The following is a 72,089-nucleotide window of genomic DNA, read 5'->3' on the forward strand; positions in this document are numbered from 1 at the left end:
TAGAAAGGTATCAGGCTATAAAATCAATGTACAAAAATCAGTGGCATTTCTTTATGCAAACACTAAATCTGAAGAAGAAGACATCCAGAAATCACTCTCGTTCACTGTTGCAGCAAAATCAATCAAACACCTAGGAATAAAGTTGACCAAAGAAGTGAAAGACTTGTATACTGAAAACTATGAGTCGCTACTCAAGGAAATAGAAACTGATACCAAGAAATGGAAAGATATCCCATGCTCATGGATTGGAAGAATAAATATCATCAAAATGAATATTCTCCCCAGAGCCATATACAAATTGAATGCAATACCCATCAAAGTTCCACCAAGCTTCTTTAAGAGAATAGAACAAACACTACAATCATTTATCTGGAACCTGAAAACACCTAGAATTGCCAAAACCATCTTGAGGAAAAGAAACAGAAATGGAGGCATCACACTCCCAGACCTTAAACTATATTATAAAGCCATCATCGTCAAAACAGCATGGTCCTAGAACAAAAATAGGCACACAGACCAGAATTGAAAGCCCAGAAATAAATACCCACACCTATGGACACCTAATCTTTGATAAGGGGGCCCAAAGGATTAAATGGAAGAAGGAGGCTCTCTTCAATAAATGGTTCTGGGAAAACTGGGTTGAAACATGCAGAAGAATGAAATTGAACCACTTTATCTCACCAGAAACAAAAATAAACTCCAAATGGATCAAAGACCTGGATGTCAGACCAGAAACAATCAAATACTTAGAGGAAAACATTGGTAAAACACTTTCCCACATACACCTCAAGGACATCTTTGGTGAATCAAACCCAATTGCAAGGAAGACTAAAGCAGAAACAAACCAATGGGACTACATCAAATTGAGAAGCTTCTGCACATCCAAAGAAACTATTAAACAAACAAAGAGACCCCTCACAGAATGGGAGAAGATCTTCACATGCCAGACATCAGACAAGAAACTAATCACCAAAATATACAAAGAGCTCAGCAAACTTAGCAACAGAAAAGCAAATGACCCCATCCAAAAATGGGCAGAGGATATGAACAAAACATTCACTACAGAGGAGATCCAAAAGGCTAACAAACATATGAAAAACTGCTCTAGGTCACTGATTGTCAGAGAAATGCAAATTAAGACAACACTAAGATACAACCTCACTTCTGTAAGAATGGCATACATCAAAAAGGACAGCAGCAACAAATGCCGGAGAGGTTGTGGGGACAGAGGAACCCTTTTACACTGCTGGTGGGAATGTAAATTGGTCCAGCCTCTGTGGAGAGCAGTTTGGAAAACTCTCAGAAGGCTAGACATGGACCTTCCATATGACCCAGTAATTCCTCTCCTGGGGTTATACCCCAAGGACTCCATAACACCCAACCAAAAAGAGGTGTGTACTCCTATGTTCATAGCAGCACAATTCATAATAGCTAAAACCTGAAGCAACCCAGGTGCCCAACAACAGATGAGTGGCTGAGAAAGCTGTGGTATATATACACAATGGAATACTATGCAGCTATCAAGAACAATGAACCCACCTTCTCTGACCCATCTTGGACAGAGCTAGAAGGAATTATGTTAAGTGAGCTAAGTCAGAAAGATCAAGATGAGTATGGGATGATTCCACTCATCAACAGAACTTGAGGAAGAAGATCTGAAAGGGAAACTAAAAGCAGGATCTGACCAAATTGTAAGTAGGGCACCAAAGTAAAAGCCCTGTGGTGAGGGGTAGACATGCAGCCTCCTGGGCCAGTGGGGGGTGGGAGTGGGTGGGAGGGATGGGTCACAGTCTTTTGGTGGTGGGAATGGTATTTATGTACACTCCTAGTAAAATGTAGTCATATAAATCACTAGTTAATTAATATGAGAGGGGGAAAATTAATTGTATGTCTCTAAGTTTTTTAAAACACAATCTGAATCTTTTTAATAGCTGTGTATTTGATAGGCGGACTCTCTCAAAAGCCTAGAACAAGTAGATCAGAAGCAACCAATAGCACAGCTATATACAAGATACTGGGTACTATACAGCAAACCCTAACAAAAGGACTTTTCAAAGTTAACCCAATTACCAAATAATGTGATGATAACATTAACTATCCATTGTCTTTTGGAACCCTAAGACAGCAGGAACCTCACATCTCCACTATAGAGCCTCTACTTTCCCCAGTCCTGGAACCCTTGGATAGGGCCCACTTTCCCATATGCCTCTCCCAATCCATATAAAATAATATTGCATCTGCCGATCACAACCTAATCAATGCAACGATTGCCACCTCAACATGCTTCATTTCAGACTGTGTCCAGAGACTTCATGTGTGGAATGACAACCCTTCAGCTTCATTACTCGTGTGAGACCTTTCCTTTCATAGTATACTCTAATTCTATCTCAGGTGGTTCACTTTCTAACAAAGTCCCAAAACGTAGATATACACCAGTTTCTGTGAGAGAGAGCATATGTTCACACGTATCCGTAAACTACTGCAAAATATATACCTGAAAGCAGACGTATACTAGAGTTGGCAGTGAGTATCCTCCTAACACTTCCTCTCCACTATTCCAAGCTTTGGGTCCATGATTGCTCAACAATTTGTTTGGCTTTGTATGTTAACTCTCTTTTCAGTCACCAGGTTCCAGATGTCATCAGGATGCCAGCCAGGCTTCCCTGGACTGAAGACCCCACCAATGTGTCCTGGAGCTCCACGTCCCCAGAGACCCATGCTACTAGGGAAAGAGAGAGGCAGACTGGGAGTATGGACCGACCAGTCAGTGCCCATGTTCAGCGGGGAAGCAATTACAGAAGCCAGACCTTCCACCTTCTACAACCCACAATGACCCTGGGTCCATGCTCCCAGAGGGATAGAGAGTGGGAAAGCTATCAGGGGAGGGGGTGGGATATGGAGATTGGGTGGTGGGAATTGTGTGGAGTTGTACCCCTCCTACCCTATGGTTTTGTTAATTTATCCTTCTTAAATAAAAAAAAAAAAGAAATTAGTGGTCTCTGTGTGGGAAGAAGATAGGAAGTTTATTTTAGATATATTTGAAGGGTCCCATGACAAGTAATTTTGGCTGAGCCTGATAGCTAACATGCTAAAAATGTTGTTTGGGAAGAAAGTGTTAGAGTTGAAAATTGAACTAGAAAGCTGAATTAGGGCAGAGAAAAGCTACCTCAAAATGAGGAGAGTATATGAATACCATTAACTGTAAACTCCTTTTGGACTTCATTTTAACGATATCCTCTATCAACCTTTTATGACCAAACTTTTCTTTGGAAAAAAATGTTCTATTTCTCAAAAGATCTAAATGAAAACCACAGATCAGGTATGAATTCAAGAGAAGACATGGGAGACTAATCATATTATGCTTATGTGAAGATAGCACACAGTTTAGTTCACATTAGTCATATAGTTAGTGATTCCATGCCCTTTACCTACTCTGAGCCAAGTGCCTTTCATATAACTTACTGTAATTTGTTGGAAGATATCAGCTTCTAAAGTTTCTTTACCCTTGTTCTCTGAATTTTCTAAGTAAATATGTATGATGCCTTTTGAACAACTGGTATATTTTTGTTTGTGAAGTAACACACTTACCAAATGTGACTTTGAATTAACACCCCCCCAACCTCAGCCAGATGGATTGTTAACATATTCAATGTCATCACTAACACCAGATGCTAAACAAACTATGAGATGAAACAAGAAATCAGAACAACAAAAGCAAGAACAATCACAAGCCATTTATAAACATCAGCGTGGCAAAAATTAAAATGCCAGATAAGATGATGTGTTGGTGAAGTTGTAGAGAAACAACTTGAATACCCATTAGTTCAAAAAAGGTTAGGGATTTATTGGGAAGGTAACCTGCCCAGGGAAGTCCGATTAGCATCACGGTAGCATCTGCAACTTGGTGGCTGAAAAACATTAAGATAAAAGCAGAACAAATTATTTAATAGTCAGGAACCTAAAGGTAAGAATTTAGCAGGCAAGATTTGGGGTCTTCTTGTTGGAAGAACGTAGGAAGTCTATTTTAGGTATATTCCAGGGGAGCCATGGTTTCAGCAACTTTTGCCTGAGCCTGACAGCTAGCATGCAGATGAGCTAAAAGTATTGCCTGGGAATATGGTGTCAGAGTTTGGAATAGGCTGGTCCACCATGTTCTAATGTCATGTCCAAGACTATCGAATTTTGGTTTCTGACTTCCAAGACTGCTCAGTAGAACCTTACTTCTTGGTTTCCGGTCTTTCAAAAATACCCAGGGCTGTCTAACTAGCCTGGATCCCCTTCCTTCTATTTTAGATTCTGTTATATTTATTCTCCTCCATTGTACATATTCTTAGGAAGGTTTTCAGTCTACCTGATGTTATCTTCTTTTCTGTATGCTATGCTGCTGGGGCCACTTCTGTAATTTCTGAACTAACCATGATTATTCTTGGTTTCCTACCTAATGAAACCTTCTTCTGACTCTTCATTCTCCATAGATTTTCCTAGTGCGTTTTGCCCTTCTGACCACTATATCCTTGATGTTCTTCTTTGGTTGCTAGGCTGGACACATTTTTCATTCTCTTACACCTCTCTGCACACATTCCTCTGTCTTTCCAAGGCCAGATGGAGTGCATCATGTGAAGATTCCATCTGGGGAACTTGGAAGCAGAGTCTGCACAGAAGGTCAGGGTTGGGGCAGAGGTCGGACTGGTACCCACACTGACAGAAACTGAGAAGACAAAGAGGGTGGAGGGCTTCTGTTCCTCGCACCAACTATTAGATGAGGTAGTTGCAGATATGGGTGTAACATTCTGAGTGTCTATGCACAGTTGGACATGGGGTGGTCTGCAAATACTGGAGAATCTGCAGTAAGGAGGATCAGCATGCATGTAGGTGGTAGCTAGGAAACAGGTAGGTCAGTGGGCATAAGAACAGATGAACAGCAGAACAAATATGGGGAAGAGAAGTAACATTAGCTCCATTGATAAATATCTTCCTGGTGGCTGTTAATCCGGGTAGATTTTCCTCAGAAGTCTGGGATGAGTAGAATTTAGTAGCAACACAGATCTGATAGGCATGGCTTTGGGGTCAACATCATCCTTCTTTAATAGACATCAGTCATTCATATATTTTTATTTTTTGTTTGTTTTTAAATATCTAATGTAAATGATTCATTTGATAGAGACTTAAACAAATCGAGGGGGGATGAGAAATAAACAGAGAGAGACCTGCACACTGGTATTTTTCTCTCTCTCTACACCTCTCTGCTTTCTTTCTCTATTTCTGTTACTGTCAAAAAAAGAAAAGGAAACGAAAGAAGAGAAAGGAGAGAAAAATGACTGTTGGGGGGGGGGGTGATGGTGGATTCTTTCTGTAAGCATTGAACCTTACCATAATAATTCCTGACATTAACATAAAATTATTTTGTGGCTGGGTGGTGGTGCACCTGGTTGAGCTCACGTATTACAATGCACAAGGACCTGTGTTGGAGCTCCCAGTCCCCACCTGCAGGGGGAAAGCTTTGCCAGTGGTGAAGCAGTGCTGCAGGTGTCTGTCTGTATCTCTCCCTCTCTATCTCCCCCTTCCCTCTTGATTTCTGGCTGTCTCTATTCAATAAATAAAGATTATAAAAAGTTAAAAAGATAAAACCATTTTTATTAAGAAGAATCAGTGATTTTAAAGAAGAACCATGTGGAAATTCTGGGTCATGTGGTTCTCCAGGCAGTGAGCTGAATCTAGGGCTCATGACAGACTTCAAGTGGCCAGAGACTGATAGTGTTCAGGCCAAAAGTAGGACTTGATTTGACTTGGTGATCTATCAGTCTAAAAGCCCAAAATTTTCTTTTTTTTTTTTTTTTACAAGTTGGATGTGGAGGGAGTCAGGTGGTAGTGCAGCGGGTTAAGTACACATGGCACAAAGCACAAGCACCGGCATGAAGATCCTGGTTCGAGCCCCTGGCTCCCCACCTGCAGGGGAGTCGCTTCACAGGCGGTGAAGCAGGTCTGCAGGTGTCTATCTTTCTCTCCCTCTCTCTGTGTTCCCCTCCTCTCTCCATTTCTCTCTGTCCTATCCAACAACAAGGACATCAATAACAATAATAATAGTAAGTACAACAATAAAACAACAGCAACAAAGGCAACAAAAAGGAATAAATAAATATTTTAAAAAATTAAAATGTAACAAGTTGGCTGTGGAAGCTAAACTTTGAAAGGAATATGGCAAAAAGGAAAACTTTATAGAGTTGAAGTGGTAAATACACTGAACTGTGTTTTGTAGAACTTTATTGCCTATGGGCCAATGGATTTTGAAAACAATGATTTAAAAAATTTTAGGGGGCAGGGTGGCAGTGCACCTGGTTAAGCGCACATAGTACAAAGCTCAAGGACCTGTGCAAGGATCTCAGTTCGAGTCCTCATTTCCCCACCTGCAGGCGGTCTCTTCACAAGTGGTGAAGCAACTGCAGGTATCTATCTTTCTCTCTCTCTCTCTATTTCCCATGCTCCTCTCAATTTCTCTGTCCTAAAAGAAAAAAATGTAAAAAATAGATCTCTTGATCACACAGTCAGGTTCTTAGCTCATGTGTATATAAGAGTTTTTATTCTTTTTTTTTGGATAATGGATCAAACCTAAGGTCTCATACATGCAAAGCATGTGCATTACCACTGAGCTAAATCTCCAGTTCCTAATGTTCATGTAAATGGACAAAAGGTAATAAGACACTTCCCCTCTCTCTCTCTCTCTCTCTCTCTCTCTCTTTCTCTCTCTATTTCTCCTTTCCTTCTTTCTGTATGGTAAGTGCAAATGAAATCAGAGCCTCTCCCATGCATATTACACAATGAGTTGCTTCCCTGACCAAATTTCATTCTACATTTTTTGGGAGGAAGATCAGGGAAGAAGAAATAAAAAGGGAGAAAGGAGGGTGAGAGGGAGGGAGAGAGAGAAAGACTGAGAGAGAAAGAGAGAGATGACAAGGTCTTGGTCAACCATCCACAGAACTATCTTGATGCTATTCATGGGGCACACGTAGTGCTGCTGGGAATTGAACCAAGGCTTCACACATCTGAAAGCTGTTTGCTTTACCTGATGAACCTCCCCCCCTTCTCAATGCTGTTTTTTGTTTTTGTTTTTTTTAAATGCAGCATCTATTCAGAGAGCATGGTGTTTCTCAGCATGTGATTTTGGGATCACATGTTTTTTTTAAATTTTTTTAATTTATTTATTTTTATTTAAGATTGGGATCACATGTTAAAGAACTGATATTATGATAAAAATATGGAGAGTCAGGGAAAACTTTTCTGTGGGAAACCAATGGATGCGATTAAGACTAATGAGTGGTTTCAAGATGGACTACGAATGGGGACTGGGGTGGTGTAGGGTCAGGTGGTTCAGTGGTAGAGCACATATACCTACCTACCTTGTGATCAAGAGGCCCTGGGTTTCACCTCTGCATTGATTGCACAAAATGATGGAGTGCTATTCTAGTCTCTTGTTCTCTCTCTCTCTCTCTCTCTCTCTCTCTCTCTCTCTCTGTCAAAAGGAGAGGATGGAAACAAGGGAACCTGTAGCAGTTGAAGGATGACATGATGACATAACGAAGGTCTGATTTCAGGCAGTGGGTGCGGGAACGGAAAGTGCAAAGGCAAGATTCTTCTATTTCAATAGATAAACACATGGAGCAGGTGAGGGTGAGGGGCAAGTCAAATGCAATTCTGAGGTTTGGAGTGCAGGGACGTTTTGAGATCTTTGACAGAGTCAGAACCACACCCAGAGAAAATGAGTCGGCAAGGACACTAAGGTCTTATTAGAGTGACTCAAGTGAGTAGGCACAGATGCTGATGCTGGTGGGAAGTTGATCAGAGAGGGCATCCAGACACTGAGTCTTGGGAGCTCTTTTAGGGGAGGTAGGGACTATCCTCCTTTAAATTGTCAGCAGCTTCTAACTTCATTGTAGTAATTGCTGAGACTCTGATACAGAAGCAGAACAATATGCCCCTGGATGAGGCTTGGGGGTTTTTATAACTGGGGTTTGACTGGTGGGAGGCTGGGACTGAATCTTTGTATGATTTAAAGAAATAATGGAAAGAATAAAGTCTGGAGTTAGGAAAATTGATTTCTCTGTCATTTATTCTTTAAATGCTGAAAAAATGTCTTTATAATGTCTATGTGTGTGTGTGTGTGTGTGAGAGAGAGAGAGGGAGAGAGACAGAGACAGAGAGAGAGACAGAGAGCAGAGCACAGCTAAATTGACTTTCAAGTTCTGTGCCTGTTATTTACCTGGAAACTTCAAATAAATTATTATCTTTCCTGAATCTCTCCCTCATTTTATGCTCTTGAAGCTTATATATATGGCCTTCAGGGTTATTACTGGGGCTAGGTGCTAGTACTATGAATCTATGCTCCTGGCAGCCATATTTTTTCCCATTCTATTGGATAGGACAGAGGGAAATTGAGAGAGAAGGGAGAGAGGGAGAGAGAAAGATAGACACCTGCAGACCTGCTTCTCTGCTTGTGAGGTGTTCCCCATACAGGTGGGAAGCGGAGGCTTGAAACCAAATCCTTACATGGGTCCTTGCACTTAGTACTATGTACACATGACCTGGGGCGCCACCGCCCAGCAGCCCCTGATATATATTCTATATGCTAAGCATGTGTACGTATACACACCCATCAAAGGATTGTGGTGAAGTTTGTTCTATGTCAGCTATAAAGGCCTGTATGCTTTTTAGTTGCTACTATGAGTGATGAGCCTATGGAAGAGGGACCTAAGATGTAACCCTGAGATCCAGAGATGAATTACAGAGCAAACAGGAAAATTGTGAATCACTACAACTCATAACCACATGAAGCCCAGTGTGCTTGTATGGGTATGGGAAGGTAAGCTGTGGTGAAACTGACTGCACCAAGAAGTTTTGGAAGCAGTTATAGAGACCTCACTGGGGCACTTGCATGCCACAGGCTACCCTATAAGAGATAAGAAATCCACATCAGTTGCCTTGATGTTGGGTATTAGGATCCCAGGGTCCTTGGATCTGTAAAAGCAAGGTAGAAATAAAGCCATATGACAAAGTCTCCAAGCTCACTTCAGGAGGTCCTTAATTGCAGTTAGTTCCATAAACAGCACTGCAGCAACCATATCCCCACTCGATAGCTGTTGTGTGGATTTAATGGCAGATTGTCATGGCAACTGTGCCATAGTGAGTGTCCAGCCAATGTTCTCTGTGTGCCAACTCCTATACAGCTCTCTGGACCTGGCTGTGTACCTGGCACTGTGATAAATTCTGCACTTATACTTACAAATTCACCCTATCTCTAAGAATGCCATTAGCAGTGTGTGAATGAGGAGGAGAAGTGAATTTCCCAAGTCCACACAGCTAGGAAATAGCCCAACTGGGACTTATGAACAGTGCAACTGATACAAGAATCTCTGCCTCTATCTCTAAATAAACAAAGTTTATTTTCCCTAACAATGTATCTGAGGCAACAAGATAAGTGATTTGAGAGTTGACGTGAAGTCTAGAGACCTAGATACTACTAATTTACCATCTATATGTAATGTAGTATCAATACATTCTTCTAAAAAGGAAGACGAAAATTTCCAATTTTATTAAAAATTATTTTTTAAGTTTATTTTTATTGCCACCAGAATTATCACTGGTGCTCAGTGCCAGTACTATGAATCCATCATTCTTGGAGGCCATTTTTTTCCTTTTTTTTTTTTTCAATTTGATAGGACAGAAAGAAATTGATAAATGTGGAGACAGAGGGAGAGGAAGAGAGACACTTGCAGACATGCCTTACTGCTAGTGTGGCTTCCTCCCTGTAGATGGGGAGAGAGGACTTGAATCTGGGTCCTTGAGCATGATAGCATGTGTATGCTCAACCAGGTCACCACCACCTGGCCACCAGAAAACCCACTTTCAAATACTGTCAAATAGGAAAGAGGGTTTCCTTAAGAGGATTATCCTGTGGTTTTGTTAATGTCTCCTTTTTTAAAATACATTTTAAAAAATTTAAAAAGAGGATTAGTAGTAACCCATCATTCACATTTCCAGGCTTGACTTTCTGTACTGTTCATCTTTATTCTTTGCATTACTCCTTTATGCCACTGACCAGTGGGTTCTAGATTACTGTGTCAATCCTCCAAACGGGGCTGACTCTTCTTAGTCTATTGGGTTCTCCTTAGAAAGACAGCAGATCTTGGCAATGTCAAGTGGTCTTGGGGCCCACAGAAGACTGTTATTTGAGACTGACCTGACTCCTAGGTCACTGTGTTGCCTTGGCTTGCTATATAAATTCCCTGAGTCCCAGTTTTGGCATCTATCACTATCAAGCTGGTATTTTGACTGCATGTCTTTGGGATCAGAAGGTTTGATTCCTCTGAGGCTTGATTGATTGATGTAACTTTATAAATTAAAGTACCAGGGAGTTGGGCAATAGCACAGCGGGTTAAGCGCACGTGGTGCCAAGCAAAAGGACCTGTGTAAAGAAGCCGGTTTGAGCCCCCGGCTCCCCACCTGCAGGGGAGTCGCTTCACAGGTGGTAAAGCAGGTCTGCAGGTGCCTGTCTTTCTCTCCCCCTCTCTGTCTTCCCCTCCTCTCTCCATTTCTCTCTGTCCTATCCAACAATGACGACATCAATAATAACTACAACAATAAAACAAGGACAACAAAAGGTAATAAATAAATATAAAAAATTTCAAAAAAAATAAATTAATTAAAGTACCACTGCATGGTCATATCACATAAGTTTCAGGTATGCACTATTGAAAATCATCTTGTGAAACATCAAGTTTCACACTAAAAGTTCCATTTCATCTTTCACTTTGCATTTGTCCCCATGTCCTGATCTTCCTATGCCAAGAACCCACAAGTTCATTTTTGTGTCATTTAATTCATCCATTTTCTCTATATCATGTATGAGTGAAATCATATGATGTCAGTGTTTGTTTTCCCTATCTGATTTATTTCACTAAGCATAAATAAATACCCTCTAGGCCCATCTATACTTTTGCAAATGGCAAGAGTCTCTCTCTCTCTCTCTCTCTCTCTCTCTCTCTATATATATATATATATATATATATATATAATCTGAATACTAATTGTGTTTTATGTATAGACCACAGCTTTTTAATTCCTCTTTCTCTCTCTCTCTCTCTCTCTCTCTCTCTATATATATATATATATATATATATATATATATATATTCTGAATAGTAATTGTGTAGACCACATCTTTTTAATTCCTCTATAAGGTGACCTGGCCTTTTGTAACATGTGCCATGGGGACTATGATAAATTTCCTAGTTTTTGGTTTTCCTGTCTATAAAACATGATTGACAGCAATCATATCCCTACCAGATAGCTGTTGTGAAGATATAATGGAATATTATCTTGGCAAGTAAGGCAGGATGAGTGACCAGTCAGTACTCTCTGTGCCACCTGGCAGGGTAATAGTGGGGATACGATGTGAGAGTTCTGTGCAATGAGAAGATAAATGGCACAGAATGAGTCCTCACTATATATTGTGTGGCTGCTATCTGATTGGTTCTAATACACTGACTTCAGAGCAACAGCAGTGAACAGCCTACATTTTCTTTTTCTGACCTGAACATCACGCAGCCATGACTGTTGGTGATGCGGGGCATTACACCTGGGACCTCTATCATGCACGCCATGTGAGAGTTCACATTCTTTCTCTCGGATATTGAATCTATATAGTAGTCTTTTCCCAGGAATCCATCTCTTGGATGTAAAAGACCTTCAGGTTAACCTGAATCTAAAACAGAATCTTTTCGGGGTAGAAGATCTTCAGGTTAACTTGAATTTAAAATAGAATCTTGTTGGGGCCTAGGTGATGGCCTAGTTAGATGCACATTGTACTAAGTGCAAGGATTTGGGTCTGAGTCCCCTGCTCCCCAACTGCTGGGGGGACGCTTCACAAGCTGTGAAGCAGGACTACAGGTATCTTCTCCTGTCCCTCTCTATTCCCCCCTCCTCTCTCAATTGCTCTTTATCCTATCCAATAAAAGGGAAGAAATGGCCACCAGAAGTAGTGGATTCTTAATGCTGGAAGTGAGCCCCAGGGATAATTCTGGAGAAAAATAAATAAATAAATATAGAATCTTGTTCCAGACTTTAAGACACTGAGAAACTGTTGCCTTTGAGAGACTGGCTGCAGGACATTGCCTTCTGGTTATGCTCTACAATCTGTTCAGGAGCATTACTCTGCCCTTTGTTGCTGCAAGAACTATTCTCAGCAGATGCCACACTTCTCAGAAAAGCTAAACAAGGCTTGTCTCTGGTGATTTTCCCAGGGCTGACTAGAAGTTACCTCTCCTTTCTTTCATCCCTATGATTCCTTATAAACCTGCTTTATGACTTTTTTTCATATTCCACTCTACTCACAAGCTCTAGACAAAAATATTTAGTGTTCTCTTAAATTTTTGTTTCTATAAAATTATAAAGTAAATGATCATGTAAGACAGGAAAAGGTATAAGTCTTCTACCCTATTCTGCCTCTAACCTCTCTGTGTCAACTCTTGATTATTTGTCTAGATAGTACACAGACATAGTTAACTCTGGTCTGTTATTGGTTTATTTTAAAATTTTCACATATTTCTCTATATTCTAGTTTGGAAGATGGGTGTTTGACATTCATATACTCCTTCCTAGGACTACAAATGCATACAAGACCAACACACATTTATTTTCCCTGATGTAAAAACTATATCCTTTGGTATAGAATGATGTTTTAACTCTGTACATTATTATAATTATGTTAACCATTACCGAGCATGAGGCAGACATTGTCCTATAATCCAAAATTATTTTCTTTTCTTGTACAACTTTATTTTCCCTCTGAATTAATAATTAATTGCTTGTTGTTTCATTTGTTTAGTGTCCTGTGGTGTTATCGCTGCTTCATTCTGTGGTCCTGAGCCAACTGGATAATGTAACATATCAGTAGTGTGTTGTTTTGTCATTGTCACCAAGTGGTGCCTCCATTACTTAATGGAAGAACCGCTAAATGCCAGGATCTGAACCTCTTCCAAACGATCAGTATAGATAGGAAGAAATCCACTCACCCAGAACAGCCAGTAACTGCAGGTATCTCTCTGCTGTGCACATTTTGAAACCAATTCTAGAATCTTCCTAGTAAAGTGAAGCCTAAATTTGGGTTTCCAGGCTATTGTATATTTTAACTTGTTTCCATTTTTTTCTGCATACTAAAATTGATACTTACCCATCTGTTTCAGGAAGTCTAATTATTTGTTACTGTTACTTCTACTTACATTAGTTTTAATCCTTGAAGACTGATGCCATTTTTGATCCTTTAGTTATCATTTTAGTGAAGTCTGAGCAGGGGCAGAGGCAAATTTGTGCAGTAAGTCTCACAAGTAAATGGAAGACCCTTGACAGAGATGCCACCACCATCCCCTGCAGGGCACATGCTTTCACATCATACATAAAGACTTCCAACTGTTTTCTCTTCATATATTTTCCTTCTTGATGTCATCCAGGCCTGATTTGGGGGATAATCTCTTTGTTTCACTTTATATGTTAACTCTCTTTTTAGCCAAAAAGTTCCAGATGCTACCATGATGCCAACCAGACTTCCCTGGACAGACAACCCCACCAAATGTGTCCTGGAGCCCCATTTCCCCAGAACTCTGCCCCACTAAGGAAAGAGAGAGAGAGGCTGGGAGTATGAACCAACCTGTCAATGTCCATGTTCAGTGGGGAAGCAATTACAGAAGCCAGACCTTCCACCTTCTGCATCCCACAATGATCTGGGTATTCCCAGAGGGTTAGAGAATAGGAAAGCTATCAGGGGAGGGGATGGGATACAAAGTTCTGGTAGTAGGAATTGTGTGGAGTTTTACCCCTCTTATCTTATGGTTTTGTCAGTGTTTCTTTTTATAAATAAAAATAAAAAATAATTATAGTCACTAATCTTGTTCTCTTTGACTCAGTGCCTGGGCATGATCTGTGTGGAAGCAATTTGTTTCTTCCTCTCTTGCATTTAACTCTTCAGAAAGTGTGAAACAAGTATGAAGACATCTGAAATTCATCCACTCCAATCATGGAATCCTAACTACATTAATTATCCTGCTAGATAATGCTTGGGTTTCATGTCTTCCGGACTCCAGAAACCACCTCTATTTCTGTTGATTTCCAATCTGATCCTATTGGCTCCCAGTCAGTTCTCATAGCTTCTCATTGTGTTTCAGTAATGTCCCCCTTGATCTGATCTTTACACTAAGATTTTAGAAATAGCTGCTATACCTCTGACTTGATGAGAAACTCATTCATGATCTAGCCCTGCAAATTCTCAACTCATTATATTCCTTCTAAATTCTTCAACCTGGTCTTACTCTCTGCAGCTCTTTCCATTGGTATCTTAATAATGTAGATAGGAGCTTCTCATCCATCTATATCCTGCAGGCAGGGGATCCGGGTCTTGAACCTGGGTCCTTGCGCACAGTAATGTGTGCACTTAACCAGGTGCACCACCACCTGGTCCCTCCATATCCTTCTTTACATCTCTTTTTCTAATGCTATAATTTTGTTAGCTCTAGTTTGTTTTACAATTATTGAAGGTAACATTTACTAAAAATGAAATTCCATATAATCTAGCAATAACACCCTTAGGTACTTATCCAAAGAACACTCAGACACTAATTCGAAGGGGCAGATGGTTGACGATTTCATAGTTGTATTATTCACAATAGCCAAAATGTGTATGCAGCCTAAATGCCCATTGTTCCAATTTTAGTATATGTGCTGCCGAAGCGAGCACCTAAATGCCCATCAACAGATGACTGACTAAAGACGTTATGGGCTATATATTTCATGGAATACTACTCTGTAATACAAAATGATATTGTGTCATTTAGGATAAATTGCATGGAACTGGAGGTAATTATGCTTAGTAGAGATGAAAGACATGTACTGGATATTTTCAGTAATATGCAGAATCTAGAGAACTGATATATATGAACTAGTAAAAACACATTAACACACACACATGCAAGCAATCTGTTTCTAAAGCTTGTAGGAACTATGGTGATGATCTTTGGGAAATGGAGGATGAGGCCTTTGGTGGTGTGTATCATGTGAATCTATCTATTGACATTGCAATCTTAAAATGAAAATGCAAAAAAAAATTGAAAAAGAGCATTTATACCAAATGTTTTGTCTTGCTATTGTCAATGTCAGCTTTTTCTCTGCTTCCTCTATGACTTTCGTTAATTATCATTTTAGTGAAGTTTGAGCAGGAGCAGAGGCAAATCTATGAGGCAAGTCTCACAAATGTTAGAACCCTGACAGAGATGTCAACACCATTTCTGAAGGGTACACGCTTTCATACCACACAGAGAGTTCTGATGATCCGAGTGGCATTTCTTGAGTTTTTGTTATGGCAGTGGTTCCCACTTGTCCACTTCCTATTCTACTGAGCTATGATGGTATAAAATCTATAGGATGAATTTCTCCTGCTTTATAAACTCTACAGCTGATACTAACATATGTGTTTCTCTTCTCACTAATGCTAGTTGTCTAGGAAGAAAGGAAGAAAGAAAGAAAGAAAGAAAGGAAGAAAGAAAAAGGAAAAGTGATAAATTGGTACTACTTTAATGAAAAGCCTGCAAAAAACTTGCTAGAACCATTTGGAAATATTATATATTTTTTCTTGGAATATTTTTAAATCACAAATTGAATGTTAAAAAAATGAATAGAACTAAAATATGCCTACTAGCTATCTACAAAACAGAGACACCCCCCCAACACTTCATCTGCACTATTATAGCCTTTAGGTTATGATTAGTCAACAACTTGCTTGACTTTATATGTTAACTCTCTTTTCAGCCACCAGGTTCCAGATGCCAGCATGATGTCAACCAGACTTCCCTTGACAGACAACCCCACCAATGTGTCCTGGAGCCTTGCTTCCCCAGAGCTCTGCTCCACTAGGGAAAGAGAGACAGGCTGGGAGTATGGATCCACCTGCCAACACCCATGTTCAGTGGGGAAGCAATTACAGAAGCCAGACCTTCCACCTTCTGCATCCCATAATGACCTTGGGTCCATACTCCCAGAGGGTTAAAGAATAGGAAAGCTATCAGGGGAGGGGATGGGATACAGAGTTCTGGTGGTGGGAATTGTGTGGAGCTATACCCCTCTTATCCTGTTTTTGTCAATGTTTCCTTTTTATAAATAAATTTTAAAAAGACACGCATGAGATGATCATCATACCTATGCCTTCAGTGAGTTTTGGTGTGTGTCTTTCAGAGAACACACCTGTTATGTCTATATGATTGTAAATATCCATGGAACTGATTTCTAAGAATCAACACCCTACAATAGTGTTTTTGTATCGCTTGAACATTTTGTCACCTATAAAAATAATTTTTTAAAAAATTTTATCTTTACTTATTGGATAGAGACAGTCAGAAATCAAAAGGAAGGGGGATATGGGGGGAGAGAAACAGAGACATCTGAAACACTGCTTCACTACTTGTAAAACTTTCCTTCTGCAGCTAGGGATTGGGGGCTTGAACCCAGGTCCTTGCACATTGTCATGCGTACACTCAGCCAGGTGTGCCACCACCTGGTCTTAAAATCCTGTTTACATCATATTTTGATATGTGCACAATATATATATATATATCCAAAGCAAAACTTCATAAATTTATCACATGTTACTGGTTATATAAAAAGATGTTTGTGCCTGAGGCACCTAAGGCCACAATTTCAATCTCCAGTACCACTGTCGTCCAGTAAAGCAGAGCTGAGCTGTGCTCTGGTAAAAGAAAAGAGATTGAAGTGAGAAATCTGTGGTCCAGTAGGTGGTACAGTGGAGAAAGCACTGGACTACCAAGCATGAGGCTCTATGTTAAGTCCCTGATAAAACAAGTGACAGAGTGATGCTGATTCTCCCTCTCCCCCAGTCTCTCTCTTTACCTCTCTCTCTTCTTTTCTCTTTCACAAACAAAAAGGTAAATAAGTAAAATCTTTTAAAAATTCTAAGCATGAGAAAGACTTGTATTTGAAAGATAGAAACTAATGGTGTCAAGAGTTATAGGATTATATATAACTTGAGCATAAAGATGTCCAAATTTGTTGGCAAGTTGTATGGGGATATGAAAGAAGAAAAGAAGCTAACTCCCACTTTATTTCTTTTTCTTTTCTTTTTTTTTAAAATAATTTTTATTTATGAAAAGGAAACATTAACAAGACCATAGAATAGAAGGGGTACAATTCCACACAATTCACACCTCTAGAACTCCGTATCCAATCCCTCCCCCTGATACCTTTCCTATTCTTTAACCCTCTGGGAGTATGGACACAAGTCATTGTGGGATGCAGAATGTGGAAAGTCTGGCTTCTGTAATTGCTTCCCCATTGAACAGGTCCACCCATACTCCCAGCCTGCCTCTCTCTAATGTAAGATTTTTTCAATTTGATAAGATAGAGAAAAAATGAAAGGGAAAGGAGGGAAATAAAAAGAAACAGAGAAAGGCAGCTGCAGCATTGCTTCACTGCTCTGGAAGCTTCCACCCCTTTAAGGAGGGCTGGGGATTTGAGGCTTGAAACCAGGCTGTTGTGTGTAATAACACATGCTTTCAGCTGACTGCACCACCACTTTGCACCCCCCAATTCCCATTTTCTATTTTCTATTATTCTATTATTTTTGAATATCAAAATACATATGTAATTTGTGGAGTTTGGCCTTCAAATATGCTTGATTTCACTGCTCCCAGGCAGTTTGTTTTTTTTTCATTCAGAAAGAGAGAGAATGAAACAGAGACACAGGCACACAGAGAGGGTGAGCCACTACCTGGCTCTAGAGCTTCCTGTGCCCCATGGAACTGATATGTGAGGCTGGGACTCAAACTTGGGCTGTTGGCATGACAAGGCAAGTGTCCTACCCAGTGAGCTATCATTCCATCCCAATTCTGTATAGTTTTCTGCTTGTTTATTGCATTTATTGACTATTGGAATTGGCACTATGGCATCAAGTCAGGTGGTAACATACCTGGTAGACTGCCCATGTTACAATGCACAAGGACCCAAGTTCAAACCCCTGCACTCACCTGCAACGGAAAAGCTTCATGATTTGTGAAGCAGCTCTCTCTCTCTCTCTCTCTCTCTCTCCCTCTCTCTCTCTTTCTCAATATATATCTTCCTCCCCTCTTCTTTCTCTCTTTGTCTCCATACAAAATGAATAAGTATATAGAAATATTTTTTAATTTATAAAAAGGAAACATTGGCAAAACCATAGGATAAGAGGGGTACAACTCCACACAATTCCCACCACCAGATCTCCATATACCAACTCCTCCCCTGATAGCTTTCCTATTCTTTATCTCTCTGGGAGTATGGACCCAAGATCATTGTGGGATGCAGAAGGTTGAAGGTCTGGCTTCTGTAATTGCTTCCCCACTGAAATGGGCATTGACAGGTCGATCCATACTTTCATCCTGACTCTCTTTCTTTCCCTAGTAGGGAAGGGCTCTGGGGAAGCGGAGCTCCAAGGCACATTGGTGGGGTTGTCTGTCCAGGGAAGTCTGGTTGCAAACTACTAGCATCTGGAACCTGGTGGCTGAAAAGAGAGTTAACATACAAAGCCAAACAAATTGTTGGACAATTATGGACCTAAAGGCTGGAATAGTGAAGGTGAAGCTTTGCGGGGGGGGGGGGTCCTCCATTCTGTAGAGAAATAATTTTTTTATAGAATTAGAAATATTTTTTATAGAACTAGAATTCCATGAGAGGAGAAACCTTATCCTTTTAATAGCTAGGTTCAAGCCATTTCGACTATTCTGACACAGACAGATGCTTATACATATTTCCAGTGTGAATAAGTGGAAGGGAAATAATCTGACATCTACTGAGTCATTAATATATTCCTGCCCTTCACTCTTGGTTGATTCCCACTCCTTGGAATCTGTTTTGAGAGACTGCTTGCAAACAGAAAGACTTAGCTTCACAGATACTCCACCAAACAGCTGATTCTCACACTGGAATATCAAACATATCCTGTTTAACAGGAAGACAATTTTGGTCATTTCCCCAAAAGGCTTCAGGAAGATTTTCCCAACTTGGGAGCTGGATGGTACACAATGGTAAGTGCTCTCTCTGACAGAACTTCAGCACCAAGAAACCCACAGACCTGTGGGCACAAGGTTATGGCAGCTATGTGGAAGGGTTATGAGAGTTCACTTCAAATCAGGCATTCTAATTGCAACTCTTCAAATCTCCAGGGCTCAATTAAAAAAATTTCCCAGCAAGCTTGGAATCAGTTCCTGGGGCCTCATTATTGTCAGCTCTCCTCACTCTAGGCCCGTGTGGAGGAAGTTAAAGAAAAGAAGTGACTAAGGGAGGTAGTGGTAGCATGGCGGGGGAGGGGGTTGTATAGGATGGAAGAATCCTTTGGGAAAGTGGGAACAGAATTATAATTAAAACCTAGCTGGGCAATTTGCACATAAAAGAATTTAGCTCCTGAGTAGGAGAGGGTAGCTCAAGAAAATGCTTTGGGAATATGGCTTTGTTCTGTTCCTCAGAGGCTCCAATTGCAGCTGCCAATGAAGTGGAGCTCATGAAAGATACTCTGCTTCCTGTGGGAGCCCATGCTGTGTGCACAAATATATATATATATATATATATATATATATATATATATATATATATATATATATATTCTCTCCTTTACAACTTTACCAATTAGTGAAACTTACATTTATTCTTCTGACTGCTGGAAAAAGTACATATAACATAGCCTTGCCTTTTCTCATTTAACCAAAAAAGAATTCTTTCCCCCTTTCAGATTTGTACAATGGAATTCTGAGTCCTAGTTGGACAATGCAATTCTTAGTTCTACTATCAAGCTCAAGTACGTTTATTCCCAAGACAGATACTTTCTAAACTCAAATGTACTCAGAGTTCTTGCTTCCTTGTTGTGCAAACACAGAAAATGATGACCAGAGAAAAACACAAGGTAGTGGAAAAAGAAGAGAATGAGTTATTCTATGATTCCCATTTCTGTTTGGTCTGTCCTGTTCTGTAATGTGGGCGCTCAACCAGGTGCGCCACCGCCTGGCCCCAGGTTTGTCCTATTCTGTGGTGTTTACTATTCTTTTTTTGTCCTGGATTAAATTTTGACTCACACTTAAAACTATGTGCAATGTAGTGGTTATGCACTGGGGAAAATGACACAATAAGGTAAAATGATTATGAATTTCAGTTTTAGACATGCATACACAGCACGTAGGTACTATCATTCTTTCCCCACTTCTTGACTTTAAAACTATATTAGGTGGGATGCAAAGATGTAGGTCACTCCAAGCCAAATAAAAACTAAAGCAAGGGAGATAATGCTGCTATTTTTTGGGGGGGGGTTCCTAGAAATTTGAAGATCAGGTTTGCCTGAGGTTGATGTCTATTATAACATGTCTAGTCGGCATTCAAGCAACAGAAAAGGAAATTTAGGCTAATTTCTACAGGAGAGAATTTTACTGGGAAATTATTTGATAACTCTCATAAACATTATGAATATGTCACATCTCAAATACTTCTTCTCCCATTCCTCTAAATCTATCTTATTTGGAATTTTAAAAAAATAATGTATTTTATTTCATCTCATTTCATTTTACTTTGCTATAACCAAGACTTCACTGCTACAGGATGACTTTCATAGATAGATAGATAGATAGATAGATAGACAGATAGATAGATAGGGAGACAGAGACAGAAAGGGAGAAAGGAAAGTCAAAGAGACCACAGCACTAAATATTCCTCCATCATGGTAGAGGCTGGACATGATGCTGGGTTGCACACATGACAATTCAAGTGACTGATTTTGCCAGCAAGACCCCCACACTGCTAAGTTGGGATTTGATTCATCTATGTCACCAGCACCAAATATACAAGCTCAGTATCATTTCCCGTGAAAACTAACACCATTTTTTTTCTCCCCCTTCTCATTTTACTTGACTTTTTCATAAGCATTCAATAACTTAGGACTGACATTTTTTTCTTTCACACAGTTTCATGATAATATAGGGTTTTCTCTTAAAGGATTTGTTCTTTAGATCTTTTTCACTTACTTCAAAATATTGGCTTGAAACTTTCTACATGTTCTTCTTAGGTAAATTCATTTTGGCCTAAAGTTTTAAAATATAAACTCTGGTGAGGTCTGCTTTTATATTCTCAAGCTTACCTCTACTCTGAAATCTAGACTCTTTTATCAACCTTCCTGTCTCATATCTCCTCTGAATTCTATAGTTTATGCCTATAAAGTCTAGACCCATACATCAAACTGTCTCTCTGATGTCTTTTCTTAATTTCACGCTCTTATTTCCCACTCTCTCAGTTCAAGGTATGAGAAACACTTGGGGATCCATCCTGGAGCCAAGGTGTCATTGTTCGCTCATTATCTATCTCCATCATATCCAAGTCACTCATGAAGGCTGCTGGGTTTACCCCTGCACCATTATTTCAGATCAGAGTATCTGAAAATGATGACCATTTTGTCTCTGGCTTTCCAGTGTGTCATTTTCCTACCCTTTTGTCTTAATGGATTCAGAAGTAGTCTTTCTCCTACAAAAGTTATGCTGAATTCAGCACTAAGACTGAACACTTGAATTTAATGTGAGTTTTTTCCAATTGTCTACTAATTAGTTAAATATATATATATTTATTTATTTTGCTAAAGATTTCAGGTAGAGATATAATTTATTATGGGAAGTTCCTTTCTGCCTTTCTGTGTTGCAAACAATTAAATATGATTGGGTCTGGAATTTTTTCAGATACTCTCTTGGCATGATCCTGAAGTTTTATAATCAACAAATTCAGTGAACTTATTAGGCATGCTATAATTACATCATCCTTGCAATTTATCTATTCCCCCAATCTCCTAGTACTTCCACTGAACTCAAAGAACTCCTCTGGGCCCTTTTGTTCTGAAAAGTATGTTGCATTAGGCATATTTTGGCTTTCTTTTACTGCATGATATCATATCCCTGGATCTTTTCAAAGAAGCCTGCCTCTGGTTTTCCAAGGCTGTGTTAAGAGGTTTAGCTAGAAGTTGTAGTGGTTTACATTCAATATGTATATGTATGAAATTATCTCCTTAAAATCTTCCTTTTTAATTTTTTAAAAATTATCTTTATTTTCTTATTGGATAGAGATAGCCAAAAATAAAGAGAGAAGAGGGCAATGACAGGGAAAGAGACAGAAAGAGAACCGCAGCCCTGCTTCACCACTCTCAAAGATTTCCCCCTGCAGGTGAGGACTGGGGGCTCGAACACAGGTCCTTGCACATTGTAATGTGTGCACTCAACCAAGTGCACCACCACCTGGCCCCAAGTGCTTTCAATTTTGTAAAACCCTGTTAAATTACTACTGAAAAGGGTAAGAAAAGAAGTAGGTGGGATATGGAACTCTGGTGGTGGTAATTGTACAGAATCATACCCTTCTTATAGTCTCCTTTAAATCAATAAAAAATAAAATCAATTTTAAAAAGAAGAAGTAGGGAAGATCTTGTGCTTTTAGATGTTTAGGGCTGATGAGGAAGAAGTTGAACCTTTGCTTAGTGTGCCATCTTGAGGCCAGTCAGGAAAGAACTCAGGCTGCTTGGAAGGTATGGTATGGAGAGAAATATTATTTTAACTTAGGGGTATGGCCTTGACCCAGAATTTAACAGCATAGGTTAGAACTGTGCAGAACAGGAGAGGAGAGGGGGAAATTCAGATTAAATAAGAATCTCTTCAAAATAAATGTTGGCTGAAGCTCAAGAGAGGAGAGAGAAGTAGGTATGGCAAGAAGTGAAGACAGGGGGACCTAGAGGGTCATTGAATTGCTATATGGAAAACTGAGAAATGTGAACAGGGGTAGATGGCATAATGATTAATGCAAAGAGACTCTTACTCCTGAGGCTCCAAAGTCTCAAGCTCATGGTGAATTCACCTTCTTTACCCCATCTTGGATGGAGCTAGAAGATATCATGTTAAGTGAGATAAGTCAGAAACAGAAGAATGGGAGTTCCAGGAAGATGGCGGACTGAGAAGCTGCTAGCCGCTGAGCTCCGAACACATCTCCTGGAACAGTAGGATTTTCTGCCTTTAGCAGGCCAGCCAATAAGGGGTCATAGCGGTGACAAGGAGATAACTATAACTTAATTTGGGTTAAGAATTAGAGTAGGGGAAAAAATTCTTTTTTCTTCCTTTTAATTTTCAAGCATACCTCCTTCCCCCCCCCCATAAGCAGTCTCTGGGGACCAGCTCATAGCAGGATACCCCACACCACCAAACAGGGTGCTTTTTTGAATTCACTGATACACATTTGGGAAGTTCCTTGCACTGCTCTTTAGTTACAACTCTTTTTCTTATCTTCTCCCTCTTCTCTCTCTTGTCTCTCTCTCTCTCTCTCTCTCTCTCTCTCTCTTTTTTAATCTTGTCATACACTTCTTCCTTCTTCTTTGCCTTTCTGAATTTGTGAATTACTTTGGGGAAGAAATCTGACTCAGAGTGGACTCTCTATGTGTGTATCTCTGCTCTAGTTCCCTTTCCCCTCTTGTTACCCCTAGAATATACAGTGGATAGTAGATTTGCATAACTGTCTATTCTTGCTATCCTCTCTTTCTTTTCTCTTTCTTCACTGGGATTTGGTTACTATTTTTTCACAGACTGGAGAAATTGTTTGGCTAACTGGTAACGATTAAACTACTTCAATACTTATTTCAGTTGCTACTGTAATTCCGGAGGTTGTTGAGTGCAATTGTCATAAAGGTATTTAGTACAGTGTTACTTGTACTCAAGACACAACAACTGAGGAACAACAGAGCATAAAAAAAGAGAGAAACACATAAATAAAAAAATGGGTAGATCAAAAACAAATAAAACTGCTACTCCAATGAATGAAGACAAGAGCCCAGAAGAAACTACAAATCAACCAGAAGTAACCATAGATAAGAAAAGTATGCAAGCAATAATAAACTTATTAATCACAGAAATGAAAACAACATTGGAGGAAAGGAATGACAGTATTAAGGAAACAACAGTTGAGACCCCCAAGGAAAATACTGATTATCTTGAGGCAATTAGAGAACTGAAAGCTGAAAGAGCTGTAATGAAGAAAGAAGCTGAGGCAAGGGAAAGCAGACTAACAGAAGCAGAAAACAGAATTAGTCAGACAGAGGATGAGTTAGAGAAAACAAAGAAAGAGGTGAAAGAGCTTAAAAACAGATTGAGAGACACTGAAAACAACAACAGAGACATATGGGATGATCTCAAAAGAAGTAACATTTGTATAATTGGCCTGCCAGAGGAAGAAAGAGAGGAAGGGGAAGCAAACATTCTAAAGGAAATAATACAAGAAAACTTCCCAGACCTGAATAACAGAAAGGATAGAACAGGGTGGGGGGATGGATCAGAAAACATAACCCAACCATATGCTGCTTGCAAGAATCCCATCTGTCACAAGATAAACACAGACTTAAAGTGAAAGGATGGAAAACTATCATACAGGCTAACGGTCCACAAAAAAGGGCAGGAACAGCCATTCTCATCTCAGACACGATAGATTTTAAATTAAATAAAGTAATAAAAGATAGGCAAGGACATTACATAATGATTAGAGGATCAATCAGCCAAGAAGACTTAACAATTATTAACATCTATGCACCCAACGAGGGACCATCTAAATACATTAAGCATCTACTGAAAGAATTTCAAAAATACATCAATAGTAATACAATAATAGTGGGAGACTTCAATACCCCACTCTCACACTTAGACAGATCAACAAAGCAGAGAACCAATAAAGATACAAGAGAATTGAATGAAGAGATCAACAGACTAGACCTCTTGGACATTTTCAGACTCCTCCACCCCAAAAAACTGGAATACACCTTCTTTTCAAATCCACATAACACATACTCAAGGATAGACCACATGTTAGGCCACAAAGACAGCATCAATAAATTCAAGAGCATTGAAATCATCCCAAGTATCTTCTCAGACCACAGTGGAGTAAAACTAACATTTAACAACAAATGGAAAATTATTAAAAGACACAGAATTTGGAAACTAAACAACATGCTCCTTAAGAACCACTGGGTCAGAGATTCACTCAAGCAGGAAATTCAAATGTTCCTGGAAACAAATGAAAATGAAGACACAACCTATCAAAATATTTGGGACACAGCTAAAGCAGTACTGAGAGGGAAACTTATAGCCATAGAATCACATATTAAACACCAAGAAGAAGCTCAAATGAACGACCTTACTGCACACCTAAAGGACTTAGAGGAAGAGGAACAAAGGAACCCTAAAGCAACCAGAAGGACAGAAATCACTAAAGTTAGAGCAGAAATAAACAACATCGAAAATAAAAGAACCATACAAAAGATCAATGAAGCCAAATGTTGGTTCTTTGAAAAATTAAACAAAATTGACAAACCCCTAGCCAGACTCATCAAACAAAAAAGAGAGAAGACTCAAATTAATAAAATTGTAAACAATGCAGGAGATATCACAACTGACACCACAGAAATCCAGAGAATCCTGCGAAACTTCTATAAAGAACTATATGTAACCAAGCTAGAGAATCTGGAAGAAATGGAACAATTCCTAGAAACCTATGCACTTCCAAAACTGAAGCAAGAAGAACTACAAAATCTAAATGCACCAATCACAGACAAAGAAATTGAAACCGTTATTAAGAATCTCCCCAACAACAAAAGTCCTGGACCAGATGACTTCACAAACGAATTCTACAAAAGTTTCAGGAAACAGTTAATACCCATACTTCTTAAGCTATTCCATAAGATTGAAGAAACAGGAATACTCCCTTCCACCTTTTATGAAGCCAACATCACCCTGATACCAAAAGCTGATAGGGACAGAACAAAAAAGGAAAACTATAGACCAATATCTCTGATGAACATAGATGCCAAAATATTAAACAAGATCTTGGCCAACCGGATACAGCAACACATCAAAAAGATTGTTCATCACGACCAAGTGGGATTCATCCCAGGAATGCAAGGCTGGTTCAACATCCATAAGTCAATCAATGTCATTCACCACATCAATAAAAGCAAAGCCAAAAACCACATGATTATCTCAATAGATGCAGAGAAAGCCTTTGACAAAATCCAACACCCGTTCATGCTCAAAACTCTACAAAAAATGGGAATAGATGGGAAATTCCTCAAGATAGTGGAGTCTATATATAGCAAACCTACAGCCAACATCATACTCAATGGACAGAAGCTGAAAGCATTCCCCCTCAGATCGGACACTAGACAGGGATGTCTACTGTCACCGTTACTCTTCAACATAGTATTGGAAGTTCTTGCCATAGCAATCAGGCAAGAGAAAGAAATCAAAGGAATACAGATTGGAAAGGAAGAAGTCAAGCTCTCACTATTTGCAGATGATATGATAGTATACATAGAAAGACCTAAAGAATCCAGTAGAAAATTACTGGAAGTTATTAGGCAATATAGAAAGGTATCAGGCTACAAAATCAATGTACAAAAATCAGTGGCATTTCTTTATGCAAACACAAAATCTGAAGAAGAAGACATCCAGAAATCACTCCCATTTACTGTTTTAGCAAAATCAATCAAATACCTAGGAATAAAGTTAACCAAAGAAGTGAAAGACTTGTATGCTGAAAACTATGAGTCGCTACTCAAGGAAATAGAAACTGATACCAAGAAATGGAAATATATCCCATGCTCATGGATTAGAAGAATAAATATCATCAAAATGAATATTCTCCCCAGAGCCATATACAAATTTAATGCAATACCCATCAAAGTTCCACCAAGCTTCTTTAAGAGAATAGAACAAACACTACAATCATTTATCTGGAACCTGAAAAAACCTAGAATTGCCAAAACCATCTTGAGGAAAAGAAAAATAAATGGAGGCATCACACTCCCAGACCTTAAACTATATTATAAAGCCATCATCATCAAAACAGCATGGTACTGGAACAAAAATAGGTACACAGACCAGTGGAACAGAATTGAAAGCCCAGAAGTAAATCCCAACACCTATGGGCATATAATCTTTGATAAGGGGACCCAAAGGATTAAATGGAAAAAGGAGGCTGTCTTCAATAAATGGTGCTGGGAAAACTGGGTTGAAACATGCAGAAGAATGAAATTGAACCACTTTATCTCACCAGAAACAAAAATAAACTCCAAATGGATCAAAGACCTAGATGTCAGACCAGAAACAATCAAATACTTAGAGGAAAACTTTGGTAAAACAGTTTCCCACCTACACCTCAAGGACATCTTTGATGAATCAAACCCAATTGCAAGGAAGACTAAAGCAGAAACAAACCAATGGGACTACATCAAATTGAAAAGCTTCTGCACATCCAAAGAAACTATTAAACAAACAGAGAGACCCCTCACAGAATGGGAGAAGATCTTCACATGCCAGACATCAGACAAGAAACTAATCACCAAAATATATAAAGAGCTCAGCAAACTTAGCACCAAAAAAGCAAATGACCCCATCCAAAAATGGGCAGAGGATATGAACAAAACATTCACCTCAGAGGAGATCCAAAAGGCTAACAAACATATGAAAAACTGCTCTAGGTCACTGATTGTCAGAGAAATGCAAATTAAGACAACACTAAGATACAACCTCACTTCTGTAAGAATGGCATACATCAAAAAGGACAGCAGCAACAAATGCTGGAGAGGATGTGGGGACAGAGGAACCCTTTTACATTGCTGGTGGGAATGTAAATTGGTCCAGCCTCTGTGGAGAGCAGTCTGGAAAACTCTCAGAAGGCTAGACATGGACCTTCCATATGATCCAGTAATTCCTCTCCTGGGGTTATACCCCAAGGACTCCACAACACCCAACCAAAAAGAGGTGTGTACTCCTATGTTCATAGCAGCACAATTCATAATAGCTAAAACCTGAAGCAACCCAGGTGCCCAACAACAGATGAGTGGCTGAGAAAGCTGTGGTATATATACACAATGGAATACTATGCAGCTATCAAAAACAATGAACCCACCTTCTCTGACCCATCTTGGACAGAGCTAGAAGGAATTGTGTTAAGTGAACTAAGTCAGAAAGTTAAAGATGAGTATGGGATGATCCCACTCATCAACAGAAGCTGACTAAGAAGATCTGAAAGGGAAACTAAATGCAGGACCTGATCAAATTGTAAGTAGGGCACCAAAGTAAAAACCCAGTGGTGAGGGGTAGACATGCAGCTTCTTGGGCCAGTGGGGGGTGGGAGTGGGCGGGAGGGATGGGTCACAGTCCTTTGGTGGTGGGAATGGTGTTTATGTACACTCCTAGCAAAAGGTAGACATATAAATCAGTAGTTAATTAATATGAGAGGGGAAAATCAATTGTATGTCTCAAAGTTTCTCAAAACACAAACTGAATCTTTTTAATATATAGGCTGTGTATTTGATATGCGGACTCTCTCAAAAGCCTAGACCAAGTAGATTAGAAGCATCCAATAGCACAGCTATATACAAGATACTGGATACTGTACAGCAAACCATACAAAGGGACTTTTCAAAGTTAACCCAATTAACAAATAATGTGATGATAACATTAACTATCGATTGTCTTTTGGAACCCTAAGACAGCAGGAACCTCACATCTCCACTATAGAGCCCCTATTTCCCCCAGTCCTGGAACCCTTGGATAGGGCCCACTTTCCCATATGCATCTCCCAATCCAAACCAAATAATATTGCATCTGCCGATCACAACCTAACCAACGCAACGATTGCCACCTCAACATGCTTCACCTCAGACTGTGTCCAGAGACTTCTCGTGTGGAATGACAACTCTTCAGCTTCATTACTCGGGTGAGACCTTTCCTTTTATAGTACACTCTAATTTCATCTCAGGTAGTTCACTTTCTAACAAAGTCCCATAACCTAGATATACACCAGTTTCTGTGAGAGAGAGCTTATGTGCACACGTATCCATAAACTACTGCAAAATATATACCTGAAAGCAGAAGTATACTAGAGTTTGCAGTGAGTACCTCCCTAACCCTTCCTCTCCACTATTCCAAGCTTGGGATCCATGATTGCTCAACAAATTGTTTGGCTTCGTATGTTAACTCTCTTTTCAATCACCAGGTTCCAGATGCCACCAGGATGCTGGCCAGGCTTCCCTGGATTGAAGACCCCACCAATGTGTCCTGGAGCTCAGCTTCCCCAGAGACACACCTTACTAGGGAAAGAGAGAGGCAGACTGGGAGGTATGGACCGACCAGTCAACGCCCATGTTCAGCGGGGAAGCAATTACAGAAGCCAGACCTTCTACCTTCTGCAACCCTCAACGACCCTGGGTCCATGCTCCCAGAGGGCTATAGAATGGGAAAGCTATCATGGGAGGGGGTGGGTTATGGAGATTGGGTGGTGGGAATTGTGTGGAGTTGTACCCCTCCTACCTTATGTTTTTGTTCATTAATTCTTTCTTAAATAAAAATTTTAAAAAAAAAGAAACAGAAGAATGAATATGGGATCTCACTCATAGACAGAAGTTAAAAACAAGATCAGAAGGGAAAACTCTAAGCAGAACTTGGAGTGGAGTTTGTGTATTGCACCAAAGTAAAAGACTCTGGGTGGGGGGGAAGGTTCCAGTCCTGGTACATGATGGCAGAGGAGAACCTAGTGGGGGTTGTATTGTTATGTGGAAATATTATGCATGTACAGACTATTGTATTTCACTGTGGATTGTAAACCATTAATCCCCCAATAAAGGAATAAAAAACATAGAAGGGAAGACAGAGACTACAACAATGATAAATTTTAAGGAAATTAACTGAAAGTTTATCATTTCTCTTGAATGCTTCCATCTGCCTCCTCCTCTACACGAAAGCACAGAAAACATTCTCATAAGTACTGAATGTATAAACTAAGTGAAGAGCAGACCCATGGAGGTCATCTGGTCTGTGAATTCATGTGAAAAAAAGTATGTACCCACATGCATCCCTGTGTTCCCAGGTGATTTATTCACAATTCCCAAAGGGTGGAAACAACCTAAATGCTCATCCACAGATTAGTGGGTGAAGAAATGATGGGACAAATATTCAATGAAATGCTGCAATTAAAAAGTTGATGTTGTGTCTTTCAGAACAAAGTGTATGGAACTGGGAGTGAATATGCTTAGTGAAATAAGGACATTAAATATGACTGATGAATCATAAGCCCTCTTGTGGGCTTCTCCAGAACCTTCCCCCCACTGTAGATCAGCAATGGTAGGGACTGTCCCACTCTCCAAAGGGAGGCTGGATCAACCTACTCTGTCACTTGAGGAATACTGGCCCTGAATTAAATGCAATCTAGAATGTGCCCAGCTGTAAACATGAACTGTGAGCTCAAACTAATAGGAACTCAGAGGTTATACAGGCTCTTGTGCTAAATATAATTATATATATATGGGCCCTAGGTAAAATCTATGGGGTAAACAGTTAATGGTAGTTATATACTTTTCTCATGTTTGGTAGCTACTCTATGCCCTGATCCAGTTTTCTAGACATATTCTCAACTCTGACACCATCTTCCAGACAATATTTTTTAGTCCACCTGCATGTTAGGTGTCAGGCTCAAGCAAAAATTACTAAAGTCATGGATCCCTTGGAACATACCTAAAAGTAGACTTCCTAGCTTCTTCCCACACAAAGACCACTAATTTCTTCTGCTCTATTCCTACCTTTGGGTTCTCGTTTATTAAACAATTTGTCCTGCTTTATATCTTACTGCCTTTCAGCCATCAAGCTACTGACACCACTATGATATCACCTTAACTTCCTTGGGCAGATGATCTCACCAAATGTGTCCCAAAGTTTCACCTCTCCAGTGCTCTGCCCCACTAGAGAAAGACAGACAGGCTTAGGGTATGGATCCATCTGCCAATGTCCATGTCCAACAAAGAAGCAATTACAGAAGCCAGACTTTCTACTTTCTGCACCCCATAAAGAATTTTGGTCCATATTCCCAGAGAGATGAAAAATAGGGAAGCTGGGGGCGAGGTCAAGATGGTGACTTTGGAGCCGCAGCTGCTGTGAGCTCCAAGAGGCAACAACTTACAACCCGGAATCCACTGGATCTGGTAGGATATTGGGCTTTCTGTAGGAGGGTGAACACAGGCCGGTCAGAGTGACACCAAAATGCAGTCCCCTAACTCTCTATTGGGCTGACAAACAGAGGTCTCAAAGGGACAAAGGAAAATCCTTTGATTATTTCTGACCTCACCTTCCCCCCACCCCAGTACCTGCCTGCAGGGGCAGTGCAGCCACTCCTAGAAGGCTCCCTGGCTGAGCTGTTTTCTGTACCAAGATTCCTGGCTCACCCAGGGTGTCATTCCACGCCTCTTCCTTTAACTTCTCTCTCTTTTTTTAAGTGTCTGGAGCTCTATTTGAGTGGCAAAATACCTGACCAATCAGAGCCTCATACCTGCCTGGGAAAGACTAACTGGAGGGATTTTTTTTTTTTTTTTTTTAGGATACTTCTTTCAGTTGACTGTATTAGCTCAGGCTGCCTGCAGCCAATAGAGCAGTCCAAGCTGCAGACTGACTGTTAGGTGTTTTCTACTCTATTTTATTTTATTTTATTACTACTATTATTATATACATGTGTCCCTTTTCCATCCATCTTTTCCAGGTTGACCATTGTTGTTTTTTCTATTGCTAGGTGACTGGGTGTCTGATTCATTGTTAGAGGAACTTGTTTCTCTATACTTCTCTCCACTCTCTTTTTTCCCTCCTCCTAGCTAATTAAAAAAAAAAACAAAAAAAAAACTGTTCCCTTTCACTGCTCTTCCTTTTCTTTCTTTATTTCTTCCTTCCTTCCTTTTTTAAATTCTTTTCTTCCTCCTTTTGTTTTCTGAATTCACTGATACTCACTTGTGAATTATATTAGGGAATAAATCTGACTCAAAGTGGACTCTATGTGTGTGTTTCTTCTCTACTTCCTTTTCTCCCCTTTCTATCCCTAGGATTTATAGTGGACAGTAGATTTACATAATTATCAATTCTTGCTTTCCCCTTTTTTCCTGTCTCTTTCTTTTTCTTTTGTTTGGTTGCTATTTTTTCCTGGACTGGAGGTGTCGTCTGGTTAAATGGTATTGGTTGAACTGCATCAATACTTGCTTCAGTTGCTATTGTTGTAATTTCTGAGGTTGGTGACTGCACTTGTCATAAAGGTCTTCAGTATAGCATGGCTTGTACTCAAAACACAACAACTGAAGAATAACAGAACAGAAAAATAAAAACCACGTCAATTAAAAAAATGGTTAAATCAACAGCAAATAAAACTGCTACACAATGAATCAGGACAGGAGCCCAGAAGAAACTCCAAATCAGTCAGAAGTAACCATAGATAAGAAAAGTATGAAAACAATATTAAACCTAATAAGCACAGAAATGAAGACAACTATGGAGGAAAGGGCTATCAGAATTAGGGAAACAACAGAGGAGAACCTCAAAGAAAAATACAAGCTACCTCAAGGTAATTAGAAAAATGAAAGCTGAAATAGCTGAGCTAAAAAGCCAACTAGCAGAATAAGCTAATACTATAACTGAACTGAAGACAGAAGCTGAGGGAAGGGAAAGCAGGCTAACAGAAGCAGAAAAAAGAATTAGCCAGACAGCTCAAAGAGATTGACAGACACTGAAAACAATGACAGAGACATCTGGGATGATCTCGAAAGAAGTAACATTCGTATAATTGGCTTACCAAAGGAAAAAAGACAGGAAGGGGAAGTAAATATTGTAGACGAAATAATGGAAGAAAACTTCCCAGATCTGAACAACAGAAAGTATATTAAGATTCAAGATTTCAGAGAATCCCAAAGAGAATCAACCCAGACCTGAAGACACCAAGACACATCATAGTTACAATGAAAAGAAGCAAGGATAAAGAAAGGCTCCTAAAGACTGCAAGAGAAAAAAAGAAGTCACATACCAGGGAAAACCCATAAGACTATTAACAGACTTCTCCACTCAAACTCTAAAAGCCAGAAGAGAATGGCAAGATATCTATCGAGCCCTGAATGAAAAAGGGTTTCAACCAAGGATGACATATCCTGTTAGATTTTCATTCAAACTAGATGGAGGGATCAAAACCTTCTCAGACGGACAATAGTTAAAGGAGGCAACCATCACCAAGCCTGCCCTGAAAGAGGTACTAAAAGACCTCTTATAAACAAGAGCATCACTATAATACTTGCCATGTATCAGAGCAAATAAAGAATTGTTGAATAATAGCACTACAAAACATTCAATCCATAATATCAATAAATGTCAACGGATTAAATTCACCCATTAAAAGGCACAGAGTCAGATGATGGATCAGAAAACACAACCCAACCATATGCTGCTTGCGAGAATTCCATCTGACCCAACAAGGCAAACACAGACTTAAAGTGAAAGTATGGAAAACTATCATACAGGCTAATGGATCACAAAAAAGGCAGGAACAGCCATTCTCATCTCTGTCACCATAGACTTTAAATTAAAGAAAGTAATAAAAGATAGGCAAGGTCATTATGCAATGATTAGAGGATCAATCAACCAAGAAGATTTAACAATTATTAGCATCTATGCACCCAATGAGGGCCGATCTAAATACATCAAACACATACTGAAAGAACTACAAAAATACATCAATAGTAATACAATAATAGTGGGAGACTTAAACACCCCACTCTCACACTTAGATCAATGAACCAGAGAATCAACAAAGAAACAAGATAATTAAATGAAGAGATGGACAGACTAGACCTCCTGGACACTTTCAGAGTCCTTCACTCCAAAAAACTGGAATACACATTCTTTTCAAATCCACACAGCACATCCTCAAAGATAGACCACATGTTAGGCCACAAAGACAGTATCAACAAATTCAAGAGCATTGAACTCATCCCAAGTATCTTCTCAGACCACAGTGGAGTAAAGCTAAGATTCAACAACAAACAGAAAATTACTAAAAGTCACAAAATTTGGAAACTCAACAACATACTGCTTAAGAACCACTGGGTCAGAGAGACACTCAAGTAAGAAATTCAAATGTTCCTGGAAACAAATGAAAATAAAAACACAAGTTATCAAAATATTTGGGACACAGTATAGAGAGGGAAACTCATAGCCATACAATCACATATTAGAGAACAAGAAAAAGCTCAAATAAACTACCTTACTGCACGCCTTAAGGACTTAGAGGAAGAAGAACAGAGGGACTTGAAAGCAACCAGAAGGACAGAAATCATTAAAATTAGAGCAGAACTAAACAACATCAAAAATATGAGAACCATACAAAAGATCAATGAAGCCAAATGTTGGTTCTTTGAAAAATTAAACAAGATTGATAAACCCCTAGCCAGAATCAATTTTAAAAAAATGGAGAAGACCCAAATAAATATAATTGTAAATGATAGAGGAGATATCACAACAAACACCACAGAAATCCAGAAAATCATGTGAGACTTCTAGGAAGATCTATACGCCACCAAGCTAGAGAATCTGGAAGAAATGGAAGAATTCCTGGAAACATATACCCTTCCAAAATGGAATCAAGAAGAACTACAAAACCTAAATGTACCAATCACAGACAAAGAAATTGAAACTGTCATTAAGAATCTTGCCAACAACAAAGTCCTGGACCAGATGGCTTCACAAACGAATACCACAAAACTTTCAGGAAACAGTTAGTACCCATACTTCTAAAGTTCTTCCACAAGATCAAAGAAACAAGAACACTCCCTTCCACCTTCTATGAAGCCAACATCACCCTGATACCAAAAGCAATAGGGACACAACAAAAAAGGAAAACTACAGACCAATATCTCTGATGAACATAGATGCCAAAATATTAAACAAGATCCTGGCCAACCAGATACAGCAGTATATCAAAAAGATTGTTCATCATGACCAAGTGGGATTTATCCCAGGAATGCAAGGCTGGTTCAATATGTGTAAGTCAATCAGTGTCATTCACCACATCAATAAAAGCAAAATCAAAAACCACATGATTATCTCAATAGATAGAGAAAGCCTTTGACAAAATCCAAGACCCATTCATGCTCAAAACACTACAAAAAATGGGAATAGATGGGAAATTCCTCAAGATAGTGGAGTCCATATATATATATAGGTCCATATATATGTATGTCCATATATATGTAGGTCATATATGTATATATATGACCTACAGCCAACATCATACTCAATGGACAGAAGCTGAAAGCATTCCTCCTCAGATCGGACACTAGACAGGGATGTCTACTATCACCATTACTCTTCAACATGGTATTGGAAGTTCTTGCCATAGCAATCAGGCAAGAGAAAGAAATCAAAGGAATACAGATTGGAAAGGAAGAAGTCAAGCTCTCACTATCTGCAGATGATATGATAGTATACATAGAAAAACCCAAAGAATCCGGCAGAAAATTACTGGAAGTTATTAGGCAATATAGCAAGATGTTAGACTACATAATCAATGTACAAAAATCAGTGGCATTTCTTTATGCAAACACAAAATCTGAAGAAGACATCCAGAAATCACTCTTGTTCACTGTTGCAGCAAAATCAATAAAATACCTAGAAATAAACCTGCCCAAAGAAAAGAAAGACTTGTATACTGAAAATTATGAGTTACTATTCAAGGAAATAGAAAATGATACCAAGAAATGGAACAACATCCCATGCTCATTGATTGTAAGAATAAATGTCATCAACATGAATATTCTCCCCAGAGCCATATACAAATTTAATGTGATACCCATCAAAGTTCCACCAAGCTTCTTTAAGAGAATAGAACAAAAATTACCATCATTTATCTGGAACCAGAAAACACCTAAAATTGCCAAAACCATCTTGAGGAAAAGAAACAGAAATGGAGGCATCACACTCCCAGATTCCAAACTATATTATAAGGCCATCATCATCAAAACAACCTGGTATTGGAACAAAAATAGGCACAAAGGGCAGTGGAACAGAACTAAGCCCCCACACTCATGGACATCTAATCTTTGATAAGGGGTCACAAAGTATTAAATGGAAGAAGGAGACTCTCTTCAATAAATGGTACTGGGAAAACTGGGTTGAAATATGCAGAAGAATAAAACTGAACCACCTTATCTCACCAGAAACACAAATCAACTCCAAATGGATCAAGGACATGGATGGTAGACCAGAAACTACCAAATACTTAGAGGAAAACATTGGTGGAACACTTTCCCACCTAAACCTCAAGGACATTTTTGATGAAACAAACTCAACTGCAAGGAGGACTAAAGCAGAAACAAACCAATGGGACTATATCTGTTGGTTAGTTGCCACCTCCCCCTGGCTTCTGCTTAACCATATGCCTATATAGGGATTTTACTGATCCAAAGCTTTGGTTTATTTACATAAATCACTTTTACATAAAGGACTGCTCTAGGTGACTGATTGTCAGAGAAATGCAAATTAAGGCAACACTAAGATACCACCTCACTCCTGTAAGAATGGCATACATCAAAAAGCACAGTAGCAACAAATTCTGGAGAGGCTGTGGGGACAGAGGAACCCTTCTGCACTGCTAGTGGGAATATAAATTGGTCCAGCTTCTGTGGAGAGCAGTCTGGAGAACTCCCACAAGGCTAGACATGGACCTTCCATATGACCCAGTAATTCCTCTCCTGGGATCCCAAGGATTCCATAACACCCAGTAATTCCTCTCCTGGAATCCCAAGGATTCCATAACACCCAACCAAAAAGATATTTGTATACCTATATTCATAGCAGCACAATTTATAATAGCTAAAACCTGGAAGCAACCCAGGTGCCAAACAACAGATGAGTGGCTGAGAAAGCTGTGGTATATATACACCATGGAATACTATGCAGCTATTAAGAACAATGAACCCATGTTCTCTGACCCACAGAGCTAGAAGGAATTATCTTAAGAGAGCTAAGTCAGAAAGATAAAGATGAGTATGGGATGATCCCACTCATCAAAAGAAGTTGAGAGAGGATAACAGAAAGGGAAACCCAAAGCAGGATCTGACTAAATTTGGAGTAGGGCACTAAAGTAAAAACCCTGGGTAGAGGGTGAGGGTGGATGTTCAGCTTCATGGGACCCGGGGGGGAGGTGTGGGGGAAGGGGGGTGGGATGGAACACAGTATTTTGGTGGTGGGAATGGTATCTATGCACACTCGTGTTAATTTGTAGCCATATAAATCACTATTATATGAGAGGGGGAAAACTGACTGAATGTCTCAAACTTTTTAAAGCACAGACTGAGTCTTTTTAATATATAGGCTGCGTCTTTGAAATGCTGACCCTCTTAAAAGCTTAGTCCATGGAGAACAGAAGCAACTGGTGGCATAACTATATAACCTCTGCATCCCTGTAGGTCTGAGCTCACATTCTGTGGTCATGGCTAGGAACATTCCAGGCCACACTAGTTTAGGGACCCATCTTCCTCGAGTAGTAGGTAGAGTATGTTGTCCAACCTCCCTTCGGAGAATGGAACATTCCCTGCCATCATGGATTGATATTAAGAGCAAGGTCCTATAGGGACCACAAAGGGGTCCATTATGTTGTTCCTGATAGAGATGACCAGTGACAGTGGTGAGAAGGATCTGTTAGAGGTCTAGGCCTATCATGTCTGTGTGAGAACCCCAGGACTCCCTGACTAGGCCCCCAGGTGATGGGGTGACCTGGTAGTGACTAAAGAGTCATTATTATAGTATGCCAGTCTCTTGCCCTTATTCAGCTTTTATAGTCCTTACTTTGTCTGACGCAGTTAGCTTTGGAGTTATTGAGGGCGTGTAAGTGTAATAGGAAGTAGATGAGGAGTATCTACATCTAAGTAGAAACTGTTCCATTAGGTACTTTAAGGTGTCTTTTTAGTTCTACTTGCTTGCTTCATTTATTGACTCACTGTAGAGCATTGTGCACTTTTGCTTTAAGGTATATATTTCCCCCTAACTTATAGATACATGTACATATGCCCTATCTCATGGGCTCTGGTCTCTATCTAGGTTTTGAGGTTTTGTTAAGAAGTGTGCCACTTGAAGTGGAGTTAAGGAGTCCTATGAGCTAGGAAAGGTCTCACCAGAGTAATGAAGCTGAACAGTTGACATTCCATGCCTAAAATCTCTGGACAGTTTGAATTGAAACATGCTGAGATGGTACTGGTTGTTTTTTTTTTTTTTTTAATCTCCCTTTCTATCTCACCCTTCCCTCTTGACTTCTCCTGTCTCTATCAAAATAAATCTTTTAACTAATTAATACACAAATATACTGTTTAAATAGATCATTTAAAACATAATCCCTTAAGAGACTGACATATTTTAACTATGACTCTTTAGTCACTATCAGGCTACCTCATCAGCTAGGGCCCTAGTTGGGGAGTCCTGAGATTCCCAAACAGACATGATAGGCCTAGACCTTGAATAAATCCCTCTCCCCAATATTACCAGTCATCTCTATCAGGAAAAACACAATAGACCCCTTTGTAGGATCCCATAGGACCTTGCCCTCAACATGGATCAACAACTGTAGAGAATGTTTCATCCTTTGAAGGGAGGATGGACAATATACTCTATGCTCCACCTGAGGAAGATGGGCCCCCAAATTGGGGCAGCTTAGAATGTTCCTACTCATGACCACAGAATGTGAGCTCAGATCTACAGGGATGCAGAGGTCACAGAGGCTCCTAAGCTGAATATGGGCCCCAAATGACATCAAATCGATGGGGTTTATAGTCATCAATATTTATACACCTTTCCCATATTTGGGAGCTACTCTCTTCCCTGATCCAGCTTTCTGGTCCTTTTTCCAGCCATGGCATCATCTCCCTAGACAATAACTTGGATAATCCACCTGCATATCAGATTTCAGGCTGAGGGAAAAACAAAACAAAACAAAACAAATAAACAAATAAACTAGTATATTCATGGACCCTTTGGAATATAACTAAAATAGGCCTACTAGCTATTTACAAAATGGAGACCCCCCAACTCTTCATCTGAACTATTCCAGCCTTTAGGTTCATAATTACTCAACAACTTGTTTGACTTTATATGCTAATTCTCTTTTCAGACATCAGGTTCCTAGCATGATGCCAACCAGACTTCCATGGACAGATGACCCCACCAATGTGTCCTGGAGCCCCACTTCCCCAGAGCCCTACCCTAGTAGGGAAAGAGAGAGAGTAGCTGGGAGTATGGATTGGCTTGTCAATGCTCATGTTCAGTGGGAAAGCAATTACAGAAGCCAGACCTTTCACCTTCTGCACCCCATAATGACCCTGGGTCCATACTCCCAGAGGGATAAGGAATAGGAAAGCTCTCAAGGGAGGGGATGGGATATAGAGTTCTGGTGGTGGGAATTGTGTGGAGTTCTACCTCTCCTATTGTATGGTTTTGTCAATGTTTCCTTTTTACAAATAAATAAAATAAAATAAAATAAAATTCTCCCTATTTTGATGGGAAATCTAGCTACTTCGTACTGCATGTTCTTCTCCTCTGAGCTTCCTTTATGGTTCTTAGAAAACCACTTCTGGGAACCACATCCAGACTAAAGAATTCTCTGTGACAACAGCTGGGTCATACAGCTCAGCTCAATTCTGGCATTGTCTCCCTAGTCATGTCAGATGCCACAGAAGAAGAAAAAGGAGTGGTCTGGGAGGTGGCACAGTGGATAAGGCATTGGATGCTCAAGCATGTGGTCCTAAGTTCAGTCTTCAGCAGCACATCTACCAGAGTGATGTCTGATTCTTTATCTCCTCCTATCATTTCTCATGTATAAACAAATAAAATATTTTTAAAAGAAAAGAAAAAAAACATTCAGTTCCACAATGATACCATTTATACATGTGTACACACACACACACACACACACACACACACGAGGGCCCAAGATATTTAATGGAGAACGTAGAGTCTATCTTAAACTTGGAACATGCCAGACAAGGAAAAAGGAACATGAACTCAGACTGGGCCCTCAACTCCAGCCACCTCTCCTAAGGAAGCATTGTCTTAGGGGGAGGCAGGGGCTAGAGGAGACTCAGGAATCAGGTGGGGTAAGGGGAGAAGTGAGAATTAGGGTCAGAGGAGGAGTCTAGATTTCAATGGAGGAGTCTATGTCAGGGGAGAGGGAGTTATAGTCAGGAGAGGATGACAGCAGGGACAGGGGGAGGCAGTAGACAGGGCACCTAGCACCATGGAGGAAGGCCACTGGCAAGATCAAAATCACTGAAGGTGGTGCAGAGATATGGGGAGAGGTAAAGGAGAGGGCTCTTAGAAAGAAACTTCAGTGAGCAAGATTTGATGAGAAGAACAAGGTTAAGGAGGGAGGGCAGCTATCCAAGGGTAAAGATGGCTTGGACATAGACCATTTGCCAGTTTGGTGAATGAAGAGATTTTGTGATATAAAATGTCAGGAATGGGCCGGTGGAGGTGCGCCTGGTTGAGCACACATTACAATGTGCAGTATCAAGACTATACTTTCAGGGGTCATTTCTATAGTTTGTTACAATGTGCAAGTATCATGTTTGAATCCACAGTCCCCACCTTCAGGGGGAAAGCTTTACAAGTGGCGAGGCAATGCTACAGGTGTCTGTCTCTCTCCCTCTCTATTTCACCCTTCCCTCTCAATTTCTGCTGTCTCTCCAATAAATAAATATATATAGTAAAATACATATAGCAATATATATATATATATATATATATATATATATATATATATAGAGAGAGAGAGAGAGAGAGAGAGGGAGGAAGGTTATCAGGATCAAGTGTTCCAAATTCAGGCATGGAAATGGTCTAGTCAGTGTTGTGGCCAGGCTAATGTTGAGAGACATGTTAGAGGTTTTACTTTTATATCTTTTGAAAGGTCGAGTTTTACCAGGCTTTTACAAAGACAACCTCAAGGGAAGGGGCTGGGAATGGAATTTTTACTCCCCACATTAAAGAAACAAGGGGAGTAGGAGTAGACTAGTGTGAAAAGTTGTACACTTTCTCCAACAGGATTCTTTTGCAACTATATGCAGTAAAGATGATGTTTTCATGGAGTGCGACTGTGCATGCAGTGGTGGAGGTCTGAATGTTTGAGGGAGAAAATGATAGAAATCAGAACTCCACCCCGGTCCCCACTTGGGACATCACCCAACCAATCCCACAAGGCTCTGATGCTTTTCCCTTTTAGTCCTCAAATGAAACCTGAAGACATATTTTCTGTCTTCAGACCAGTAATGTGCAGGGGATCTCTGAACACAAGAGAACACAGAGCAAACGTTATAGAGCATTTATTGGAATAAACAAGAAGTAGTCATGGGAGACAAGCTGACCAAGAGGAGATCAGCTACTTCCTGCAATGCAGGAAATCATAGGTTATATACTTTCCAACTCAAACTGGGTTCTGTTCGGTACATAGAGAGAAATTGTCTGGCTTGAGGAGGAGCTGATGCCACACTAGGTGTGACACCTTGTTTACTGGTATTCTGATTTAGACTGGCAAGCAGCTAGCAGCTAATCTTTTCACTTGCAAATAAGCTCTCTCTAAAATCTGGGGTAATGGGGTTGTGTGCTAATTCTGGGACTTTTTAATCAGCCTGGGAAAAAGCAATATTTATCATTTTAAGCCACAGAGAAAAACCTTATCCATTAAAGTAGCAGTTAGCACACTTGAGATATGGCGAGACATGACAAGAAAGGCGAGACATGACAAGATCCCCACCAGCATTCTTACTGGACATATTCGATGTCTCAAAACAGACAGAGTTCTGGCTGGCTCACACCTAGGTTGCACACCTTAAAACAGCACCCTTTTTACCAGGCTGTACAGGGATTCATAAAAAGGAATCCCCTTTTCAGGAATCTGCAGGTAATTTGAACACTCCACCTTTAGTTTAGCCAACCAGTCCTTTTCGAGGTCTTCATTTCCTTGGAGCAGCAGAGCGTGGAAATGAGACAAGTCCTGGCGGAAGTGGGACCTGAGTTTCTTTGGGCAGGGGACAGGGAAACAGCCTGGCTGCAGACAGTGAGGAAGGATGCTCAGACCAAGAAAGTTGAGGATCTTGTTTCCAGGGTAGTCAGCCATAGCAAATCCCCAGGAGTTCTGGGATTCCCAAGACCAGGACTGGCCCCCAATCAGCAAGCATCCCCCCTCAGCCACAAACTCCTGCAGCTTCTGGACCCCACTGTCATAGTAAGCAGTGCAGAATTATACGAGCACCTCAGGGGTGAGCTGGGGCTGCAGGCTGCAGAGCAGTGCATGGCCAGACAGCAGGGTGTGCAGCCCTTGGAGATCTTTGCTCACCCCAATCTTGCCTTCCCAACCTCTGGCCAACCAACGCACAGCATTGAGCACAAAGGGCCCCATCTTGGGAGAATTGAGCAGGTTCTCATGGGCTGCCACAACCACCCTTCCTCGGCCATAGTGGGCAGCTGCCAGGAAGCAGCCCAGGGAGACATCAAAGCCCAGAGGGAAGGCCAGGGGGCCATGCACCAGCAGGTAGGAAGGAACACCATATGTCCTGATGTCCAGCTCTGAGATTCCCTCCAGGAGATGATGCTGGTCTTCTTGAAATCATGTCCAAATCTGCATAGCAACACAGGGGACAAAAAAGTCACAATCAGCAAGCAGATCACTGTAAAAAGAGCTCACTGAGTGGCCAGCTCTAGTGTGGACACAGATGTCTGTCCAACTGTTCATCCTTCCCAAGAGTACTTAGGATTTTAACAGAAAGCACCTCTTATTTCATCAAAGCCAAGCTTAGCAGGTTTTTCAGTGAAAAAAACTTATATGCATTTCAAATGAGTTCCATATGAGAAATAAAGCAGGAGCAGACATGCATAGATGATTCTAGGGAAGGAACCTAGAGCCTCAGACATGCAGGCTCAGGGCTCTGCCAGCTGAACTATATCCCAGATTGCTTTGTCCTTTTCATGACTGATAAATGTCCTCCTTTATATGTATTATAGGTCTTTTCTAAGCAAACTTAGCTGCAGGAGGATATAAAAGACAAATGTGTTGACAAATGACAAGATGTTACTCACTGAAATAAATATTATTGCATGCACACAGTTTCCTGTTATGGTGCATTTGCTGAATGCATTTTTGTTCAAACTGAACTGCATATTAAAAGAAATATGTTTATGCTTGAAAAAAATTTTCCCCCTCTAATTGCCAGTGCTCCTCTTAGCCTATACATGCATGGTGTTTGCATATCCCAGGATAGGACAGTTGCAACAATGGCCAGACAGCTACCTCCTGGACCCTATCACTTCTGAAATCTTCAGACAAGAGTCTCATGATTTCTCAGCTAATGATGGGTGTCTTTCAATAGGAAACATTGGCCTTGAAGAAACATCATGGGGTAAGGAAGGTTTGTACTTACGTGCTGAGTGAATCACTGAGGAGACTTTGCTTTTACTGACTGCTTAGGATCTGATTCCATCTCTCTTCTTGGTCAGACAGATGGCAGATCTTCCTAAGGCAATCCTCTCTCAAAGGTGCCATTTGCTTGACTGTTTTATGGAGCATTCAATAAAAGTGAAATTTACAAAATAAAAGCTGACAAATACAATATATGACAACCAATAATTGTTCAAGATCTTTGTGATGAATTAATATGCACAGATACACATCATGGATATATGTTCAGATGTACATTATGAATGTTAAAGTTATGGAATTTATATGCTATAGCAGAGATTTAAAATTTAATAGTGAGGCAGTGGTGGAGGAGGACCAAGGCAGTAGGAATTTATCTTTTCAATAGGGCCTGGAACGTGACATTTGTTCACAAAATTTGGCAGGTGGCTTTTCACTGGTGAAGATTTCTTGACAGGTAGAATCTTGACAAACACATCCTCCATGCCCCCTGGCAGTCATCAAGGTAGAATACTGCAAGAGAACAGCTTGCCTGTTGGTCAAACTATGGATTTGAACGATGTAGTAGACACCAGTGAAGACCCAGTTCCTCCTGGGCTTCCATGCATTTCAGTTATCTCAGGTTTAATTCTCAATGTCTCCAGAGGGATGTTGTCCTTACATATATACTCACCAAGTAGGGTGGAAACAGGATGTGACGTAGAGAGGGTGGAGCAAAAAGAGATTGGTTAAAATCAGGGTGTGACAAAGAGAGGGGGCAGAGCAAAAAGACATCATGAACCAGTGGGGATTAAACCAATGCCCTGGAGGCAGGGTGGTGCTTAGTTAACAGTGGTTATGTAAATAGAATACGGTGTTAAGCAGGGGGGATTAAACCAATGAAACAGAAGGGGTTTTAGAAGCAGAATTAAAAGCATACCAACAGGTTGGGTTTGATCCCAGGCCTTGTCACATGATAAAATATATGTTATGCTTTGTAGATTATTGTTCAGGCACCCTGTCTCTCAAATAAAGAAGTCAGCATAGAGAGGATCCAGTCTGCTGTCATCATGCAAAGAAGTCCTCAATGTGAAACATCACTCACCTGACTTGAAGTGGGGTCTCAGGCACATCTTTGGAGACCTTCAGCTGCCTTGCATCCCCATAGGTGTCTGTGAAGTACACTCCAGCCACAGAGGTCGCCTGGTTGCCTGGGAAGCTGGTCAGCAGCTGGTCTCTCCCATGCTGACTGGCCCAGTACCAGGATTAGCTCCCATTGAGTAGCCCCCCACCTCCCTTCACAAACTGGATCAGCCCTGCAGGTATGGGGTCAACATAGGCGCTGAGGCAGTACAGCCCTGAGGGGTCCCCGGGTACTGGCTGGAGCTCTGCCTGCACCCCACTGCCCTGCAGGACAGTTACCAGGTTTTTCAGGGAAGTGTGCACACCCACAGGGGCCCCAATGGAGGGCTGCAGCCAGCGCACTGCATTGAGGAGGAAGGGGGTCAAGCCAGCATCCAGCAGGTAAACCTCATGGGACATGACAACCATGCAGCCTCAACCATAGGAGGAGGCAGCAAGGAGCACCTGCCCCTGCTCATTCACCATCACTGGAAAAACGGCCTCTCCAGTCAGGACCAACTCACAGGGGACCAGGCCCTCTGGGAAGTTCCAGCTGGTCACCCCAGTCTTGAGGACCTGGAAAGCATTGGTGGGCTTGGTGGCGATGTTTGGTTCAGCTGCTGTGGTGAGGACAGAGGAGAAGGGAGTGAGGACACAGACAGCTCAAAGCTTTCCCAGGAAGACCACTCACCTGGTTCTCCTGTGGGCCACTCACTGGGCTGTGACAGATAGGCAATTGTATGGACCTGATATTCTTCTTTTTTTTTTTAATTTAAGAAAGGATTAATTAACAAAACCATAGGGTAGGAGGGGTACAATTCCATACAATTCCCACCACCCAATCTCAATTTCCCACCCCCTCCCCTGATAGCTTTCCCATTCTCTATCCCTCTGGGAGCATGCACCCAGGGTCATTGTGGGTTGCAAAAGGTAGAAGGTCTGGCTTCTGTAATTGCTTCCCCGCTGAACATGGGCGCTGACTGGTCGGTCCATACTCCCAGTCTGCCTCTCTCTTTCCCTAGTAGGGTGGGTCTCTGGGGACGTGGAGCTCCAGGACACATTGGTGGGGTTTTCAGTCTAGGGAAGCCTGGCCGGCATCCTGATGACATCTGGAACCTGGTGACTGAAAAGAGAGTTAACATAGGAAGCCAAACAAATTGTTGAGCAATCATGGACCCAAAGCTTGGAGTAGTGGAGAGGAAATGTTAGGGGGGTACTCACTGCAAACTCTAGTGCACTTCTGCTTTCAGGTATATATTTTGCAGTAGTTTACGGATACGTGTGAACATATGCTCTCTCTCACAGAAACTGGTGTATATCTACGTTTTGGGACTTTGTTAGAAAGTGAACCACTTGAGATGAAATTAGAGTATACTATAAAAGGAAAGATCTCACCCGAGTAATGAAGTTGAAGGGTTGTCATTCCACACATGAAGTCTCCGGACACAGTCTGAAGTGAAGCATGTTGAGGTGGCAATCGTTGTGTTGGTTAGGTTGTGATCGGTAGATGCAATATTATTTGATATGGATAGGGAGAGGCATACGGGAAAGTGGGCCTTATCCAAGGGTTCCAGGACTGGGGGAAGTAGAGGCTCTATAGTGGAGATGTGAGGTTCCTGCTGTCTTAGGGTTCCAAAAGACAATCGATAGTTAATGTTATCATCACATTGTTTGGTAATTGGGTTAACTTTGAAAAGTCCTTTTGTTAGGGTTTGCTGTATAGTACCCAGTATCTTGTATATAGCTGTGCTATTGGTTGCTTCTGATCTACTTGTTCTAGGCTTTTGAGAGAGTCCGCCTATCAAATACACAGCCTATATATTAAAAAGATTCAGATTGTGTTTTGAAAAACTTTGAGACATACAATTAATTTTCCCCCTCTCGTATTAATTAACTAGTGATTTATATGACTACATTTTACTAGGAGTGTGCATAAACACCATTCCCACCACCAAAGGACTGTGACCCATGCCTCCCACCCACTCCCACTCCCCACTGTCCCAGGAAGCTGCATGTCTACTCCTCACCACAGGGTTTTTACTTTGGTGCCCTACTTACAATTTGGTCAGGTCCTGCTTTTAGTTTCCCTTTCAGATCTTCTTCCTCAACTTCTGTTGATGAGTGGGATCATCCCATACTCATCTTTATCTTTCTGACTTAGCTCACTTAACATAATTCCTTCTAGCTCTGTCCAAGATGAGTCAGAGAAGGTGGGTTCATTGTTCTTGATAGCTGCATAGTATTCCATTGTGTATATATACCACAGCTTTCTCAGCCACTCATCTGTTGTTGGGTACCTGGGTTGCTTCCAGGTTTTAGCTATTATGAATTGTGCTGCTATGAACATAGGAGTACACACCTCTTTTTGGTTGGGTGTTATGGAGTCCTTGGGGTATAACCTCAGGAGAGGAATCACTGGATCATATGGAAGGTCCATGTCTAGCCTTCTGAGAGTTTTCCAGACTGCTCTCCACAGAGGCTGGACCAATTTACATTCCCACCAGCAGTGTAAAAGGGTTCCTCTGTCCCCACAACCTCTCCGGCGTTTGTTGCTTCTGTCCTTTTTGATGTATGCCATTCTTACAGAAGTGAGGTTGTATCTTAGTGTTGTCTTAATTTGCATTTCTCTGACAATCAGTGACCTAGAGCAGTTTTTCATATGTTTGTTAGCCTTTTGGATCTCCTCTGAGGTGAATGTTTTGTTCATATGCTCTGCCCATTTTTGGATGGGGTCATTTGCTTTTCTGTTGCTAAGTTTGCTGAGCTCTTTGTATATTTTGGTGATTAGTTTCTTGTCTGATGTATGGCGTGTGAAGATCTTCTCCCATTCTGTGAGGGGTCTCTTTGTTTGTTTAATAGTTTCTTTGGATGTACAGAAGCTTTTCAATTTGATGTAGTCCCATTGGTTTGTTTCTGCTTTAGTCTTCCTTGCAATTGGGTTTGATTCATCAAAGATGTCCTTGAGGTGTAGGTGGGAAACTGTTTTACCAATGTTTTCCTCTAAGTATTTGATTGTTTCTGGTCTAACATCTAGGTCTTTGATCCATTTGGAGTTGATTTTTGTTTCTGGTGAGATAAAGTGGTTCAATTTCATTCTTCTGCATGTTACAACCCAGTTTTCCTAGCACCATTTATTAAAGAGAGCCTCCTTTTTCCATTTAATCCTTTGGGCCCCCTTATCAAAGATTAGATGTCCATAGGTGTGGGGATTTATTTCTGGGCTTTCAATTCTGTTCCACTGGTCTGTGTGCCTATTTTTGTTCCAGTACCATGCTGTTTTGATGATGATAGCTTTATAATATAGTTTAAGGACCTGATATTCTGAAAGGGCAATAAGTCAAGTGATTAGTTAACGGACTTAAGGTTAGTTCATGAAATGCAGCAATTAGTGCTTGCTGTGAAGGCCATGTGAAGTGAGTGATTAAAATGCCCAGGACAGTGGAAGTCGCTCAGCACTGGAGCACAGGACTTGCTTGCCTGATCTGCTAGGTCTGGCCACTAGCACCAGAATTTTTTTTTTTTTATATAGAAAGGAAACGCTGACAGAAACCACAGAACCAGAGGGGTACAACTCCACACAATTCCCTGCACCAGAATTTAGTGGTGCTTTTGTCCCTGCTTCCTCTGGTTCCTGCAATCCCTGCACCCAAGAGTGGATGATAGTCATCTGTCGGGCAGCTGCCCTGCTCCATCCTCCACTGTTGATACTATGGTCTATTTACATAATCATTGTTTTGCCTGAAAGATCCCCACCCCTTTATCCCCTCAGGGTATTGCTAATTCATGCCAGTTAATACCATCACAACGGTTGCTAATGATGCCTCCACCTTCCCAGCATGCCTTTTGCCTCTCTCCATCCCCTTTCCTAGCCATCTCCATTCCTGACTTGCCACTTCCGGTTTTACCCTATAAAGCCACTTCTGTTTCTGGCTTCTCTCCCTTCCTAGCTCTCTTCTCTTTTCTCTCCTGCCTCCCAACCTGGAGAAGGGCTGGCGTGAAGAGCGGGAGGCAGTCATTATGGTTTGATGCCATGTGGCCTAACCCACAGTGCTCACACCTGACTCTGGGGTGTACCCACATCTATAAATAATTGTGTTCCCACTCTGCCATGAGTTCCTGGTCTCTCTCCGGCATCGCTGAGTAAGCAGCAGCCCAGGTTGCCAATGGTCGAGTTCTCTCCAACCCAGAGAGCATGTGCCCGGGAAGAAACATCCTCATGCTAGCCTCGCAGTCATCCAGGTCAGTGAAGGGAAAGATAGAGAGTGGGTGTTGCAGGCTGTTACAGGGCAAGTTTCTTAGGAGCAGAGTAGCTGTGCCAAGAGGGCTGGGATAAGAGAGAAGGAGAAGAGAAGCTCCTGCAGAGGAAACTGGGGCTCCTCAAGCAAGGTTCCCACATTGGGCAGTACCTGAGGATCTTCTAAGAGCCCCACTATCTCTTAGAGGCTCTTGGGTTGTGACCATGGTCACCCACTCAGCTCCTAGCATGGTCTCTCTGACAGTTATCAGATATCTGACAGTTATCAAATATCTTGTCCTCTGAACAGCTGGGTGTATGGCCACTTCTGCATCTATCTGCTTGACTCATTGGAACATCTGGAGCATGGTGTCTCCTGATGACATGGGAACCACAGAGAACTTGATCTTCTGCCTGGGCCCCCTTCCTGTCTTCTGTCATTATCCCTTTCTGTCTCACTTGGATCTCTCTCTCTCTTTCTCTCTCTCTCTCCCTCATCCATAAAAATAAAGAATTTTGTAATAGGCTTTGTATTCCAGAGCAAACACTGTATTTCTACCCAAATTTCATGTCATTTTACTTTGAACATGCCTCTTTCCATCTGCTCTCCCCTCAGGCAATGGACCCTCACAAAAGAACCAATTCCAATGGGCCTCTTGGTGACAGAGCTCAGCACTGGGCCTCTGGATCAGAAAACCTCATGTTGAGACACTGTCCAGCAGTTCTGAGGAGGACACTCACCACTACTGACCTAGAAACAGCCCCTTGTCCAGGAGCTGAGTCTCACTTCCTTGGGAAGCAGACCACAGCTTCGTGCACCTGAGCCCCCTGCTTCTGGGTGCTTGTCAGCACTGTGCTCAGATTCCTGCCTGACAAGTTCAAAGAAGAGTAAGAAAAATGGGTTTGATGCAAATTGCCCCTTCTGCCAGACTGAGGAAAGAAAAGGAAAAATACCCTGGACAGTGAAGCCTGGGGATGAAGAGTGTCATTGGGGTTGTAGTAAGCAATGCATCACATCTATATGTCTGGGTCTATGCACTCCCCAAAAACACACAACACAACACAACACACCACAGCAAATACACCAAGCCATGCCACACCATGAACTCCAAATGGAAAACTCACATTTAGGCTGTCAGGGTCCCTGGTGCTGGCTCTGAAGTCTCAGTCAGGGGTTTTTATAGAGAAGCTGAGGGCCTGAGGGGCCATGCAGGATCTGGTGGGAAGGTCTGGGGTTGGAAGGGTGGGAGGACTCACCCTGGGGCCACCTCCCAGAGGCTGCCTATGGGCAGACAGCTCAAAGTCATTTCCCTAGTCCAGCCTCTTGGTTGGTGGAGTCCTTCTGTCTTTAGGAGAGTCCTGAGGGGTAGTGGGTCAGGACTTAAATGAGGACATTTGTAACTACTGAATTCTGGCCTGAAGACACTATTTTTACTTTAGGGTGGTGAGTTAATGGTGATTTCAGAGTGGGTGGGGCTCCGTTATCATTTTCTTCCTAATGTTCCCCCAGTGAGGCTGCCACTGTTCACACCTGTCAGCTATCATAATGTGTATGAAGTCATCAGATGTGTCTGCTATTAAAACATAATCTCACACCTGTCTCTTCATAGGAATCACTGTTATCTTATACTATTAAATTATGATTAAATTAAATTATTAAATTAAATTATGATTAATCACAAATAAAAAATTATGTGTATGGAAAAAAGAGCAGAAAGAGTTATATCCCCTTTCTTTTTCAGTTAAATCTCTCCTCTTTGTTGCTGGATATTAAGTTTGCTACCAACTTTCTTGGATGAAACATGATGAACAGCTATACACATAGTTGCATCTTTTTTAATTTTCTAGTTATTTCTTTAGAATAATATATGCTATAACCATAAAAAAAAAAAAGATCACTTCAAATTGTGGTCAAAGTTGGTCTCTCAAGCATCAGGTACAGAGTTCAGGTCCCTGGGAGCTTATGTATCTGATCTCTCTCTCCCTTTCTCTCCTATCTCTATAAATAAAAAATGAAATCTGAAAAAAAGTTACCTTAAAGTAATATTTCCTACCACTAGCAGACTTTGTATTTTAACACAAAAATATAAAGTGACTTTTCTTTCATAATCATATATATATATATATATATATATATATATATATATATATATAATTTATTTTTTGGCTAGAGGATGTTGGTGGTGATTACCACTGTCACTTCTTTCATGAATCCCTAATCTATCCTGGCTATAAAATTGATAGCATCTCTTCCTCATGGTCCAGTTCTCTCCCCCTGCGTTTTTTGTATTTCATTGAAAAAAAAAAACTGATTTTTTTTCTGAACTAAAATAGATGATGTTTAAATTTTTTTTTCTTTTAGAAATCCAGCTAGAGGGACTAGGTGATGGCACACCTGGTTGAGTGCACTTATTACAGTGTGCAAGAACCCAGTTCAAGCTCCTGGTCCCCACCTGCAGGAGGAAAGCTTTGTGAGTGGTGAAGCAGTGCTGCAGGTGTCTCTCTGTCTCTCTCCCTCTCTATCACCCTCTTGATTTCTGGATGTCTCTATCCAATGAATAAAGATAATAAATTTTTTTTAAATAAAGAAATCCAGGAGAGTTTATCACTTTCAGTGCAATAGCCCAGGTAAATGGTCATTCCTTTTATTCTTTTCTCATGAGCAAATAAAAATACCCTTTTGTTGAGGAGATAGTACAGTGGATATGCAAAATGCTATATCACTGTGTCTCCATTTTGAAAACGCCAAAGATTACTTTCAGTATTTTCAGGAAGCATTTCATCTTTAAGAGTGAGATGTAAGCAGGGACCAATTTCTGACATTTTATTTATTTTTTTCTTTTATTTATTAAGAAACAGAGATCTATCAGAGCAGCATTGTTATATGTTGTCCTAGGATCAAACACATGCCTCGTGCATACAAGTTAAGCCCTTGATACTTATTATTTTTTATTTAAGAAAGGAGACATTAACAGAACCATAGAATAAGAGGGGTACAATTCCGCACAATTCCCATAATCTCCATATCCCATCCCTTCCCAATACTTATTTTAATATGTTATGAAATTCTTTCTTTCTTTTACTGTTAAATTAGAATTGTGTCATTCTTTTTATTTCATTTTATTTTTATTGTCTTCATTTAACTCATTTATTAGTTAGAGACAGCCAGAAATCAAGAGAGTCAGGGGAGATAGAGAACTAGAGAGAAAGAGAGACACCTGCAGCACTACCTCACCACTTGTAAAGCTTTCCCCCTGCAGGTATGGACCAGGGGCTTGAACCTGGGACCTTGTACATTGTAACATGTGCACTCAACCAGGTGCACCACCACCCAGCCCTGAAATAATTTATTTTGTAAGATGAATTATTTTTCCGTAAAATTATATATTTGAAATCTTTTTTTTTTTTTTTTTTTTTTGCTTCCAGGGTTATCACTGGGGCTAAGTGCCTGCACTATAAATCCACTGCTCCTGGAGGCCACCTTTTTACATTTTGTTGTCCTTGTTGTAGTTGTTATTGTTGTTATAGTTGTTGTTGCTGTTGGATAGGACTTGAAATTGAGAGAGAAGGGGAAGACAAATTGAGGAGAGAAAGATAGACACCTGAAGACCTGCTTCACCGCCTGTGAAGCCACACCCTAAAGATGAGGAGCCAGGGGCTCAATCAGTGATCCTTGTGCTGGTCCTTGCACTTTGCACCATGTGTGCTTAACCCGCTGTGCTATGGCCCAGCCTTCTGTGTCTGAATTATTAATATTTAGTATCTCAGAATGTAACCATATTTGAAAGGAAGGTCTGTAGATAGGTAATTTCATAATTAGTCCAATAAAGTGGAGCCCACCGCAGACAGACCCAGTGTCCACGTATTAAGAGGAAGATCTTCCAGGGAGGTTTATGAACAGACAGACAATCAGGAAGAACCCAGCCAGAAAGTGACCACCTGTAAGCCCCCAAATGAGGCCTCAGGGAAAGCAAATTCAGCAAACACTACGATCTTGAACTTCCACCCTCAAGAAGTTAGAGAAAACAAGCTTCTGTAATTTGATCCAAGAATAACTCAAAATGGCATGATCAATAATGTAACTAAGAGAACACAATCAATAATTTATTGAAATTTGAATCTGAAGGCATGGTACATAAGGAATTACTTTTCAGCTGTTGAAAAAAAAGGAAAGTAAATGAACCAATGTTAATACAGAGCACATGTTGCAACATTTCAGCAGCATCTCCATTATCTCAGTAATAGAGAAGATTCCCTCGAGGCACCCAGACTCTGTGTGTGCGTAAATGCCAGAACATCCTTTGTAGGACTCAGAGGAACTTGAGAACCATGGTTGTTGCTGCCCAGTCACTACATGGTTTTGAGGAATGGAGAGGAGAACTTTTCATCTTCATCTTCTTGTCAGGTCAAGGGTCAAGGCAAGTGTTACTGCCCAGAGGGCTAAAGAGAGGACTAAGGAGCTGAGGCTCTTAGCACACTGAAGAAAGCACTTGGAGCCAGAGAAAACGGAGGTTGTGTGGGGGATAGGTAGGGAGAGAAAGTGAGACTGAGGCCCCCCAGGCCCATTTATTGCACTCAGCTGAGCTTTCTTATACTTTTGGCTGTTGGAGTTCAGACATGCACAGCCATTGTTTTCTTTTTTAATTTTTTATTATTATCCTTACCTAATTATTGGATAGAGGCAGCCAGAAAATTGAGAGGAAAGGGGGAGATAGAGACAGAAGGAGACACCTGCAACACTGTTTCACCACTTGTGAAACCTTCCCCCTGCATGTGGGGACTGGGGGCTTGAACCTGGGTCCTTGTGCATTGTAATATGTGCACTCAATCAGGTGTGCCACCACATGGCTCCAACAGTCATTGTTAAATCAGGTGTGCCAAGTCATTAATCAGTATATCCAGCGCATTACATCATTTATCTAAGATGTAAAAGTTACCTGGTGCAAAAAACTGACTTGGAGCCAAGACTAAACCATGGCCTTTAAGTCAAAATGTAGCCTTGTTCCAACACTGCTGTATTTCTTGGATTGTTTGTATAATTAAAACAAAGAAAGATCTAGTGTTACAGGGAAGAAGGGTTCACATTCAGTCTTGACTAGAGAGGAGTCAGAGGGCTTTGCATGCTTATGTATTTGTGACTTTGAGAAGTTAGTAATAGAACTAGTTGAGATAATAGAAATTTTAATCCCACTGCTACAAAAGAACTAAGACTTCATATTGAAGGTGCTTTCATGGAGTCTTTGCACATCCATGGGAAGGCCCAGGCCCTATCTGGGGTTCTACTATCCAGCCTTTCTTCTATATTCTTAATATAAAACTATCACCAAGTGTGTGACCCAGATTTGAGCCTGGTCCCCATTTAATAGAAGTAAAACTTTAAGAGCTGTGATCTCTCCTCGCCTTGCCTCGCCTCGCCTCGCCTCTCTCCTCTCCTCTCCTCTCCTCTCCTCTCCTCTCCTCTCCTCTCCTCTCCTCTCCTCTCCTCTCCTCTCCTCTCCTCTCCTCTTCTCTTCTCTTCTCTTCTCTTCTCTTCTCTTCCCTCCTCTTTCTCTCCTCTTCTCTGTCCTTAACTTAAAAATATCAAGCTATCAGTAAACCCTGCTAACTACTTATAAAAACTCTCATAGCTCCTTTTCTCCATTTTCACAGCCATGCCCTATATCAAGTTATGGATCTCTCTCATACTACTATGACCCCTTATAGAACTCCCTGAATCCCATCATTTCATTTTAATCTTATTCTCAATGCAGTATAGTGTTCTATCCAAAGTTTATTTCTGGGGCTGGGTGGTGGTGCAACTGGTTGAGCACACATGTTACAATGTACAAGGACCCAGGTTTGAGCTCCCAGTTCCCACCTGTAGGCAGGGGGTGGGAAAGCTGTGCAAGTAGGTATTTTTCTGTCTCTCTCCCTCTTTTTTTCTCCCCCCTTTTGATTCCTGACAGTCCCTAGCTAATAAATAAATAAAAGTAACATTTTTTTAAAGTTTACTTCTGAAAAGGTGAGCTCCTTACAGAAAACCACATTGTATGTTCCTGCTTAACTCAGAAATTCTCTTAGATACACAACTTCTCCATGGTACACAGGCTCCCTCCCCCACAAACAAATTCTCCATTTTTATTTAACTTGGGTTCCTCTTTCCTCCGTGAACACATAAGGAGAATTGCATGCACTTGCTTCATCTGAAAATTGAGCAACACCAAAGTGTTGTTACCTTACTTGTTCATAAACAACTTTTTTCTTAGCTCAGCTCAAATATAACTTCTTTTGAAAAGATTTTTCAAAACTTCCTGACTTTACCAACTTCTCTTGTGGATAACATAAACACCTCTTCCTCTTTGCTCTCTTATCTTCTGGGTTGAAACCTTATAATTTCTTGTATGATTATTTGACCTTGGTCTTCCTCAGAGACTGTCACACCAAGACCTACTGTCTACTCATTGTCTTCTTTCAACTTATACATTCAATAGGCTTTGATTTCTTAAGAACACATATATATGTGAACAGTGAACTAATAAGCATACAGGGAACATTTAAAAAATCAAAAACATTTGTTGAATTCAACAGTCAATATGTGACTCTTTGTAGCACTTGTGGGAACCCATTTAACAGGGAACTGAACACAATCATGTTTCTAAGGAAACAAGGAGCACTCTACACAAGGAAGACACTTGGGGGGGATTGCCCAAAATTCCAAATGCCGCAGAAAAAAGTCCAGTGTGAGTGAACATAACCAGCCTCTATATTGATGTCACTCTTTACGCTAATGACATTGTTATGTAGGTACTCCTGAGCAAACTTGAGGTCAAGCTAACAGAACAAAAGACATCAGAGATGATTTTTCCATGGTCTAGTGGAGATAGACCATCACACAATTTCCTCTGTGTGGGAGCATGAGCTGGCTGAAGAACTGGAAAACAAACAACACAAGGTGGAATCATTTAATATTGGGCAACGAAAGATGATGGCATAGGTTCTGACAGACGCAGCATTGCATAAGGAGCAGATGCCAGTTAAACCTTTTTTCTACCATGGAGAAAGCAGAAACTGTGAATGTCAATATTATCTCATATCTTGTGTTCACTTTGAGAGTAATGTTGTGGTATTTTCTGTCTCCCATTCTCTTTCTTTCATTATTTTATCTACGCGAGTAGTGAGACAGTACCTCATATGTCTCTCTGTCTCTCTCCTTCTCCCCCCCTCCCCCCTCCCCTCTCAATTTAAGTTGTCTCTATCCTATAAAACAATAAAGATAATTAAAATTAAAAATAGATAAAATAAATTGGGCATAAAATCACTTCATACCACCAATACATATGTGAGACCTTGAGCGCATTCCTCACTACACATAAAATTAAAAAATAAAGGTGATCAGGGCCAGGTGGTGGCGCACCTGACTGAGCGCACATGTTATAGTGCATAAAGACCCAGGTTCGAGCCCCCAGTCCCCACCTGCAGAGGGAAAGCTTTACAAGTGGTGAAGCAGAGCTGCAGGTATCTATATGTCTCCCTCTATGTCTCCCCCATTTTTTAATTTCTGGCTGTCTATATCCAATAAAAATAAAGATAATAAAAATAAAAAATAAAGATGATCTCCATAGGAAGAGAAGGCTTAATGCTCTACAATAAAAATGTCTAAAGAGGAGGTATACATATTTCCTAGTGCTGTGGAGCAGAACACATTTTGGGGGGTAGAAAGTAAATAGTTATTTCTAAATTACATTATTCCAAGGTCACTATATCCAATTTTTCCTCCTCAAGACTTTCTGTGTTGTGTCAGATACACGATCCCTAGTGTCTTTTTTTTTAAATTAAAGTCAAAAGGACATGATTTAAACTTAGTGAGGTGGCAATCGAAGACGACTACTTCTAAGTGCCCTGCCCCTCTACACATTTGTTCTGAAGACTTCAGTATGGAAAGTTCTGTCTTTCAGTCCTGTGCAGACTTAGTCATATGTTTCAAATCTATTTTTCTCCACATATATTTGGTTCCAAATTGCTCTTGTTTCTAACCCATCAATTCGTGACAGAATTCCAGAAATTATGGTATAAAATAGAGTCATGTCTTTGTTCAGTGTATGTGGCAGACAACATAAAACTGCAGGGATGAGGCCCTTTCACTCTTGAGCTATAGAGAAATGTTAGAGGAGAGAAACTCTGTTAACATTGACATTTGAGGGAAAAATATTCAAACATTTTGAGTATCCATTATTTGAAGGTCTCCTGTAAGGCTAAACTCTGGTATTTGTGATTAAGACTTACCTCTACTAAGTAGTTATTATGATAGAGATAAAACCCAAGTCTGCCTTGCTGCTTCAATGTCTTTACCTCTCTTTGCTTCATGGTTTGTGTAATATCATTCATTCTGAGAATCAGCTCAAATGTCAGAGATTCTTTGCTGGAAGTCACTTCATAAAATAGCAAACATTTCTCAGTCTCAACCTGATGACCTTCCTCATTCTCACTTAACTTTAAGTCCCTTAAAGCTACTTTCATGCATGAATTCTATTCAAACTTAAACATAAACAATACAAAAATAGGGACTGGGTGGTGGTGCATCTGGTAGAGCGCATATGTTACAATGTGCAAAGACCCATGTTCAAGCACCCATTCTCCACCTGAGAGGGAGAGGGAGCTTTGCGAGTGGTGAAGCAGGGTTGCAGGTGTCTCTGTCTCTCTTTCCCTCACTATCACTGCCTTGCATCTCAGTTTCTGGTTTTCTCTATCCAATAGATAAAGATAATTTAAAAAATTAAATTAAAAAATGCAAAAACATGCATTATACTACATTTATACTGAAATTCCCAATCCATTGCAGTAGGTGTTTAATGTGCTTATCCAGAAAATTGTTAGGTGACCTCAAGTCTATACAGAAAGAGAATGGCCAAAGTTAGAATATGCACCTGAGGGGGTCAGGTAGTGGCGCAGTGGGTTAAGTGCACATGGCGCAAAGCGCAGGGACCAGAGTAAGGATCCCGGTTCAAGCCCCTGGCTCCCCACCTGCAGGGGAGTCGCTTCACAGGCGGTGAAGCAGGTCTGCAGGTGTCTATCTTTCTCTCCCCCTCTCTGTCTTCCCCTCCTCTCTCCATTTTCTCTCTGTCCTATCCAACAACAAAGCAACATCAACAATGGCAATAATAACCGCAACGAGGCTGCAACAACTAGGGCAACAAAAAGGGGGAAAAATGGCCTCCAGGAGCGGTGGATTCATGGTGCAGGCACCGAGCCCAGCAATAACCCTGGAGGGAAAAAAAAAAAGAATATGCACCTGACAGAAACTGAAAGGTTACTACAATATTGTGAATGCCTAGGAAACACAGAAAAATCAGATTGAAATTAGGCTCACCATGAACATAATTAAAATGACAAATATCAAAGATAAAGAGAGAGTATTAAATATAGCAAAAGAAAACTAAAGGAAATTCAACAAGACTGCCATCTGAGTTTTTAGCAGAAACTCTACAGGCCCGAAAGAACTGACAGGATATGTCCAAAGTTCTGAATGGAAAGACTCCCAAAAGCCAGACATGGCTTGCTTTATAAATAACACCTATCTTTGGTATTCCTACTTTTTCTTCTGGTTCATCTCACTTACCATCATTCCTTCAAGTTAACCAAAGGTATAGAAAAGGAAAAGATTTCATAATTTCTTAGAGTTTAGTAGTGTTCCATCATATATATATATCGACTTTCTTAACCACTCATTAGTCATTGTACATTTGGGTATTTTTAAAACTGGTTATTATTATTTTTTTAATGAAAGAGATTCAAAGAAAAAGATACAGAAAGAAACCAGAACACCATTCAGCTCTGGCTTATGGTGGTGCAGGAAGCTGAACCTGGGTCTGTAGAGCCTCAAGCATGAAACACTTTTGCACAGTCAATCATTCCCCTATCTCTAAAGCCCAATAATCTGGGAATTTCTGAAGGATTGCATCTTATATACACAATAGCCCTTCTCCTAAAGTATTCTGTTTTGTGTCTTCATGACAACATAATGAGAGCTGGAGTTAAGTAAATGTTGGGAAATCTGAATGGATGAGTAAATCAAGGCCACATTACTTCTCCTGGTAGACTTTTATGAGTCATTAAGATGAAATAAAAATAGTGGTTAAAAAATGGTTTCTTGAGGGGAGTCAGTGGTAGCGCAGTGGGTTAAGTGCAGGTGGCACAAAGTGCAAGGACTGGCATAAGGATCCAGGTTCAAGCCCCAGGCTCCCCACCTGCAGGGGAGTCATTTCACAGGTGGTGAAGCAGGTCTGCAGGTGTCTATCTTTCTCTCCCCCTCTCTGTCTTCCCATCCTCTCTCCATTTCGCTCTGTCCTATCTAACAATGATAACATCAATAAAAACAACAATCATAATGACAACAATAAAACAACAAGTGTTGGACTATGTGAAAGCTTGGTAGAGCTTAGGGAATCTCTCCCATTCTTGGATGGAGGTCTGGAAAGATGCTTCACTTGTTACCCTCTCTCCTTGTAGAGATGAGCCAAGAAGGAAAAGTTTCCCAGACTCAGTTTCTCCTTGTCAAGCTCAGAGAAAGCCTACAAGCTTCTCACACTTAGTTCTCCCTGCTAGCAGGCCAAATGGCTTCCTGCTTTAGAGTTCACTCAAAGTTCACACATCCACTTCACCTTTTGATCACAAAGGAGAACACACTCTATCATATACCCCTAACACCAGACAGTGAAAACCCCAAATCCTATTTCCTTGTATCCTTTGATATCTATGATTTACATCGATTTTTGTTTTCCTTCTTCTCTACCTCACCTTACTGGTTTAACCCCTATGCTTCTCTCAAATACCTTTGGATAATTAAACTGCCTGCATCATGGAGACTAATAGTCTTGACCTTTATGTATCGCATCAATTCTTGTCTTACCAGCCTCCTACCATAGGGGCAAGCTGACCTTTAAGAAACCTATAATTTCTGACATACGTAAAAAATGTTCTTTGTGGGGGAGTCGGGCTGTAGCGCAGCGGGTTAAGCGCAGGTGGCGCAAAGCACAAGGACCGGCATAAGGATCCCGGTTCGAACCCCGGCTCCCCACCTGCAGGGGAGTCACTTCACAGGCAGTGAAGCAGGTCTGCAGGTGTCTATCTTTCTCTCCTCCTCTCTCTCTTCCCCTCCTCTCTCCATTTCTCTCTGTCCTATCCAACAACAACAACAACAATAATAACTACAACAATAAAACAACAAGGGCAACAAAAGGGAATAAATAAATAAAATTAAATTTAAAAAAATGTTCTTTGTTTAACTCTCTATATAAACCTGTACCCATCTCCAAATAAATAAGTGTTTGTACCAGAGTACTCCCCAATGTCTCCTTTCTGAATCATGCTGTCCCTAAGAGCCAGTGAGGGAAGGTCAGTGGTTTACCCCCTGGTTGGAGTCACTCCACGTGAGCTCCGGCAAACAAGGGCAACAGAAAGAGAAAATAAATAAATATTTAAAAAAAATAATAAAACAGTTTCTTGTATAGTATCAGACAGAGGCAGAACTACTGGCATCTTTGTAACATGGTGTTAGGTAGCCACAGAACCTTAAAAAAAAAAGAAGAAGAAGAAGGAGAAGGGAAAATAAAAGAGGAGGAGAAGGAAGACCTTCATTTGAGAGGGTTCTGCACAAAATTTAGGGTTTAGGAAATCTTACCTCGATTTCCTATACCTGGAGTTTCACAATAGACTTCTCTAGTTGTTAAGAAACACAGTAGACTAGATGAAATGAGATAGCATGCAAAGGATTCAGTCAGTCCAAATGTGGGCTCTGATGGGGGCTGGATCTTCTTCAGGTGTGTGTGGGGGGGCATGGGTGAGAGGGCTGAGAGTTTTGTGCTGTCTGGGACCTGGCGATTTATCATTTCACCACAAAGGAAGGAATATGGAAACATTCTTTGTATTGAGATTTCAGTGTTCAATTGTGTGTCCTGTGTGTAAAATAATTCTAAATATAGCTTTTGACAATTCTTTATTCTGCCTCTAAGTGGTTTTTTAAAAAACTTTCTTAATTCTACTCATATATTGTTCTGTGGGAATAAAATATTATTGTATGCCTCTCACAGATGCAAACCTTAGTTCATTTGTGAAGACAGAACTCGCCTATCATAGATGGAAAATTGGGGGCAGCAAAGATGAGTTTGGGCAGAGATATTTGATAAACCTAGAAAGAAGCAGAATTGAAAGTGCTGCTATCTCTAGCTGTCCCAGTGTCTCTATTAAACACCATTCTGCTCTGCACCCAAGATGACAGAGTTCACTGGTTAGACCACCTTGAACTCTATATGCTCTGTCGTTTTCTGATTCTCATAGGAGATGTGGTTAAGGAGGGTGGCAGCATAGAAGCTATGCTTCTCTTCCAAGTACTTGCCTATGTAGATCAAACTAGTAAAAATGGTATGATTTCTTTACTTATCCTCATGGTCTCTTCTGTGTATTACCTACTCCATGTTTACCTCTAACTTGCCCCAAAGATGCCATGCAGGTGTGTGTGTGTGTGTGTGTGTGTGTGTGTGTGTGTGTGTGTGTGTATGCTCTCATCATAGAGAAACAATGAAGCTTCTGTCTCAGCTTTCACTTCTCTAAAACAGGGACAACAGAGAGAGGAGACAGGGAAAGAATATAGTCACCGTAACACTCCTCCACCAATCAGTCATGGTGAGACTCCTCAGCTGTTTCATACCACAAGTTTCCTCAAGCTGACTTTCCTGTTACTACTGAACTTTGAGTTCAGAAAAGTCATTAAATATTGATGAGACATAATTATGAAATAAATACATAATAATACCTATGCTATAGGATGCTATAGGTATGTTGTAACAGAAACAAAACACAGCTCCATTTAAGGTTAAACAAAAAAGAGAGGTTTATTCATAAGGTCACTGTGAACGTGAGGGGAGAAGTCTAGCTAGGAAAATAGGCAAAAGTCCAAAGTCTGAAACTGGGTTACCCAAGACCACCATGTGAAGAGACCAGTCCAGAGCCACACCAACAAGAAAGTGCCGTGATGTAGGTGATCCAATCAAGAGAGCTAGCTGTTGCAAGTCCTTGCTTATATACGTTCCCTTGCGATCATGCTCCACCTCAGGCTGATGTCATTCGTAGGCTAATTGTCCCAAATTCCTGTTGGGGTCACAACATAGGTTTGTTGCAAAGTTTCCATGAAATGCTTCATAAAGTGCCTGACACATGTTGTATGCTCACTGTATGTTAGGTGATGTGGTTCCTTTGGTTAGCAAATATTTACTGAGCTCCTGGCAAAGGATCCTAGTGACATAGAAAGAAATTATACAGTTTCTACTTAGACCTAGATACCCTCCTTACTACTTCCTATTTCACCTCCCTAGGTCTAACCTTTTCAGATAAACTAAAGACTACAAAAGATGGATAAGGGCACATTTCAGTGATGGCCGTTTTGGTCACTACCAGGCCACACCATCATCCAGGGCCCTAGTCAGGGAATCCTGAGATTCCCACATAGATATATTTGGCCCAGACCTCTCACAGATCCCTCTCTCCAACATCACTGGTCATCTCCATCAGTAACAACATCATAAAACCTCTTGTGGCCTCTTCAAGACCTTTACCTCAATGTAGACAGCAATGGTAGGGATTGCCCCACTCTACAAAGGGAAGCTGGGTCAGCCTATTCGGCCACTCGAGAAGACTGCCTTTAATGAGTGCAGCCTAGTTTGTTCTTAGCTATGATCATTGAATGTGAGCTCAGACCTACAGGGATGCAGAGGTTATACAGGCTTCTATTCTAAATATGAATAGACATGGGCCTTAGGTCAGATCAATGGGGTTTACAGTTAACAGTATTTATATAACTTTCTCCATATTTGGGAGGTACTCTGCCCTGATTCAGCTTTCTAGTCCTATTTCTATCCCCAGAGAATGCCTTTAGCACACCTGCATATTAGCTGGTGGGCTCAGGCAAAAATCAGTAAAGTCATGGGCCCCTTGGAATATACCTAAAATAGACTTCCTAGCTTTTTTCCAAAATGGAAACCCCAAACCTCACCTGTCCTATCCTTACCTTTAGGATCCTAATTATTAAACATTTTGTTCTGATGTATATCTTAATGTTTTTCAGCCATGAAGTAGCATGTAGCAGTTGCTACCATGACACCAACATGACTTCCCTGGGCAGACAACCTAACCAATGAGTCCTGAAAACCCGCCTCTCCAGAGCCCTGACCCACAGGGAAAGATAGAAACAGGCTGGGGGTATAGATTGGGCTGGTCACATCCATGTCCAGTAGAGAAGCAATTACAGAAGTCAGACTGTTCACCTTCTGCATCCTCCAAAGATCCTGGTTCCATAAGCCCACAAGGATAAAGACTAGGAAAGTTCCCAATGGAGGGGATGGGATTCAGAACTCTGATAGTGAGAATTGTGTGAAAATGTACCCCTCTTATCAACTAAGGTCTTGTCAATCATTATCAAATCAATAAGAAGGAAAGAAAAAAATTATCCTAGAGTTTGGAGAATGGCATTCCCTAAGTCAGCTTTCTATCTATGGAATCACTGTACTCTCCAAAATCAAATGGAATGACATTTGAAATAGGAAGATGATTTAAAATCAATTAATGTGAGATACCAAGTGTATGTCCTGCAGATATATCTACAGTATGAACTTCAGCTCTTCCAAAAGTTGGGATGGATTGGAATGAGACTATGAGAGCATTTAGAAGATGCTAGAATGAAGGTTAGAAGACTGTGAGTTGATTGGTCCCCTCCACCTGGTAATCCTGTTCCAGGGTCTAGTGAGCTTCATCTGTGAACCTCCTAGAATGGTCACTGCAAATAGCTGGCAGTGATTTGATGTCATGGCAAGCAGAAGGGACTATTGCCTGTTTGGGTTAAGAACAGACTTGGGGGGCCAGGTAGTGGTACACCTGGTTGATTGCACATGTTACAGCGTGTAAGGACCCAGGTTTGAGCTCCCAGTCCCCACCTGCAAGGGGAAAGCTTTGCCAGTGATGAAGCAGTGCTGCAGATGTCTATCTCCCTCTCTCCTTCTCTATCATGCCCTTCCATCTCAATTTCTGGCTGTCTCTATCAAAATAAGTAAATAAAGATAATAAATTTTTTAAAAGAGAGAAAAAAACTGACTTGGTAAGAGTTGTTAGAAAGACTATTACCTATGGATGTAATGTATGTCCTGAAAGGTGAAACTAAATAGAAAAATCAAAACCCAATAGGTGTATAACATCCATATAAGTTTACACCAAATTTTGAGTATACACAATTTTTTGGTTTAAGTTTTACTTAAGGATCCTTCTAGAAGGAGAAAGAATATAGGATGGACAAAGATCCCAACAACTACCAATGATCCCCTAGCTGGGAACAACACTGATTATTCAGAAATAGTCTTAAACACAGATCGAATAATATTTGCAAGATGACCAGATATGCAGTGAGCTTCAGATTTCATCCACACTATACTGATAACAGTTCACTCAAGTACCAGGAGAAAAGTAGATACATGCATGTTTGTGCCAGTTGTGGGGAACAAGCATGTCTACAACAAGATTTTAACTGAAAGTCATGGGTGACAACACAGAAAGACATAGAAGTAACGTGATTTGCCACAGTACCAAAATGTGCCTAGAGCTCACCTTAACATAAGACTGTCTCTTGTTGTGAGACAATTTGCAGAAGCAGGAGAAATTACAAGATTTGTTTGGATTTGACATGACTGAGGGAATGACAATCAGATTATTGCAATAAACAGTCTTTAGAACTCTTTGGTGAAAAACTGAAGTCAAGAGATTAAGTATTTCCGCTGTCAAGATAAAAAAAAAATCCTCTCCAAAGACTATGCATGTGGCGTGAGTCTCTTGGTGATGGGACAGAGATAAGAAAAGAAACCAGGAGAAACAGCTCAGGGGCATTTTCATGAGGTTATGAATTTCATTTGGTTTTACAATCTGTCCTATGACTTTAGCTACTTCTGGAAGACAGGCTGGGGAGCAGAATTCATACTAAACAATCAAAGGCTAGAAACAAATGTGATATTGTCAGTGATATTTCCCCCTCCCACTGGATGCCCATCTTTTACTGTACTTCTTAGTGCAAAAATACATCCACGTGGGGTTTCCCTGGCACTCATGCAGGGAAGACAGAATCTCAGAAACTTCCTTGTGGACAGGCCAACCCCAGGCTTCAAATAAAACCACTGGATTCTGTAAGGCTAGTGACGCGAGGGAGAGAGATGACCCCAGGATCTCACTACTATGCCTTTCATCTTTGTGTCTTCTTATTGTCTGCCCTTGGACCTTCCTGTCCACCACTCCTAATTAATGCACAAGGCAAACACCTATTAAAATTCTAACATCTTTACTGTTTACCACATGCCAGGTACCATGTTGGGTGAAAAGAAAGAGTTAAGAGGGTTTTTTTTTTCCAAAATATTTTAATATTTATTTATTCCCTTTTGTTGCCCTTGCTTTTGTTTTTTTTGGGTTTTGTTTTTTTTTTTTTTTTTTTTTTTAGTTGTTGTTGTTGGATAGGACAGAGAGAAATGGAGAGAGGAGGGGAAGACAGAGAGGGGGAAAGAAAGACACCTGCAGACCTGCTTCACCGCTTGTGAAGCAACTCCCCTGCAGGTGGGGAGCCAGGGGCTGGAACTGGGATCCTTATGCTGCTCCTTGCTCTTTGCGCTAAGTGCGCTTAACCGGCTGCACTACTGCCCTAACTCTCCTGAGTTAAGAGTTTTTATCCTTCTAGAGATTTGTCCTGCTCTGTATTTCTCACCAGGCAGTGACAGAGACAGACAAAATAACATCTTGGATGGAACCAGAAGGTGGTTATGCAAAGTGATCTAAGTTGAGTTAAAAGCAAGTAGTGCATTTTTTCCACTGATATATGAAATATATAATAAGTGTAGAATATACGTAGGCAAAGAAACAACAAAACTAAACTTAGATTAGGTGGAAACTATGGTAGAAAGGGAGAAGAGGGAGTAAGAAGAATTTGTAGAGAGATCTTTTACACAGTGAAAGAATACTAGGTCATGGGTATGGTGAATCTTAAACATAGAGAGTGTAAAGATACACTCCTGAAACTAAGTAAATGGAAAAGGGTTCTATCAATATTTTCCTCTAAGTATTTTATAGTTTCTGGTCTAACATCCCAGTCCTTGAGGGATCAAACTCTTAACTCCATTCATGCCAATAATGTGTTCTATAAACTTGTGTCCCTCCACTGGATCCATCACAGAAAGCTCAAATGGGGTGATGGATGGCATCTGAGAATATTATTCAGAGACTCAACATCCACAATGTTCTCAGTTTTGAAAAGGATGAAGCTCTCACCTGGCAGAAAGTTCAAATTGGCAGACAAGATGATGACCATTTCTTAGGTGTGTGGAGGGAATCAAGTCAAAAATAGTAAGTGGAGGTTTGCCAAGATAGCTCACTTGGATAGGGTGCTTGCTATATTATGAACATGACCCAGGCTTAAGCCTAGCCCACACTGCACTGAGGCAAGCTTTATTGTGGTGGCCTCTACCCCGTCACTGTTTCTGCCTTAGTCTCTGACTTTCTTTTTTCTGCTCATATGTTTAGTGGGCTAGTTTTATTAAAGACTTACTCAGCTTTGCAATTTCAGATAATCCAACATACATACACATTCTGCTGTTGCTTGTACAACTTGATGTTCAGTGACAAAAAACAGTTGCTTCTGACAAATGGATTATTTAACAACAGCCATGGGCTTCGGAGGTCTCTGTCATTCTCTCCACAAAAATCTGGAGAAGAGTCCCAGTAGTGACCAAAAACGAATGAATGAATGACTGACTGAATGAATGAATAAGGAAACAACATTAGATATTCTTTCATTCATTCAGTACAACCTAGAATGTTCCTAGCTGTGACCACAGACTGCAAACTCAGTCTGACAGGGACTCAGAGGTTACATGGGCTCCTGTGGTAAATATAAATATATATAGGTCCTAAGTCAGATTAATGGGGTAAACAGTTAATGGTATTTATATACTTTTCTCATATTTAAAAGATACTGTCTGCCCTAATCCAGCTTTCTAGCTCTGTTCTCAACTCTGATATCATCTTTGCAGACAATATTCTTAGTCCACCTGCATGTTAGCTCTCTGGCTCAGGCAAAAATTACTAAAGTCGTAGGCCCTTGGAACATACCTAAAATAGACTTCCTAGCTTCTTCCCACACAAATACCCCTAATTTCATCTGTTCTAGCCTGTGGATTCCTGTTAAACAATTTATCTTACTTTATATATGGCCACCTTCTAGCAATCAAATTGTAGGTGCTACTATGATTCCACTCTGACTTCCCTGGGCAGATAACCTCACCAATATGTCCTGTAACTCTACCTCTCCAGAGCCTTGCCCCACTAGGGAAAGACAGAAATAGGCTGGGAGTATGGATTAATCTGCGAACACCCATGTCCAATGGAGAAACAATTAAAGAAGTCAGACCTTTCACCATCTACACCTCATAAAAAATTTTGGCCACACTCTCAGAAGAATAAAGACTAGGGAAACTTTCAATGAAGGGGGTGGGATATGGAATTCTGGCGGTGGGAACTGTATGGAATTAAACCCCTATTATCTCACAATCTTGTAATCATTATTAAATCACTAATAATTAAAAAATAAGATGTTCTTTGTTTTGCTTATACAGTTATGCCTAATACGTATTGGACATTTTAAAAAGATAAAAGAAGAGTGGAGACTATGGCTCAGTATCATGTACATGCTTTGTATATAAGACTTTGTATTAGAACCATCACAGCAAATGTAGATTAAAATTAATGTGCAGTGTATTGTATATTGCCCAGGCAAGCACATCTTAAGTAAAGATGTCAACCTTGGTTTGATATTACAAAGTGAAGAAGGAGGAGGAAAAGGAGGCGGACGAGGATAAGAATGAAGACTTGGTGAAGGAGAAACAGGAAGAGGAGGAAGAATAGGAGGAGGAGGTGGGTCATGTTGTCATGACCAGAAATTCAAGATACTTTAAAGATGACTCCGAGAGGCTAAATAGTTGTAAGCCTGAATGAGAGCCTGGAGCTGACCTTCCCTGTAGGAACATATCCCACTGGCCCTTGAGACTGGAATCTCCATTCAGACTAATTCAAACAAAGTTACTCAAAAAAATACTCTAAGACCTAAGTTTATTCTGAGCAAGACTAGTATAGCAAACACCCTTCTGTCTGAAGAAGACAAAAGAAGTGTGCAGTCTCACAAAGAACAGTCTTTTTGTAGGTTTTTAACAAAGAAATTCCACAGAAAACTAACATCAGCAAAAAGCATAACTGATATACCTGGAAAAGAGTTGTGGGGTCACAGCAGAATATTGATTAGATAGGGTAAATATCCTATGGTAGACCCATCAATTTTCTCAGGACAAGTAAAATATTTTCACAATCCTACTGAGCCATCCCATAATGTATTGAGGTAGGTAATGTCTCTGAAGGTGCACAGGCCACATAGATTCCCATCAGTTCTCAGGTGGAGGGGAAGGCTTTGGCCTCTGCCAATAAGCTCTGACTTCTGGAAATCTATGGAGTTGTCAACCTTACAGAGTGATTAATTAAGTCATAGTTGGTGTTAATCTAGAACAGGCATAAGCCCAGGATGTCAAGATGTTGTACTAGACAAGTATATATAGTATTAGAAGTTCCCCAACACTGCACCACTGTAGAAGTGAATGTGGGCCAGCAAAACAAAACTAACAAACAAACAAAAAAAACCAGAATCCCAGATACAAAGTGATAGATTTGGGCAGGAGACAGACAAAACAAACAATGAGATGAATTATTCAACAGCTCGAAACACAGAGTATAATAACTGAATCTAGAAGTAGCTGGTTTAAACGTAGCATATGAATCAATATATATAGAGTAGCTTATAGAGTAGCTTATAGAGTAGCTTCCTGATAGTCCTCTTCCATATCAAAGATTAAGACTTTAAATGCCCAGGAGCTGTGGCTAGCTGTGAGCTTTTGCTCAGTGACCTTATCTATATCTGTGGTTTATGAAGATAGCTTACTGCAAACAGAGCCTTTCAGGCACTGAGTTAGATAATGTTTCTCAACAGAGAAAGAGGAATGACAACCCTTCAGCTTCATTACTCGGGTGAGACCTTTCCTTTCATAGTATACTCTAATTCCATCTCAGGTGGTTCACTTTCTAACAAAGTCCCAAAACCTAGATATACACCAGTTTCTGTGAGAGAGAGCATATGTTCATATGTATCCATAAACTACTGCAAAATATATACCTGAAAGCAGAAGTACACTAGAGTTTGCAGTGAGTATCCCCCTAACACTTCCTCTCCACTATTCCAAGCTTTGGGTTCATGATTGCTCAACAATTTGTTCGGCTTTGTATGTTAACTCTCTTTTCAGTCACCAGGTTCCAGATGTCATCAGGATGCCGGCTAGGCTTCTCTGGACTGAAGACCCCACCAATGTGGCCTGGAGCTCAGCTTCCCCAGAGACCCACCCTACTAGGGAAAGAGAGAGGCAGACTGGGAGTATGGACTGACCAGTCAACGCCCATGTTCAGCGGGGAAGCAATTACAGGAGCCAGACCTTCCACCTTCTGCAACCCACAATGACCCTGGGTCCATGTTCCCAGAGAGATAGAGAATGGGAAAGCTATCAGGGGAGGGGGTGGGATATGGAAATTGGGTGGTGGGAATTGTGTGGAGTTGTACCCCTCCTATCCTATAGTTTTGTTAATTTATCCTTTCTTAAATAAAATAAATAAATAAATTTTTTAAAAAAAGAAAAATATGAAAGAAGGAAGGAAAGAAAGACGGAAGAATGGAAAAGACCAAATGTGTGTACCACTGATCCAAGGAAACCCTTTTCTTGAAACATTACTTGGGGGCTCACAGGTGGTTTCTTTCTAGCTCAGGATGTACCTAATAATCTCTCTCTGTGTAATCTTTCTTGGAGTAGCTTCCTCTTGATATGTGGGCACCAATTTCACCTAAATGGCATAGTCAGTAATGTATTGATAGTTGGATCTGAAGGCATGGTATGTAAGGAAACACTTCAGCTGTTAAAAAGGAAAGTACATCAGTCAGTGCTAACACAGAGTGCTTAGTAGTTAACATGTCACAAGTGTGAGCGACATCTCCAATATCATGTTAATGGAGAAAAAGAGTCCATGTAGGCACATTGTCTCTCTGTGTGTATAAGTGACAGGAGAAGCTGCAAGCCCTCATTCCGTTTCAATCTATTCTCGGCACTGTTTTAGAGTTCCATCTAAAGTTCATTTCTGATCATGTCAGCTCTGTGCAGAAAATCAAGAAGCTTCCCACCCGACTCAGTATACTCACTTAAGATATACACCCCCCTCCGGGAGTCGGGCGGTAGCACAGTGGGTTAAGTGCATGTGACGCAAAGCGCAAGGACCAGTGTAAGGATCCCAGTTCAAGCCCTGGTTCCCCACCTGCAAGTGAGTCGCTTCACAGGCGGTGAAGCAGGTCTGCAGGTGTCTATCTTTCTCTCCCCCTCTCTGTCTTCCCTTTCTCTCTTCATTTCTCTCTGTCCTATCTAACAACGACTGCAACAACAACAATAAAAAAGGGCAACAAAAGGGAAAATAGATTATAGGTAGATAGATAGATAGATAGATAGATAGATAGATAGATAGACAGATTCTTTAACTCCCAGGTTCCTCTTTACCCCCTGGACACTTAGTGATTACATATGTTTGCTCAACATGAAAATGGATAAACACACCCAAGTGATATGACCTTACTTACTTAATAAATGACTCTTCTTAGATCAGCTCTGCCATCACTTGTTTTGTAAAGATTTTCTAAACTTCCTGACTCTACCAATATCTCCTGCTGATGTCATAACAGCCTCTTCCTCTTAGGTCTTATCTGGGTTGAAACATATTAATTTGAATGCCAGAAGGTAGCACACCTGGTTAAGTGCACATAGTATGATGGATAAGAATCCGTACAACCATCCCAGTTCAAGCCACCAGCTCCCCACCTGCAGGGGGGTCGCTTCACAAGTGGTGAAGCAAGTCTACAGGTGTCTTTCTCTTCCCCTCTCTATCTTCCCCTTCTCTCTCTCTCTCTCTCTGTCTTACCTCAAACAAATACAAAAAAATGGCCACAGGAGTAGTGAATTCATAGTGCAGGCACCGAGCCCTAAAGATAACCCTGGAGGCAAAACAAAGCAAAACATAACAAAACAAAACAAAAAGCATATTAATTTGCACAACCACTTTATTGACCTTGGCCTCTCTCAGAGGCCATCCTACTAGAATTCATTGTGTACTTATCATCTCCTTTCAATTTTTATACTTGAAGATTTTGATTGCTTCCCCCCTTTTAATTTTCATCTTTATTCTGGATAGGGGCAGAGAGAAATTGAGATGGAAGAGAAAAGTAGACAGTGAAATAAAGACACCTGCAGTATTGCTTCAGTAGGACCCTACTTTACAGGGTATTGAACACAGCCATATTTAAAAGAAAGAGCTAGGAAAACTCTACACAAGGAAGAAATTTTGGGAGAGATGAGCTAGGATCAAAACTTCTGCTCATCAAGTTTTCCCTGCTGCAAATGTGGACTGGAGGCTTGAGCAGGGTTCTTGCACACAGAAACATGTGCACTCAACTGGGTATGCCACCACCGAACCCAGGCATTGACTTAAACACACATACATTGAATGTTCCTCATACACTTATTAATTTACTTCATAAGCATACAAGAAACATTCAAGAAATTGAAATATGGCTACTGAATTCACCAGTCAGTAAATGATTCTTTGGAGGACCAGTAGGACCCATTTCACAGGGTATTGAACACAGTCATATTTAAAAGAAAGAGCTAGGAAAACTCTACACAAGGAAGAAATTTTGGGAGAGACCAGCTAGGATCAAAACAAAGGACTCTGGGAAAAGAGGGGAGGGAGGTGATGTATAAGGTGTTAGGGTCCTCATACATAGTGATAGTGAAAGTGTTCTACAGAAAACTATCACTGGGAAGCAAGAAATGCACCTATGGTCAACAATTTTACTGTAAACCATTAACCCCACAATGAAAGTATTAAAAAAATAATGTCATAAATTTTAAAAAGGACAGAAACAAGGGCTACTAAGGACATAGTAAAAAAGAAAACTCTTCTCCAATACTGATGGAAATATAAATTGATTTAACCCCTATGGGAAACAGTCCATGGGTTACTCAAAATATTAGAAAAGCACTTCTGTATGATCCAGCATTCTTTTTCCTAGCGATCTATCCAAAGAACAAAAACACCTTCACCAACAAAACAGGAAGTGGCTAGTATTGGAGAGGTTATGGAGTAAAGGAAAAAAAAAAAAGACTCTGTTACTCTGCTGGTGGTGGGAATGCAAACTG

At 40.6% G+C, this 72,089-nt stretch overlaps 2 pseudogenes; one reads left to right on the forward strand and one right to left on the reverse strand.

The window, feature by feature from the left end:
- Window positions 1–40,479: 40,479 nt before the first annotated feature.
- LOC132539993 (small nucleolar RNA U3) lies at window positions 40,480–40,566 on the forward strand (annotated as a pseudogene).
- A 1,226-nt stretch (window positions 40,567–41,792) lies between these two features.
- On the reverse strand, window positions 41,793–48,938 carry LOC103112893 (TRPM8 channel-associated factor 2-like; annotated as a pseudogene).
- Between the last annotated feature and the right edge of the window lie 23,151 nt (window positions 48,939–72,089).

This window comes from Erinaceus europaeus, chromosome 8 (assembly GCF_950295315.1).
Source record: "Erinaceus europaeus chromosome 8, mEriEur2.1, whole genome shotgun sequence".
Taxonomy (NCBI): domain Eukaryota; kingdom Metazoa; phylum Chordata; class Mammalia; order Eulipotyphla; family Erinaceidae; genus Erinaceus; species Erinaceus europaeus.